Below are 53,725 nucleotides of genomic sequence, written 5' to 3'. Positions count from 1 at the left end.
CCCCCCCCCCTTTTTTTTTCTCCCTTGGCTTCACACAAGCATCTGTGTTCACACTTTTAAGTGACTATTTGCATGTCACTTCACCATCTGACACCCTGGCTCTGTGCAGGGATGTACTTCTACAATTCCAGTCTTTCCTATTTCCTTTTCAGTTGTCATTTTTATCCTACTCTTTACTACCAAATACAAAGTTACCTTTGTGCTTTTGACATCTCTAGCAGATGTCTTTATCTGATCTGAGCGCTCCCCAGCACCTGTTAGTTTTTCCCCAGTTCCTGTTTTAAATAACCCCTTCCCCTCCCAATTGTCATCTTTGAGTAACTTGGCTCCACAGCACTACCGTGAAAGATCCTTCCCTTCCTTATTCCTAGCTTATCCCTTGTTTAGGAAAAGTAACCCTCCTTTCACCCATCTGCTTAACCCTCCATTACCATCTGCTGCAAGGTGGAGCAATGAATAGCGGTTCAGGATTTATGTGGATTTTCATACATTGGAGAAGAAGCCCTAAGGACTGGGTAGTCATACTGGAATAGAGATGTGTGCTGCATGGTGCACCGCTCGCAGGAATAAACCGCACTACTGCTACATCAGCCACGTTACCCAAGTTCAAGCATAGCCTAAGACTGTAAGGTCAAACTGGTAAGCAGAACTTAAAGGGTTCAAGAGAGGATTTAATTACCTAGAAGTTTCAGGATTTAAACCGAGTCCTTAATAATTGAAGCATTACTCCCATGATTGCTTAACTCCTCCCCAGACATGCAGGGTATGTGGATACACTGTGAGGTACTGTTTGGTCTTGTGGTGACATCTGAGGTCTGATGGTGAACAGTGCTGTGTCAAAACAGCTGCACATGGGTGCAGCAACTCCTTCCATAGATGACATAGAAAGTAGGAATATGACCAACTGAAGATTTTCCCAAACTTTCTGAAACTGTGAAGAGAGTGATCCAATCTGATGTGCTTCCTGGCTTCTCCTAACCCAAATTCGGGCTCCACAGCTTCAAATCAAAATCAAAAAGATTTGCCTTTTCTTAAAACTGCTCTCCCCCTTCCCATTGCCCTAGCTGGACAGCTTTTTCCCCATTCCCACACCTTCATGTGAACGTCTGAGCTAAGCTATCCTTCTTCACATTTTGGAAGCATGGTGCAGAATGTCCAAGCCGGCCCAGATTCAGCTTATTTGCTTTGCTGAACTGCCACCCCTGTGGGCTTGTGTCACACAAGTGAGGCATGGGTGTACTGGCAGCAGCCTGGCATGCAGAGCAAACCATTTGTTCTATTTTAAAGTGAATAAAACTTTGCTCTTTGAACTGTGTGGTATGAACATCTCTTCTAAGAAATGTTTGTTCTAAGTGAAGGGAGAATACGTCATCTGTAAACCCATCGACAGATTCTCTGCATGTGGAAAATATGATCTCTGCTGAAATCCAGCAGGTGTATATAAATGCAACAGAAAGTGTTGAGATTCTCTTGTCAAAATATGTTTCTCATTAGTCGGTACTGACAAAATACTGCAAGGTGTGAGCTTTAGCATGTTGGTATTCAAGAGTTTTCCCATCTCTTTCCCTTTTGCTTCTCCTATCCTAAAATTGCAGGATGTCTTGCCCTGTTCCCGAGCTGTCCCATTGAGCAATGACTGTATTTGGCTGTTGATCTCTGGTCATACATCTTATGAATGATTTGTTTGCTTTATGGAGGGGCTAAGAGCATTTAGTAGCCTAGGGAAATATAGGGGTGACATGTAGGAAAACAACCACTATCACACACATTGCCACTGAAATGTGGCCACTTTAGCTGCTGTCAGCCTGCACGGCCACCTCTCAGCCTTCTGAGCAGCCAACAGCACATCTGTTCCGGACCTGCAGCTGCATTAACCTTGGGATTATGACATCAAGAATGGCATTTGTACAATTAAAAATGTTATCTCACAGGGCAGCCCCCTGCCCCTGGCCACCTTCGGGCAAATTGCGTTGTAGGAAAGGTTAAAAAAAGCTGCTGGAACTAATCCTTTTGATGAAACATTTAGCAAGTATGTCAGGCCGCTCTGATCCCAGCCCTAGCGGAGTACAGCTCTAGTTAACATTCCCGGCGCTAACTCCCTGTCTCAGATCCTCTTTCCTGCAGCGTGTTTTCTTCATCAGTTTGTATTTCTGCCAGTCAGTGTCACAAAGCACTTCCTGTTTCATCCCCGCTTGACAGGGTTAAGCCACGCTGATGGTCTGCAGTTGTGTGCAGCTTCATTTTTCATAGATTCTTTCTGATAACCATAACATGAACTCTGGAGTATGTGTTAGGAACTGAAAACAGGCCAACTGTTTTGTATTAGAGCCTGTATTCCCACATTCACTAATTCTCCAAGGGTTGGAAATGTATCAGTGACATGTATGAGAAAAAAAAAGGCTGAGACCAAAATCAATTTTCCCCCCTCTTGCCTATATGAAACAAAATTAAAAGCACAATGAGCTGTATTCCTTTTTCATTTAAGGCTTAAATTCTACTGCAGCCTGTGAAACAACTCCTATTACATCACCATAACCGGATGGAAAATTGAAGCTGGTGTCTCCTGCATATGGCTGTTCCTTAGAAAAAGGGAATGTTGCAGAGATTTTATATTAACTTTCTCTGTTTTTCCTTATTTTTTTTCTGAAAAAGCCAGTAAATATTTTATTAGCATGGTTGGAACCAGGCTTTGGAAAACTGTATTTATCAAGCTGTGTAACCCACTCTAAACGAACAATTTGATACTATAATACACATGAGTGGCTTTCAGTATCACAGCACAAGTCACCTTGAGCTGTCAGTTTAACACCTATGTTAGCACAGATCAAAGAGAACAGAAACAAAATATAAAAATTAGCAATAAATAACCCAGCATGCTTTCTTATCTCCAGTGAGAATTTTATATTAGACTGGTATATTTGCTTGGTACTACACAGTCTTCTCTACTTCCGTTGAAGAAACTGAGGTGAGAAGCCACAATAATCCTTCCGACAAAATGGAAAGAGTTATTTATGCCTGCACTATTAATAGATACCTCTCTCTTCTTAGAAAACAGCCATTTGTGGTGTTTTACACCCCTTTTATTATTATTATTATTATTATTATTTTTACTGTAATGCACACCCGTGTTAACAATTCTGCCTTCCTGGCTGTCAAAGAGATTTCCTGTGGTTGGTTTTTGGCTGTGCACTCAGCCAGTTGCAGTGTATATTAGGCATTTGTTTAAAGAGTAAACAGCCACCGTCATCACTGGCATAAAAATTAACCCATGCTGTGCAGGATTTTCCTCTTTTCTAGCACGAATCCAAGAGCCACCCAAAGACTGGAGGAGAGATGGACACAGCCGAGGAGCTGCATGCAATCGGGGTGGTAGTTGCCATGTAGAAGGCAAGTGATGCTATCCAGATGTCAAAAAGGGGTAGTCATGGATGTACTCTTGTGATTTGGTTCCTCTGCACTGCTTGGGCATGGAATGGAGTTGAGGAAACACTACTGGCGCTTTGTCATCTGGGGACAGGGTGGAGATCCCTGTGGCTCTAGCCCAGTGTGCCAGCACAGCACCAGTCTGGGTGCAGCCTTCAAATCTCCCTACAGAATGCCAAGTTCATTCTCTAAGAAATAGATCAGATACAGACAGATTTCTTGACATTATTTGAAGAACGATTTGTGTTTTCCCAAGTTACTTCTCATGGTAAAACGTGAAGAAAAAGCTACATTACTCTACGTTGGTCAGGATGTAGGGGCATGTATATTCACCAAGTGTAGAACCTAAAGACTTAGAAACCCAGTAACTTTCAATTTTATTTTCAATTTTTTAATTTTTTGGTTTTTTTACACTTCAATTTTGAAATGAGGTGTCTAGTCCTGTTTAAAACATCAGATCACTGTCTGGCTCTATCTCAGATTTCCTAAGTATTAAAAATGTTTTTTTTCGAGGCTTGCCAAGAATGCTATGTAAGTGAGTAATGCAAACTGACCTACTGAAAGGGTTCTAATGTAACATTGATTGAATGTAACAAACATCTTGCTGAGCAGTAATGCAGTTTCCTTTAAAAGCTGGTGAGATACCATATTATAAAGATTTGCAGTGCATTACTTTCAGACCTGGCTACTAAAAATTGTGCAGCACACAGATTAAAATGCATAATTAGTAACTTCAGCTTTGAGAATGAATCAGTTTACATTTCTTACATTAAACTGTTCTTTTAAAATAGGTGTCATTAGAAACAAATTCCTTTGTAGTTGTGATGTATAATAACACATATTCCAGAATTCTCCTATTATTTCTGATATAGAAAAAAATGTTGATAAACGGAAGAACACAGATTTTTCTCATTTTTAGGAAAATGAAACTCAGGTTACGCAATAAATTTCATATACACGAACTGCTGTACAAAGTCATCATACAGGATAATTTGGGTAGGTCTCACTTCATCCAACTTATCCATCCAAGTTAGGTGCCAGGAAGTCTCCAGATGCAGACACTTCTAGTCAGCTATACATCACACAGAATCACAGAATGACCAGGGTTGGAAGGGACCTCAAGAAGCATGAATCTCCAACCCCCCCGCCACATGCAGGGCCACCAACCTCCACACTTAGTACTAGACCATGCTTCCTAGGGCCGCATCCTCCCTTCTTTCAGGGACTCTTGAATATTTGTTAGCCCTCCTTTTATTTTATCATCCCAGTGGTGTGCTCTAAGATTTTATGTTCACTCAAAAGAACAAGGGGCCCATCCTTTCCCAGATAGTTCCAAACTATCAAGTACAAAGCCCACACCCCAGGGAAACTGAGTGATTTGTACCATGTCTTCAGGAAGTGTCCCTGTGTAATGTTACAGAGCAGGGCCAGGAATGGGGTAATGTCTCCAGCTTCTTCCAAGAGAAGCTGTGGATGTCCCATCCCTAGAGGCACTCAAGGCCAGGCTGGATGAGCATCCTGATCCAGAGGGTGTCAGCCCTGCCTACATCAGGTAGTTGGAACTGGATGATCTTTGAGATCCTTTCCAGCCTAAGCCATTCCATGATTCTATGATTCTTTGATTCAGCTGAATCCTGCCTGTGGTACAGCAGTGCTGCACGAAACTGGAGAAGCTCAGGAGAGAAGAGACATGGTGTTGTGTGTCAAGAAAGAGACTAGGATGGGGATTAGAGGAAGATTTGGGTTTGTGTTGGAATGGCGGTTCTCCTTTTCTATGTCATGTCTAAAGTACAAAGCATGTGCAGCCCAACTTGCTGTTGCAATTCAAGGACTGCTCAAAAAAGATGATTCCAGGATTTATCAAAACAAAGAAAAAGAAGAAATGGGAAGTGAAAATTTGGAGTTAATGCTGTTCTCAGAGCAGCAGGAGTGCCTGGCTTAGAGAGTGGCTTGGGAAAGCACTTCACATTTGGGGGCCCTTTATGGGATGTGACATGAAATCACTTCCTAAGCTGAAACCCTGTACTTCAAGTGCTGATGAAGATGCCATTGCAAGTCACTCATTTCACGTATTAAGTGGATCAATTATTTTGGCTCTCTGACCTTCCACTTCCAGGAATGCCCTAGGCTTTTTTGTTCTTCCCAAGCTGCATTTCTTTTTTCACAGACCACGAACCCAATTCATTTCTCTAAGGAACATGAATAAAGTTTGTTTTTTCTAAATTCCTGGCAAACAAGTTGATGAAATCCATATGGATCACAAAGACTGAACGCTTGAGTACAATGTTCCTCATGTGAGCAAACACTTGTCTTTTAAAATAGATGACTTTAGCTGTGTGGATTATATATATACATATTTGAGATCCGTTCTGTGAGCCATCAGCTAGATTTCAAAAGCATAAGACAGGAAGCTGACTGCCTCTGAAGGTGTTTTCCTTCTTTCTATGTTAACCATACGTGCATTTCAGATAAGAGTTGTTAATTTTAATTTGTCAGCATATCCAACAAGGAAAGAAGGAAAAACAGTCAAAAAGGGGTTTGAAGCTGTCAGACTCATGTCTTCACCCTCACCACTTTCTGGCTTTAAAACTCAAATGTTCTCAGCCCAAATGGCTGAGTTTTAACCTTGTCCTCACAATTGCCAAAACCCCATTAGCACATGCATGCATTCTGCCTCTCCCACCTTGGTCAAGCTGCAGACAATTCATCCCACTGAGACTCTGAAGCAGTGTATATTCAGTATGCCCTGTGCGTGTCTCCATGCCCCAGCACATCCTCCAGCCCACACCTTCCTAGCACCATACTACCTGAAACCACATGTGAATGCAGGCTGGAGAGGGAAGGGACCTTTGTAGGGAGCAATCTGAGAGGCAGCTTCCACAGTGAGGGAAAACCGTGCCTTTCTCTCCTTTTGGAAAAGAAAGGGTTGGCTATCCCTGGAAATAAATAAATAAATAAATGCTGGGAATTTCTTTTTTGTTGTGGGATAGTTTGTTTTTTTAGGTTTTTTTTGGTTTTTTTTTAGTTGTGAAATGAGTGGCAGCAACATGAATTTTCAGTTAGCAGAGTTCATCTGCATATACTTAAAATCTGCATGGTGCTTTCTTATCCATGTCTGTAGATGGAATGTAGCTAAGGTGCTGGGCTGTCCTGGCTGTTTCACAAGTTGGGGACTGTGGCCCTTCATTGCTGCACCGTTTCTGGCTTCACCATGCACGGCCTTCCACCATCCAGGGTAGGAGTGAAAAGGTGTGTTTACCTATATTCCCTGCTGTCCTATCCCCAGATCCCTTTGAAGAACACAGAAGTAGAAATAGTAGGAAAACTTCCTTGAAAACTGCATAAAATAAAGCTGAGAGCCAACAGCATTGGTAGTAGGAGAATGAGTAGCAAAATGGGAAGACAACTAAACAGGATGGTTAGACCTCAATGGCTATAAATGGCTGTGAGTAATCAGCCGCCATCCTTTGGTTTAAGGGACTGGATGGGACTGTGCAGCTGCCCATACACATGGAGGTGGCTCCCAGCCATCCATGGAGGCTTTGCTCAGTGGTGCACAATCATCAGTTTATCTGCAAAACCAAGTGTAAGCTTTTTAATGCACAGCCTCGTAAACCTTGAAGATGGCACGAGAGAAGCATAAAAAAATTAGCAAAATATGTGGTTAGAACTGATGCAGTTTCCGCTGTTTCTTATTTTTTTCTTTTTCCAAACTGTTTATTCTGTGAGAGTGAACAGTGTGTAGTGAAAAAAAAAGAAAAAAAAAAAAAATTAAATAATTGAGAAAAGTTTTTCTTGGCAAAAAGAAAGCATTTTAAAAGCAGCAGAAGATGAAATGTCATGGCAGCTGTTGGACTGTTGTTGCTATGGTAATCATAACACAACACTTCAGAGAGGCACATGATGGAGATTCTGGGTAAGAGTCGGGGGTGGGAGGTGGAAGGGCAGGTTGTTGTTTCTTGAGAAAGTTTTAAAGCCCCAGTGCAGAGAAGGATCTGGCCTCTTTAAAGGATACTGTATGCTGAGTTTTCCATTAAAGTGTGTTCAGATGCACATTTTGCAGCTTTGAAAAATGCTTCCCTTAAAATTAGTAATGGGCACTTCTTGCTGAAAGAGTCCTTGTAGGACCAAAGGATGACTCCCTTAATATGGAATCTGAGCCTTCCAAGTCTTTTATGTACTGACGTACACAACACCCAATGGAACAAGGAAGTTTTTTATTTCCATTTTTTCATGGGGACCAAGAGGTGTGAATGTATTAAAAACGTGGGTATTTTTAACTCTGTATCACCTACTGCAGGTACTTCCAATGAGGTGAGACAATCAATGCAGCCTTGGAGGCTGGCAATGCTACCCGGATATGGGTCCAGCCCTGGTTTCTTTGTGAGACATCCCTAAGTGCCAAGCACATCAGCCTCTGCCTCCCAGAAAGTTCTAACTACTCACCTAGTGAGTTAAGTTCACCCAAGTTTCTATTTTTGCAGATAATGACATGAAAGAAGCACACTGAATGCGAGGCAGAGATTTCCTTCCTGCTCTCCTCCACTTCCCACTAACCAGAAGCGAGTCCTAAATACGGCCATATTTTGAAAAGAAAGAAACTAGTCTGTTCCTTCCTGCTTCTGAATAAAACACCATGGAGTGAGACTGTGGAACAATTCCTGGTGGAGTTGACTGAGGATATGTCCAGGTAGAAGAGTGCGGACAGGTGTGACATCAGCTTTTCCCCTGCTCTGAGCTGCTGGCTCACTGCAAACAAGGACATTCCAGCATGGTGTTTGTAGCATTCCTTTGCACCTTTTGTCTGCTATGATTATTTTGACTAGAAACTCCTTCACTCCTTCATGTGGTGCTGAGGGGTGAGGGGACTGTCTTCTATTACATGTGTGCACAGCATTGTGTGCTTCTGAGGTGTTTTGCATGTCATGGGTACACGTCACCAACATCGCCATTGCAAACAATACAAATAATGTGAAATATTATCTCAGTGTTGAAAGATACAAATCACCTAGGATTACACACTGACTGTTTATCCTTTGTCTTTCTAAAAAAGACAAAGCAAGATCAACTTATTTCACATGAGTAACTTTGAACAGGAATGACAGATTGGAATCTTGTAAGCAGGCTTCACAAGGACAGATTTTCTTATTTCTTTCAGAGCTGCTACCAATTTCATCAGGTGCCGTACCACACTCAGAAGTCACGGTGACAAAATCTCCATTTTGTCTGTCAGACTGGTTTGCAGGGCTGAGACCTCAGCACCTGGTCTCAGCACTTCAGCCTCAAAATTCTGGAGTAATACATACATAAAGTAAATTCCAAAGCAAACCCACAAAACCTAGAAGGGAGAGATTTAAATCCTGTAATTGCCCAAAGCTTTGCTAATTGTGAGACCTCCAGCTGTGATAAAGGAAATTGATTTCATCAGTTGTCAGTCATCCTTTTTTTATTAATGATCAGAAATTCATGTCTCCTCCAGGCAGTGTAAAGTTCTTCTCTGCTCTGCTCCTGCCTGTCATGCTGAAAGGTTTGTCCGCAGCAAACCATTGCATGTTACATGGTGATTTCTCTCATGGTTTCTCCTGCTGGGATCACGCTGAGATGAACCCTTGTCCTAGTGACATCATTCGGAAGTTTCTTGTCAGGCTTGTTTCTTCACCCCTTCAATTATTAACTAACATATCTGACTTCTGGGGCAGAATTTTCCTGTGCTGTGTCTAAACTGGCTTCTGTTAAACACAGCTCGACAGCTACATTGCCCTGAAAGTGTGTGGTAAGTGTAAAGAGTAGTACAGAGAAGAGGTACTACACCAACAGCTTCTAAGAAGGAAAGAGTTTGCTTCTTTCACATTTATGTGACAATGATTTAACAATTTGCCAGCAAAGGTGTTGGTGGTTTTTGACTGTCAGTGTAGCAGGAACTGTTCCTCTCCATCTCTACCTTACTGCGGGGAAAAATTAACTCTTATGAAAGTTGACAAAAGGTGAAATATTTCTGGCTGTGTATCCATCATTACTTGGTCATTAGGTCTTCAGTTTCAGATAGATGTCTATTGACAAACCTTGGCACTGCTCTTGGAAAAGTGAGAGGTCTTAAAAATAATAATAATAATAATAAAAAAGTAAACTAGACTAGGTGTGTTCTTCCTCTTCAATCTGAGCAAATGGTACTGGTACTGCTGGATCTAAATGGAGGCAAAGCTGTACCGGACTTCGCAATTGTCACACTGGACTTTGTTCTCAGTGAAAGCAAATCATTTTAAAATTTACTTAGGAAAAAATTCTGAAAAAACTGTTGGGAGTCAGATGAGATTTTTGCCTAGACATTGACTTTTCATCGAATCTTAGAATGGCCTGGGTTGAAAAGGATCATCATGATCATCTAGTTTCAACCCTCCTGTTATGTGCAGGTTTGCCAACCACCAGAACAGACTGCCCAGAATCACATGCAGCCTGGCCTTGAATGCCTTCAGGGATGGGGCATCCACAATCTCTCTGGACTCTCTTGTCTCTTGTCTACTGAATTCAGACTTGTCCATCTAAGTTTTAGACATCTGCAGTAAGGACGATGAATCCCCATCGCTGAAGTCTGATAGAAAAATTGGTATTGCACTGCACAAGTTCTGCATTTAATCAATGTTCCTATGAATAATTGTGGGGTCACATCTTCAGTGTTTCATGCAAAAATACTACTGACTCTGGCACTGGAGAATGATTGCATAGGAATGAATGGATGAAGTGGGTCTTCGGATCTGCACTGTCTATGTGAAACAGTGCTATTTATTAATTTTGAAGATTAATTAAAGTCTTGTGAATGATGACCTGTGAATTTCACTGCCTTATTAAGAATTTATTTGTGGAAAACATATCTTTATCTAATCTCAAGCTCTTAACATCTTGGAGAAACTCAATGTATTTTAATGTAACATTTGAATCATAGCTGCTCAAGTGAAAATATTACTTTTATGAAAAGAATATATGAAGGAAATGCATGATGTGGAGTCTCACACAGCTGCAGCAGTGAGCCTCTGGGGTTGCTACACACATACATACATCCAAAAAAAAAGGAAAAAGAAAAAGGGATTTGAGTGCTGCCTTTTATGATGTGCAGAAAGCTTCTCTGGAAAGCTCATGTAATGAATGCTGTGCAGTTCCAGGAAGAGTGTTGTGGCAAGAAGAACGTTTCTTGTAGTTTCTCATCACTGTGTGACCTTGATATGTTTTATTATTTTAAACACTTAATTGTGTTATTCAAAACCTCTTATAATTACTCAGTTCTCTAGAGGCATACTTAGGGCTTTTGCACAACAGTCCTAGGTGGATCCTGAAGAAATTATTGAGGAAATCCTGTGAAATATTATATTGTAGAAGCACTCTACGGGTTAGTTATAATAACTACAGGAATGCACATAACATGCTAGCTTACTGCTTCTTGATGCCTGCAGTAGGAAATCACAGCTCCGCAGAGGCAGTACGAGGAGTGCAGTACTGCAGCCCCTGCCAGAAGTGTTTTGCTCCACAGTTCTACCCGAGCGTTGCTCTTCACCTGACGCCATGTCTGGCAGTACCAGAGTCCAACTACAGTGCAGACAGACAGAGGTCAGCAAACAGAAATGCTAGTCCTTACAGCTGTTGGATGGCTCTTTGGGTTGAATTAACTTTTTTTTTTTTCTTTTCTTAGATGCTGCTGTAGTTTCATACATGTACTAAAAATTAATAAAATTAAATATTAAAAAAAAATTTTTTTTTTTTTTTTTTTTTTTTTTCTTTCCTCACCTGCTTGTTTGGATTTATGGAGTAATTTCTGTATAACCTTCTCGTAGAACTTCACACTGTTCTGTGTATTTGAAAAGTTTTTCTTTGTTCTGCTTAAAAACTGGGAGTGGTACAAAACAAGCATAGCATTTTGGCGTCCACAGCTCCTTCTCCTGGAAGTGCCACTTTGTGCAGGCAGGAAGCCCGGTGCCCCTTTGAAGAACGTCTGCAGGGGAGAACAGATATTTTTAGAGGCACCCTCCAGCAATGAGCAGTTCATTGCCAGCTTATCTCTGTGTTTAAACAATAATCAACCTCTTCCGCTCTCAGTTGGTGATTCACAGTAATTTTGTGTTATACGGGCTCTAGACAAGATGAAGGCAGCTGCATACATTTGATCAGACTCACACATTAGCTGGATTCTGACAGGCTGGCACTGTCCTCTTTTAGCAGTGTCCTTTGTGCATACAAATGTGCTGGCAAAGGATTTCCTGAACCGCGTGGCTGAGTATGACCAGCATGGGAACGCTCCTACTACAGGGAGTGAATCGGTGCCTTGCCTACAAGGTCCAGACAATTTTGTTTCCTGTTTCGGGCACTGCACTGGAAACATGATACATCCAGTTAATCTTCAACGGGCGATTTCAGACGTTATAGGTCCACTTATACCTTGTGATGAATTACTGCTGTGTTTGGCAAATATTAAATAACATTTTTTTGTTGACATGGAAGTGTGACCTGCAGGCTGCAGCTGGTCCCAGTGTTCGGCACAGTTTGTGTCCTGCCGTCTGGTTCTTCCTCCCTCTGTTCACTTGCTATTGAAACACAGCTGGTTTACGTCCATCACAATCAATGGAAGGACATTTCCGAGCTGGTAATTGCTTAAAGGATCCGGTGCTGATGGCTTCTGGAGCTGCCAATCCAGGGAGCAGCTTTTGGCTCCTGCTGTGTACAGTATGTCTGCAGTTTGACCATTTATCTCACTTTACATACTTGAATTGAAAGAAAGGTTTGTGCAATGACTTGCTCTCATTCCCTGGCTTGTCTACTACCCCTCCTCTTCTCCTTCCCTCCCTCTCTTGCGTATTATCAACTATTGCAACAGTACTAAAATGTGTTATATAAGGTGAATGATAGTGCCTAGATCCAAAATAATGCTAATGGAGAACTGAATCATTGTATAATATGTGACTTTGAAATAGTCATTTGTTTATGATTATAGGAAAAGGTATGTAGTTATACTGGCTGTATTTTAATTGATTGCTATTGATCCAGGCTTTGATTGTCAACTGCAGGTACAGAAAATACATTTGGCTTTTTCACTGTCATTTTTGTAAGCTCAGAGTTTTCTCTGCTAAGGAGGTACAGGAGGTGAAGGGACCATGAAGCCAGTCTTCTTCTGTATGTGCTTTAATAGCATCAATTACAATATCACAGGATAAAAATATTTGGTGGGATCCGATCTGCAGATCCTGTTTATTTTAGGACTTCCATTTCTAGAAGCCACTCTTGTTAATCCTGTAGGCATCTAAATTCACTCAGCCACTAAACCTCACTACCTAGCTGAAAGCTCCTTGGGTTTGTGGTTTTATTCACTTGTAAAAGCTCATATTGCTGCTGTGAGGAAATTGGTGTCTATCTGTCATCCAAAGCAGTTTGTGATTCAAGCTGAGGAAGACAGTACTCAAACGCTGCTCCCTTACCCACAAAACAAAACCAAACCAAAACAAAACCCAATAACAACAACAAAAAACCTTAAAAAAAAGACCAACAAACAAATAAAAGGAAAAAAAAAAACAAAAAACCAACAACAACAAACAAATAAACAAAAATCAAAGTGAACCAAACCTGAAAAATGAAGTTTTATCAAACCAGTAATTAGTTTCCTTTGACATAATGGCACTGCCCATGTGCTGCTGAATAGCTGGGTGTCTAACATGCTAACATAAGAAGGGCAATGCTGAGTGGTTAGCACACTGACAGAAAACTGACAATGGAAGGGAAATGCTATTTATCAACTTTCTTTCATCTCAAAGGCATGTGGATTCTTTAGAGCTCTTACTGGAGACTCAGTAAATTGCAACATGCATCTCCATTAGATTGGATTATCAGTAGATAAAAAAAGAAAAAATGCACTGAGAGCATTTGTCTACTTTTTCCCCTTCCACTCCCCAGTGTTTTTTAAGCTATACAGGAAGGAAGTTCCCAAAAGAAAAATTTTACTCTTTTTCCTTCCTTTGCTTTTTCCCTTCCCCTTCCCATTCCCATTCTCCTTCCCTCCATCACAACTTTAATGATTTTGCTCACTTCAATGCATATCAATTCATAGATATTTGTACAGGGAGGAATGCTATCTTTCTGCTTTGATATCTGTGTTTTATCTCACCTGTTTCTCATGACTACTGCCACCCTTTTGCTTCCCAAGCTCCTTGGAGACTGCATATAAATCCAAATGGACAAAAAGCATCATAAAGCATCTGATTTCTTCAAGTCAGATACTGAGAAAGCTCTGATATGTAGCTATCAGATAACTGGAAGTAAAAGAACTCCCACCTCTACAGAATATAGAAAGTTCCTAATAATTTTTCTTATTTTTTGATTTTATACATTCAATGAGGTGTCACCAGATAGCAGGAAATGTATTTAGCTTCCCCCACCCTACTTTTCTCCTCAAAATTTTCATCATTAGTCCATTATGCCAGTTCTGTTCTGGGTGCAGGATAGATCATGCTTGACAGAGAAGAATGCTTCTTTTCTTTACAATAGACTGGATTTAAACAACTGCTATTCAGATCTGTAGAAACCTCAATCCATGTATACTAAACCCCTCTGTTTGGTTGTGTTGTGGTGTGCACATACATAATGTGGCAGAATACTTGAAGGTAAGAAAAAGAGTGTGACAGTCTGTTTCCTTTACAAGGAAGAGCCCTGGAAGAAAGAAACTCAGCTCAGAGATGCAGCAGAATGGAATCCATTCCTAGTTTAGTTGCATGAACATGGCCAAAAAAATAATAAATACATTTTGGAATGACTTTCTGGCTCAAAACTGTTTAGTTATTGAAATGTGGCCAAGCAATATGAAAGGGGATTAGCAATTAATTTGACAACTGGCAGAAATACCTCTGTGATACAATCTATTTCTAGTTATTATTAAATTATATATATATATACATGCCATGCCTACTAAAGTGTATTCTTAAAGGAAAAGTCTTCAAAAGAACAGGACTAAACATGAGCAAAGAACTTTCTTGCTGACTTATTAGCAATGCCCATCAGTTTCGTATTGGCTGCAGATGACTACAGATAGAGTGCAGTAGAGCAAATCAGACCATAGGAGAATATCTACAATAATTAAACCTGTAGGCAACAAGGCAAAAGATAACTGTCACTAATACTTAGCTTTTAAATAGGAATTGAAACGTGCTAACTCATGTTTTTAACAGGACAGAGAAGACTGAAATTCAAGAACTTTTAGTATTATCTGGGGCAGTCATGTTCCTGCAGTTTTATAGTCTTTTTAAGAAAATTTCTGTTTTCCTGAATTTTATAGGAGTAGATGTTTGAGTAGAGAAAATATAGAGAGAACACTTATAGGGTGCATGTTCAATTATAGTGAACAAATTTCTACATTCAAATGTAATACAATTTGCTGTCAAAAGATTTTGTAGGAAAATGTGTGTGCACTTAACAGACAACCTTCATTTATTTCTGTTAAAATACTAATTGTAGAAGTGACATGGGCACGGCAACATGCAGGCTTTAATAGTCCAAGATATCATGGGAATGCTTTTCTCTGTGCAAAGGTAGAATTACCATTTTCCCCATAGTTTGAATCTTAAATTAAGATTTGTGAAGTGTAGATTTCCTACTGTCTGGGATACTTACCTGATGGAATAGAAATGTTTGCCTGCTTTTGCAAGATATAAAAAACATTAATTGAATATGAAATTTGCCAAACTTTCCTACAATTTATAAGAAAAGTGAGTGAACAGATTAGAAGAGAGACAAACGTCATTCATAGTTTAAGTACTCCTGAGCTGCAACACAATTCTGCAGAATTTATTTTAGCCAATAGTGTTTCTAAGACAGTCATTGTAGATTTGGTCTTATCCTACACCAAACAAACAAGTTCACAAATACGATGCATTTATCTGAAGATTAAAAAAAGAAACCCTGAAAATGGCAGTGCCTTAATAAAACCACAATAATGAAAAAGGAACAGTAGGAACTGATCTTCCTGTTTGCAGCAAACAGCAGGTGGACTAATGCATCTAAGCTCCTTACATGAAATAAAAAAAGATAAAAGCTCGTTCTGAATTGTGCTCATTTCTCTTCTATTTCCCAGAATAAACAGTGTAAATCTGTGTCACACACCAGATGTCCATCACATTACAGCATGGAGGTCTAATTCCAAATATCTGAATGTTGCATGGATGCGTGATGTGAGTATGATTGAAGTTTCTTATTCCTTAATAAATGAATAAATAAGACAAATCAGCAACTGGATTGTGCCACTTCTTAAGCAGTGCTGATTCACATGAAAATACTCAAAATGATAAATGACGCCTTCACTCTGACCACTAATTCTGTGGCAAATAAAGAAGACAAAAGGGAAACAGTCACAGATGAATGCATGATTCAGATTCGTCAAATTCAAGTGACAATCTCAACGTGCCTTGGTGATGAATAAAACAGAGACTTTATGTCTTAAGGAAATAATTCAGTCACTGGCATCTTAAAGGCCCATACTCTTGTAATCCTTGTCCTGAAAGATGATTGCAAGATAATTAAAATAGTATGTTAATTCATAACTGCAAACCTTTGAATCAGAGAGGAAATAACTAACATTTATATAATCTGTGATTGTACATACTCATAGAGTATGGCTGTATTTATATCACAAATTCTTTGGTATCTTTCAGACTTTTGGGTGGTACATGGAAGGGTAAAGACACAAAAGTGAAAATAACATCAAAGAGAGAATAAAGGGAACAATGGAATATAAAAAAATCAACTGTGTGGGACACTACCAGAGGTTCTTTTATCCCAGTTTCTTCTGTCTTGCATGCATTCATATTTGTTTATTTTGTTTGATGCAGATAAATGCATCTTATTATGTTTTTTTTAGTATAAAGAAGCATAAAAGACCCTCCAGAATTCCCTGCTCAATATTATCTACTCTTCACACAAGGATATATTGCGATTTTATTGTTCATACCAAGCAGTATGAAATCTCTAACTGTTCCCTTTTCTTTCGGTTTAGTTAGCAGATGTAAGACATAGTTTTCTGATCAAAGGTTTGATGTTTGATATCTTTACAATAAAAATATACCATACATGCTTACAATTTTTTTATAGCTCACGTTTAATTTCATTTTCTCTTTGCCCCTTAAAATTGGCCTCACATAAGTGATTTTGAAACCCATAGTTTACTGTTTCATACAGTCAGAAAATTTTGCTGAAAAGAAAAAATGAGTGGCGAACTTAATTTTCATTCGTTATGCCCTTATATATAGTATCTCATCTGCTTGACTAAGTCATTAACACTATGAGTTCATAAATAACATGAACAACTTGCTTTTTGAGAGCATTTTCGATGTAGTCCAGTCAGGCTGAATTCAAAACATTCCTAGAGCTCTAAAAATATACATACTCATGGTTTCTCCTGTTACAGATTGGTTATTACACTTGATACTAAGATCTACACACTAGCAGCTCCAACATGGAATTTTCTTACTCATTTGTTTATCTTTGGCTCAGATTTAGACACAATAACACGGGCTAATAACTGCCTAGTTGTGCTTGCTGTCATAGAGCATTTTCTGTTCTGTGCTGTGATAGTCCAAAAAATAAATAATAGCAACATTGATTAACTCTGATGGCAACAAGGTCAGACTGTGCAATTCAATGGACTCTTCATAAATATGCTTCTCAGCATTTTAGAGGCTTAAATTCATTTTCTCCTTCGTTATTGTTTCATCCGGATTTATTGTACGTCTATTTCTGGAAAGCTTCCTTTGGCATCCTAACAGTAATTTCCATTGTTTAATTTTACTATTACTGCATTTTGGAAAGAAAAATCAAACAAGAATATACGTAAGTTTTATCTTCATCTTCCTTTTTACAAACTCTTTGAAATATCAGAACTTATTTTCTTTTTGCTTGAAAACAGCAGGATGAACACAGGTAGAGCCTACTTCTCATCGTAAGTTTTCAGTTTGTCAGTGTAACATCTTCAGCATCAGTACTTGACTAGCAAGATAACAGATATTACCTACTACTTTAATTAAGACATCTGTTTTTCTTCCAAGAGCACTGAAAACTTTCGAATCTTTGGGGGGGGGGGGGGGGGGGGGGAAAGAAGAATTAAAAAAAGCTTATGGGTCTCTTGTTACTTTGACCATTGAAAGAAGCTTGGGACTTTTCAAACTCACTGCTCATTCAGGTATCTAGTGCGTATGAAAACTTTAACTGGGCATTTAGTCAAAGGGATAGGCCATGTTTAAATGTTACAGTGTACAAGTATGTCACTAAAATCAGAGTCACTAACCTGAGAACATGGACCATGAAAGTAAATTGATCGATTGCACCTGAATGAGGATGGTTTGCAAGTTTTTCCATTAGTAATGGAAATAATGAAATCTGTCTTATACATTTGTTCCCTACTTCCTTGCACCCTCGCAGTTAGAACACTTAGTGGAACACAGTTTGCAATTCTGACTGTAAGTTCAAAAAGCTTATAAACAAGCCTGGTTCCTTTTCTGCATCTACTCTGGGACAAGATGTAGCCTATGGTGTCTGATTTTGGTCTCCACACATTCGTTGGCTGGATGAGAAGTACAAGCCAAACACTCAGGTAAACAGTGAAACCCCATAATCTTTAGCAGGAAACCCATCTGGAAGACAAGTGGAAGAATGGAGAAAAATGGAAAGCTTATATATAGACTGAGTTGCATATGTGTCTTGATATCTGAATGTGCTGTGATCATCATATGTGATACACATACCCTGGTGGCACACGTATCTTTGTCTAGCATGGCACAATCCTCAAATCACCCTTGTGGTAGAAAGAAAGGTGATGGTAGCAGACACCAAGAAATTCTGGGTCCAACTGGTCTGGGCCAGCAAGAGCAACATTGTAGATGACACCACTCACGTCCAGCAGATATGATATGTACAATCTTGAGGAATCCAACAGATATATGTTTGCAGCAGTCTCTAATTTCTCACTGATCATTCTAGGGTAAAGTGATCCTCAGTATCACAAAACAACTTGTTGCCAACTCACTGTTCTAGTAATCTCAGAAATAATGTGTCAAAAGGGCAGCTTCTCAGTTTCAAGGTTCAGACAGCCTCTATTTTTTGTCTGAGCATCCTGATTCTGCAAGGGAAACCTGCTCAAATGCTGAAGAAACCTCTGAGCATTTCAGCAAATTTACTAGCCTGTATGGCCAATCGACCATGACACAATCACCTGCCATTTAGATGTTTTGTGTGCTGTAGCATGGTTTTCCCCTTAGTCGTGATCTTTTCTAAACAGCAGTCTTTGCATAAATTCAAGTTATGTCACGTCTGTGGGCACAGTTGTCTGAACTCGTTGGAACTGCTGCCTTTATGTGCCTTACTAGGCAATTATCTCACTGACATTCATGTCGCTCCTTTCTGGAATGTGGAATAAGACTGTAAAATGACTTCACTCACGTTGCTAAGAAATAGAAGCACTGAACCCCTGATTGTCCTCGCAGATTAACTGCTGGTTCACTTTCTGAGCCCTCTCTTGTCTGGGCTGAATAGCTTCAAGCTCTCTCAGCCTTTCCTCATAGGAGAGGTGCTCCAGTCCTTTGGTCATCTTCGTAGCCCTATGCTGGACTCTACAGTACGACCATATCCATCTTGTACTGGGTAGCCCAGAACTGGATGCAGTTCTGCAGATACAGGCTCATTAGTGCTGCCTAGGGATGCAAGATCACCTCCCTTGACCTGACAGCAGTAGTCTTTCCAAAAGTCCAGGAGGCTGTCTTTGCTTTAAGAGCACACTGCTAGCTGTCAACTCTGTTTCCATCAGTAACTTAAGATTTCAAGTCAGGTGGTCCTCAGGGTATTAATGCCTACAGTTATTCCTCTCTAGATGCAGGACTTTGCATTTCCCTTTATTGGACTCCATGAGATACACTTTTACCCCGTTCTCCAGTTTGACAAGGTTCCCTGGAGTGGTGGCACACTCCTTGTATTGGCCACTCATCTCCTTTTTTATGATGTTGGTGGTGATTCTTTATTTTTTTTCATCTGCCTACTCTCGCTAGGTCATTAATGAAAAGATTGAACAGTGTTGTTCCTAGTATTGACCCCTGGGGTACATCAATGGTGACATTTCTCCACCTGGACTTAGTGCCACTGATCACAATCCTCTGATCCTGAATATTCAGCCAGATTTCAATCCACCTCACCACCTACTTATTTCACCTGCACTTTATCAGCCTGTCTATGAGAATGTTATATGACATGATGTCTAAGCCTTACTGAAGTTGAAGAAAAAACACCTACTGCTAGCTCTATCGAAGTCAGTCCTTCTACATGGTTCGAGTGATTGATCATTCAAGAACTTTTGTGTGTGTTTGTCCATCAGCAAGATGCAGCCAATTACCTTCTTCAAGATTGCCTCTAACAGATTCTTATTGAAGGCTACAAAAATATCTTCTTTTTTTCTGTTTTTGTTTTTATATGAATGATAGGTGTATCTCCTAACCACAAAATCTAGTCCAGTGCAGTTTTGTCCACTGATATGTACCATACCATTAACATTTTTAAGATAGTCGAGTTCCAAATCATGCACACATAATTGAAAAAATCCACTTGGTATTCCTAGGGATATTTTCTGGATACCCTCCACAGCATTTTTACCTATCTGTGGCCTACCCAGACAAAGTATTGAACATTTAAATAAGATGATGAACAAATTTTTCATTTTTCGGAGCACAAAATTTTTTAGGCCATGCACACACCCCTAACTTTTAATTTTTTGCCTTTTCTGTTGTCTGAGAATGACAGTGTGGAGACACTTATGGACAAATGAGAAGTGAGTATTCTGCAATGAATTTTACTCTTTTCAATAACATGCCTTATGCTTTTATCTTATTCCTATTTTTGTACTGTAATGGTCTCACTCATGTCTTTCCCTCTACTATTCAGCCAAGCAGGCCATGATGGTCCTGACCCTTCTGTGGTTCTAATTCTTTCCTCAGAATGTTATTCTTCTTTGATAGAGTTTCTATCCAGTTTATTACAAAATGTCATTTCTATTTAGAGAATATCTTTGGTTACTTCTGTCACTGCTCAGATTCTCTGATTATGGTCTTCAATTTGTTTTTCCTTGGACAAAGACACTATTTACATGCCTTATCATCAAAATATTTACTAATTTTCATTGAAAAACAAAAACAAACAAACAAACAAAAACGCTACCCAATGCAAGCTAGGTGGAGGTTTATTTTTCAGAAAAGACTGATCAATAAAGACAAATATTTTGCTGTGTCTCCAATAGCAGAAAAATATTTGATATCAATAGCACCTCAAAAAATTTACTTTGCGGAGATAATATTCTCTTTTTTTTTCTACATTTATTGATTATTCTGTGCCTATACACGACTGTGTCTGCCATTTCTCCCTGTAGTGGTTTCTTTATGTTTTCTCTACTGTCTGGTATGTAGAGGAGCTAGTCTTCCTCTGATTTTGCACAAAGGGAACTTTCACAGTAGCTAGTCTACCTGTAATGGGTAGATTACATACCTGAGTTTAATCTGCTTTCTTTCTTCAGCCTGGACTCTTCTTATGGTGCTATTGCCATTGTTTCTGACTTCATATTCATCTGTATACCCACCCACCTTAATCATGATATCTCAACTGCTTTCATAATCTTCTGATGTTCTGCTATGATATAAGCAAATGCTCCATTAGGAAATACCATTTGAGGTTGTACTGCTGTTGCCATATTTGCTGCCCAAGCAATGAAACTGCTACCAGCATTTGGACAGGTTTGCAAAATAATGTTCTCCATTGCAATCCTAACTTTTCTACAAGGTGCCAAAGATTTTCTTGGCTTACTGTATTTAGCAGTATGTATTTAGCAAATTGAAGTTTTGGCACTTAAAGAAATTCAAGGAGTACAGATATAACTTAGGGATGTGTGACAAGCGAACATGGTTTTCTCCAGGAGGGCTAAAGCTGAATGATGTGGATATAAACTACTTGCAACACTTTTACCAACTGAGGATCTAACTGAGGATCACTTCCTCGGAACAATGCATTTAACAGTGTAGCATATTTATGTACCATATGAGCTGATGAAGGGTTGGCAGCTTTCAGACCTAGTTCCCTAGCAATCCAGTTCGTAGCCTATCAGCAGGGCAAGTGAAATGACAGGAAACGAAACAGTCAGCTTTTGGATGGAAACTTTCAGTATCAGCAGATTCTGAAACCAAACTATGCTTCAAAACTTTGTCTGCCTCATATCATTTCTGAGAAATATCTCACTTTTGAATAATCACCTGTCTTCATGCAAAAAAGCTCAATTGAAAGCCCAGAACCTTTATCGTATGCATGGCTATAATTTGAAATAGACTTATACATAATCAGGATTTTTTAAGACAAGTTTTTCTAGTAACATAGAGTAAAAGTCTGCTCTGTCTCACAGGGAGCAAGGAACTGTTGACACAAGATTAAAACGAACCAAGAAGAAGATAAGCAATCACACTGTATTAGCTATCATGTCAAAGTGAGATCCCAGTTTATCAGCATACCTGGGGACAGCCTATCAGGTTTTGGACATTAAATTTCTTGACTTTTTATTTTGAAGTGATGTTTTCAGTTAAAGTAGCAGTGACAACAAAGCAAGAAAAAGATTAAAAAGTTAAAAAGGGGTGGTGAGTTAAACTACAAATTAAACAATATCTTTGATAGAGGGTTGAAGTATTTTGTACTGACCCAAAAATATTCCTTTACAATCTTGCTTGGTTGTTTCACAAAAAATGTCTCAATTTGATTATTTTCACTTTCTTATTCTCTGCTCTGGGGTGGGGGTGGTACTTTACAGAACAAAATTATGAATATTCATCCCATTTTTCTTTCTGAGATGACTGTGATTTCTCTGCATATGTTCCAGTCCTAACCAGAAATATATGAGATCATGGCTTTCACTAAGAAAGTACTAGAACTTCAAAGGAATAGTAAGAAATCTTTTTTTTATTATTAGTACTATACGAAACTATTAAGACACAATTGAAAGCCATTGAGACAAAATAAAATTTTCCAGCAACTATGACCACTCCTGTTACATACCAGATTGTAGATTTTCTTAAGGATTCTTTCCCTTTTAGCTCAATTCATTTTGATAACTCCCTCCTTTGCATATCAAAAAGTTGGATTAATAGGTCCTGGAAATTGTTAACAAAGGATATACTTTCCAGTTCCAATTTGAGGAATCTTTTTCTGCTTCTCTTTCCAACCTGGAGAAAGTTTTCTTTATTTGCAGTTTGTCCAATTCTTCCACCTGTGTTAGCTGACTGAGCAGAAGATGTTACCTTCATCTGCAAATATTGTCCTGCCATTATATTTTTATTATCTTCACAGCAAAATATAATATTTGAAAGACAAGGTTACTGGATAGTATCTTGAACATCCTTCCTTTCTCTCACTGAGAAGCACGCCAGTCTCCTAATTTAGGCACTTTGTTAATTATTTTGAAAGTATTCTGTGCAAAATCCCTACTCACACTTTGATGCTTTCTTGCTGCCTTATTAGGTAGCCAACTTTATTCAAGAATGGTAAAGATTTCTATGTAGCATTGTCTGAACATGAATACAGACAAATCTATGCAATGCAGTAAGAACAGTGTTGATTTATTTTCACTTTTTAAACGTCTAGCATTTAGACTGCAGAATAGACTAGACTGAATATTATCTACTGGCTCCTTGTCACCAGTGATCCTAGTGGGATGATGCCTTATCTTCCAGAGACATGCAGTCCCATATCACTGTGTTACAGCTTGCAGATGCACACTCCATTCAAAAGAAGGTGAAGGCAAGGAATACCATCTAACATATGTACCTTGTGTGATTTGTCATAGTCAGAAAGAAATCTTTTTCTTGTGATAACTCAGACACTCTTGAAATTGTACTTCTGACAATACTTGAAAACTGTGTAATCTTTAGGGACTCTGTGGGGTCTTTAGTAATGACGACTGGCTGAATGCATTGCAAAGTCAAAGGGAACTGTAAAAGGAATGGCTGCAGAACTTAACGGGAAAGGTGAAACAATGGCCTTAGAGAAGAGCTGCAGGTTCCCAACTTCAAAGAGGTTCAGATAACAATGGCTAGGCCATTAAGTGATGGGAAGCATTTGCATGTCTGGCTCCATCTCACTTGGGATCAAAAGACAGAAAAACCTCAAAGACCCTTGAAAAGGGAGGGGACGTGGTTGAATCAGGAGAGTGCCCAGATTATGTCAGTGAAAAAATGCTGGTGGGTTCCCTCTTCCCACATTAAAGGAGGGAACAGGCCACGTCTTTTGACACAGAAATTGGGAATGAAACAGCCCTTCCTTCAGACAGAATAGAGAAAACTTTTTAAATAAATGTGGGTAACATAATTTGAAAAATAATTTTTCTAGTGCTGCATTCCTTCTGGCAAAAACAAATAAACAAACAAAAAAAACAAGAACAAAACAAATGCTTTTCTTTCCCTTAGAAATATTTTCCTTATTACTGTAGAAGATATTCAGGCTCCAGGAAGAGGGCTCTTATGATGGTCAAGACCAGTTATATCTGTCTGTAAATCATAACTTAAAAGATAAAAAATGCAGACGGTCATATTTGGGGCATGCCTCGAACACTGGATTCAATGGAATCTGTCACTTTTGAAGGTGGTAATGTCCAAAAGTATTTCAACCCATGCACAGTAGTAAGAAGACCACGTAGAAAGTGTTCAGACTACATATTTGCTTTTCCCTCAGGATACTCCTCTGAACACAAAATGTTGTGCTCATCAGACCCTCTAGCTCAGCATGCAGAACATTTACTGCTGTCCCATAAATGTTTGTACATCATGTGCTCACTGACAACACCAAAGTTAATAATCATGAAAGCCTATGAGCAAGAACAAAATTATTCACATTGTCAGAAAGCTTTTCCACTCTATTTGGACCTGTAATATGTATTACAGGAATACATCACAGGTGTTGTAGTTTTAAAGCATTCATGACTTGCTGATAGACTTCTTAGCAGTTGTTCATGGATAATTGTGAGAGACCATTCTTCTTTCTCCAGCTCTTGTTTTAGCACTTGTCTGTAAGACATTTCAGTAGGAGTTAGCAATCTTGGACCAGTATTTTCAATCTTAATAAAAAACTGAAATCGTGTATTGTCACTCCAAATAATTAAATGATAGCTGCAAAGAGGAAATAAAGATTTTTCATTATTCTACTAGGTTAGGAAAATTAATACCGGTGAAACTTTGCATTTGTTTAGGTAAGATTTGAAGAAAACCAACTATGGTTATCAATTAAAATAGCTGCAAATGGATCTCTGCCTTTGAATATTTTTGAGAACTGGAGAGACAAACATCCATCAGGATCACTGAGTGTTTGCTATGCATTATCAACCCCACTACAAGGAGTATATTATCTTATCAGATTCCTTGTGTCCCTGTTTTCTGAGCTGTATCTCTACAGATAAGTCTGTCTAGGATCATTTTCTCACATGATGTCAGCTAGTACAAAGCACAGCATTAAATCCCTTTCCACCCAAAACAACATGGCCAACTCCACACTACTCATAAGGAACACTGCCAAATAATGCTCAGAAGTGGTTTTAGTTTGCTAACTGAAGTCAGCCACAGTTTTGTAGGCATCCTTCTAGCACTTGAACTCATCAGAATTGTTCAGGAACATTCCCTGGTCCAGTTTAGTTTAGTATAACCTACAGTACTGTGGCCATATCTGTCCACACAATTAACAGAACTGTTCCAAAATTGAAAAATGAAATACTGAAATGTTCTCTACTCCTGAAAACCATTTTTTGCAACTTGTTCTAACTAAGGAAGCCTCCCTGTAGCTGATATTTAAACTTCTATCCTTTTCTTCTCAGTAGAGGGCATCCTTAGTACAGTCACTTCAGTAGTCTGTATCCATACAGCAAAGAGTGGTAGTAAACTTCATATTGCCTTCAAAACAGACTAAACTGAGTAAGCACTTGGTACGTGTGCATATTAATGAAAGAAAGAAAAAAAAGGCAACCTAGGACTTGTGGATCAATTTGGGTGAATATTCACTAGAATAGACTGTCTCCTCTTCACCATAATAGACAAAGGTGAAATAGGGACTGGCAGATGAGAAAACACTTGCAAAAATGTCATGCTTAACCTTATTATTATTAGTAGTACTAGTAAAGAAAAAGAGCCGGTGTGAGTATGGAGTTAAAATTACATATTTAAGTTCTTTTCAGAAGGAGGAGGGGAGTCTCTGCTAGCTTTAATTAAAGTTCTCCACAAGCTCTTTTTTTCCCCTTAGGTTTTGGAGCTTGGCAGCCTTTATGTTTTTTAAAAAAATCCAGCTTGCTCACTAGGCAAATTTTCCCATGCTTTCAAAGCTGTACTGTTTAGGCAATCAAATGTTAATCCAACCACAGTCTAGCTTTTGCTTTCTTCCCAACAGCTTGATATCTATTGCCACTAATGTTATAACCTCACATGTAGGGTAGACAGTGATGTCGCTGTCCAGCACGTAACTGGTAATGAACTGTAGCACAAATAATGAATTGATAACATGCATGTGTTCCTCACTCCCAGAGCATGTGCACGGATAAGCCAGCTGCAAATAATTTATTCTACGTACCAAAGCTATACTAAATCATATTCTATGTAGCAAAGCTATACTAAATCAAGCCAAACAATATTGCATTTTTTTATGAGTGAAGTATTTCCCACAAAGCTGGTAACTTCTATCTATTAGCTTATGATCTATATAATCCAAATGTTTTGTTTTATAATACTGTGCCAGTGGTAAGCATAAAAGAACCCTGAAGTTAGTCTTTAAAGGACTGTGTTAACTCAGTAACCGGAAGAGTAAGTGTACAACCAAAATGAAACAACATAGAAGAAAAGAAAAAGTGAAGAAGTGAAAGTCAAAACAGTTGAGAGACCTCAGCCTTTGAAAATAGGTTTTTCACTGAGTCTAATCTGCAGAGAGTTACCATGTTGAATATATTGAAGAGCAGACTGAAATATAACTTGAATCAGAACACTTAAATCTACCTGACCTGTATTGTTCATCATCTGTAGCATTTATTGAAGCATTTAAAGTTCATATAGGATTCTGCTTTATCTGGCAATAGGAAGAAAATGTGGAGGAAGTTTTAAAAAATGCATTGTTACATGTCTTTCCAGCATTTTCATTATTAAGGAGGTTTGCAATGAAATGTATGATAAGAAATGTAACGTTTCTTTGTTAGAAGCTAAATTTAAATGACAATAATTTAGCTATGATTGTTTTTGATGATAAACTGGAAACAGCATACAGTGATCACTACCACATGTATTTAGACTTGGGTTGGCTAGACTTGTATTCTCCCAGGGAAACTGGGTACTTCAACTGGATTTCATTTTTTAAAATTTATATCTCACTGAGAAATTTCCAACTTAGTTTCCAATCTATTTATTCGCAAGAATTCTTAGGGTTTCCACTAACTGTTGCAGATGTTCTTTGCTAGCCTGGGTTCCACAGTCTTGGAACAAACTCTTGGGAGTGAAAAGTCCTATTTTATTGGATCAGGCTGTTTATTCACACTGATGTCAAAAGGACTAACTGTCATGTTGCAAACAAACAGCAAGCTATCTGAACAGATAGACTCCTTTTTGTTACATGCATAAATGTACTCATACACATATATATGCACAGATAGACACACAGGCACATGAACACATACGCATGAACTGTTTGGGAGTAAATCTGAGAAAGAAAATGAGGGAGGGATGAGGTTAGAAAAAGTTAATGGGAGAAAAATAACCCCCTCAGGCTTAACTATGCTCCTGTCAAAGAGTAATAAAGGGGTTTTGTTTGTTTTGTTTTGTCTTGTTTTTTCTCCCCAGTGAAAACAGATGACTGAGGCCTGATCCTGTTCTCAGAAAAGCTATTGTAAAACCTGGAGGTGGAAGTTGAGCAAAAAGGGGCACTTACTGATGCTTTCCCAGAGAGAGGAGCTTGAAGGTTGAGGTACTAACACAGTAGTGTGATATTAATGTCAGAAAGTTCAGACTTTTCTTCTTTATTTACAAAAAAAAAAAAAAAAGTATCCATGTCTTTTTAGGTGCAGAAGTTAGATGTAGGCAGTGGTAACAAAGGACCCAGTTTCTCAGAGATTCTTAAGAGCTGCCAGATAAAATTAGGATTTCATGAAAGGCTGAGGGAGTGCAGACGCTCATAAATAACGATGCTGTCCTCCTTCCTTCAACAGCACGGCAGTCAGGCTCTTCTGGCAGCAGGCACTATGTTAACGCTTTTAATATGCTTTAAAATGGGTTTTATTTTCTTAATGAAACAGTTTTCTGTATTTCAAAAGATTTTTTTTTTTTAAACTGAAAAACCAAAGTTATTTTTGTTAAAACAATATGCCATCTCTTCGTTCTCTTCCATAATGTGGAATTTCTCCCTTGGAAATTAGTGGTAAACTGAATAAACAACACAACCACCAACATCCTTGGGGTCAATCTGCCTCCCAGAGGTGCGTCTCTGCACGTCTGCCAATTCTATTCCATGTTCTACCTTATTTGGAAGTGGGGGGCAGAGGAGCTGGGGAGATTGCTTTCTGTGTTTACAGTAGATGCTCTGCTGTGATGTGCTGGCTCTGTCATAATGGTTAACAGCAAGGTGGAAGAGGGAAAGGTGATGTTTTGTCTTCTCTAATCCTTCCTCCCAGCCCATAAATAATCCAATTTTATTTTCCTTGAAGTAAATGTGCAAGTTGCACTTAATTGAAAATAATTACAAAATGTGTATCAGTGATAGGCTGCAAGACTATCTAATATTTGGTGTTCTTTTGTGCTCCAGAAAACAGGTGTTTGCAGTGGCCCAGGCATTATCACATCAATCAGATGACTAAAAACAACTTAGTGTAAATGAGTCAGGAGAAAATGCCTTTTTGGGTTTGTTACTTCTCATCTGTAAGAAAAAAAGATTATATTCCACTGAATATTTAAAAAAATAAATACAAAAAAATGCAAATGTGAATCACAAGCCCAAAAGCAAGAAAGCATTTGTCTGAAATCACTCTTCTGTTTGAAACCAAGAAAACCAAACAACTGAAGAAACTGTAGAACAGCTTTCCTTTACTATGGAATGTTGGCATCCTCTATGCACTTTGGTTTTGTTTCAGAAGGAAGTCCACCTTCTAGCCATTCAGCCCCAGAAGTTCCTTGGAACAGGTGTTCTCTAAGCTCCAGGGGGAACCAGCAGGCTGAAAGGGAAAAGCTCCCAACTGCCTCCTACCACAGCCCAAGAAAATACTTCATTATTTTTGTTTCTTTATGGGAATACAGTCCCTTTTATAACTGAGGCAATACAGACAGCTGTTCAGCTGTTCCATTTATTTCAAATGCTCCCTGCTTCTGGGGTAGTCATTTAGAACCGATAGCTAAACCTCTGAGCAACACAAATTCTTAAATAGAAATGAAAGCTTAGAGTTTGGGGACTGACAGGAAGATTTCTGGTAGTTCTGTTTGATTACTTTAAATTTTGTTATTCTTCTTTGCTTTATCTTCGAGCCAGACTGTCTTCCTGCAGAAACTGAGGAAAAATAATAAAACAATTTGTAAAAAATTCAAAACTAAATCTTAATGAATGTAATCTCTCCATGGGAAAGGAGTTTTTTCTTCCCTCTTGACTAGGCTCCAGTGCTGCCATTTCTGTGACTCCAGAATTTGTGAGTCATATCTTGATCTGAAAAGGAACTGGGGCACGTGTATCATCTTATATTGCACTTGCCTTTCCCACTGCTACTGTCAGCGAGTGCTGCCAATTTTATTAGCAAGGCTAATGGTTCTAATTTAGTTCTGGCTTATACTGGCGTCAGTGAAAGCAAATATAGTAAACCTTTACTTCAGGTGGCATCAGTAGAACTAGTTTTGTCATGCCGTGGGACAGCCAAAAGAAATACAGTTATTTCTGGGAAACAGACTTATTTACATGTTATGCTCTTGTTAGTGCTATATTATCATAGCTGTGTACACTTAAGAGGCTTAGATGAGAGCTCTGGAGATGGATTATAAAAGAGGTAGGGGGAAGTTATGAGAAGGAATTAAAAATAAAGTGAAGTACTGGAAATAAGAGAGAAAACCAACAATTGATTCCTAGTGAAACGTAAGACTGAGACAAAAGAATAATGAAACATGAAAGAAGAAACAGAATGTGATCAAATTCAGGCTTAAATAAAAGGTCAGAAAACGATATGCATTATAAATAAATGTATTCTGGTCTGCCCAGATGCACGTGAGCACTGTTCTTGGCATACAACCAAAGCTGACTATTGACATTTGTGAAAAACTGTAGTTGAGCCTATCAATTCCTTTTTCACTCAAATTTATGGGACTTTTGTTCCTAATGTTCTATGTATCAATTATTTACAAAAGCTACGTACAATGCATACATATTCGCTTACAATGTAGATTATTTTGTCAGGATCAGGAATGGAAAATATCAGCAGAACATTTTACAAAAAGATTTTTGAAAGAAAAGGACAAGTGCTCTCAGATAACATCGGTGTGACACTCATTGATAATCAGTCCCTAAAAGGAGGAAAGCAGGGGCCTGAGCCATCCTCTGAAGACATTGGAGAAATACTGAAAAATGTTGGGCCTTGCCAGTCAGAGGACACCGGAAAAAAAAGTAATCATGGTTTGTGAGATAGGGGTTATGGGGAGAGCTAAAAGATTTAAAGATTGATAAATAACCCTATCTATCTGTTTTAAAAATTTGTCTGAAATAAGCCCAAATTGCAGTCTGTGCTGAATTCATAAATCTGCTGTGCAAACTGAGGTGATAAGGGGAAATTACGCTTTTCATTCACTGGCAAACTGCCAGAAGAAAAGATTAATCACTGTCATTTTCTTCAGTAATTTCAAGGGGAGTGGAGATAGCTCAGAACAACTCAAATATCTGAATCACAGACACCAAATGAAAAGAGACAATTGCAGCTGATTTCAGTGATACTTTGCCCAATAGCAAAATATATTCTCCTTCTGAGGAACACGTATTCCAGATATCTGTTGCTGCATTTTGTCATCTACTTAATTAGATGTTGTCCTTCCTGTTCTGGATCATATACTGAGCACATGTGGTAACTAACTCTTATCAAATCTGACATCAGATCACTGATATACTAATTCCTGAAAAATACGGGGAACTTCTTGGATTTAAACTCAAGGAAGTTTAAACCCAGATAGTCATCCTCCAGTGGGTTTTATGCAAAGCCACTCTAGTTGAAGAATATAAATAGTATTCTCTAAGAAATACCTCTAAATCAACTTTGAGACATTACAAGTCCGTAACTTGTCTTGCTATAGGGAAATTGTCTGGAAACTTTAATTTTTCAAAGGCAAGCAAAGATGACTTTTCCAGATATCGTGCAGAGGAAGCCTAATTGTGACATCTCCAGAAATGTTCAGGCCATGACTGCCAATTTTAAAGCCAAGAAACACTCTGTAAAAAAAGAGTGACAAAAAATCTCTCTGGAAACTTTGGGTTCAGTGGCTGGCTGAGCAAATACGAATCCTGAAAAGACAAGACTCAATTTCTACATAATTACCAAGCATCGGAAAAAAGCCCAGTGGGATTTAAAGAGAACCTTTAAATCAATTCATCAATTTCTAAAGCAGAGATGTAATCTTGGGTTGAATATTTTGCATGGCTTGCAGACTTTCAGAAATGATCTAATTCTCAATTAATTTCTACACGACATTTCTCTATGTCTTCATTGGCTTCATCTCTATGATCTTTCCAAAGTACTTTTGCCACTTGAAACAAGTGAAAGCTGGCCTTTTAAAAGCCATGGGCTGAGGATATGTCTGTACGGCACAGTTTTCAGTGTCATGCAGAGATATCGGAAGCAGCACTGGATGATCTTGAACACAGAACTCCACCCAGGCTTCTATCATTCACTTCTCAGCTGAACTATTAGCCTATGAAAGACTGCACTGATCCAAAAAGCTGTTTAAAACTGTTCTAAATAGAAGCCTGTTTAGATTTTCCTTGGCCTTTTTGGGCCATCATATCCTGTTAGGCAGACTCACCAAAAGTGGCTGGAAGGAAGAAAGAAAACCACTTACTTGTGTGAGAAATGACTTGTCCAATGTAAGCTAAATACACTGCATCCCCTATGGAAGGTGTAAGCAAAGGGGAATGCCAAATGCAATTATTTACTGTTGATCCTGATCTTTGAGATTCTCTTCCAAGAAACAAGCACACTAGTGTACAGCAAGGAGGAGGAAAGTGTTTCTAGTGTGGCTGAGTAGGTTAGCCACAGGCCTAGAGACCTGATCTAAAGCACTTGGGCTGAAGTTTTCAAATGCCTCTGCCTTCCCACTGGTGCACTTTAACACAGTGAGAACTAGTTCTTCCAAAGTACATATGAATCTGACTCCTGACTATGTATGAGATTTTAAAAGAAAGACATAAAGCTTCCTAAAATGCTGTGTACTATTATTCACACTATTTTGTGGTGATTTTGATTATTTTGAGGGAAGTCTCCACAAATCACGTGACATATGATTTCCATCAAGTAACAATTTCTTTTCTTTTTTTTTCTTTTTTTTTTTTTCAGTAGCCAGCTGGTTTATCTGCACTACATTAACTGCAATTTCTATTAAAAAATACACCCCCTTTGCAAAAGCCAGGAATTTCATTCACCATATGTGTCTGAATTCCTTTACGTTATCCTAACACACACAGTTGTAAAGCTAGACTTTAACAATGAAATTAGTGTCATGGATAAAAAAAATAACAGCTTTAACCTTTAGGTGCACCTGTTTACAGCAACTAGGCAGACTCAGGCAGGGCGTGTATGTGTGTCAGTCTGCCACTGCAGCTGTTCCGTTACCATAAAAAACACAGTATTTATAAAGTTTTAAGGCTTTCTGAACTCTGTAACTTCGGCTTACAAAAGGAGGTTGTAATGCTATGTCTGGACTGTGATAATAGTTTAGATAAAGATCCAGCATGTGACTCCTAATGACAGCATTAAGTCTATTCTAAGGATCTATATCAAAATATAAGCAGTAAAACAGACAGCAAATATGAACCGTGAAGAATTAATGATTAACTGCTCACTGCATGCTTCACAGGGAACAGCACTGCCATTGAAAGAGTCCACTGTGAAAGGAATTAATGCTCAATCTGAAGTTACATGGCAAGGTAAAAATCAGAAATGCGGTGTCTAAATTTGCGTGTGCCTTTCTGTGCAAGAAGGTTAACAATTGTAAATAAATATCAGGTTTATTCATGTCCTACAACTGATTCTATATGGGCAGTACATCCCTGTACCTTTGCAGACCTCCACACCATTTAATTTAATGGCAGTCCCAGGGATGTCCAACATGTATTCAGCTATGGTGTAAGAGCTGAAGTTATGACATCCAAGTAATCTCTCAGACAGTATATTACATTTTAATTACTCTTTAAAGATGGCTTGTTGTTTCTTTCAAGAGAAATTACGTGCGATTGCACTCATTAATCTTTGTGTGTTCCGTAATTTCAGCAACCCATAACATTTGAAAGCTAACTCTCAAAGTGTTGCCTTGTAAATTACTTCTGTGTTAACATATGGGACTTCAAACTAACATCACTGAGAGAACTAACTGGAAACCCTGGAGAGTCCAGTACCATAGTTTATGACAGCCTGTGAGAATGACTTAGACCTTCGTTAGCACTTGGAATTGCTGCCTCACAAGTGCTCTCTTCCTTCTCTGCAAGGCTAAACTCTTGGCCTCTGCTGCTTTGGGAATTCAGTGGCAGCCTGAGAAAGTGGACAAGAGCCTCAGCTTTTCTCAGAGACTAAATCCTTCCACCAGCTAGTGTGTTATGGGCCACTGCTGTCCACTTCAGCAGTTTATCGGCAAATCTTTTTTGCTGCTGTGCAGGGTGATGTTGGAGATCTACCTGCGAGGCCCCAGCTATGCAGTTCCCTGCAGGCATGCTGCAGCTGAAATCTTTACCTGCCTTCCCAGACTGAATGCCAGGAATGCTACCGTAAAGGGTGTTACTGCACAAAACTCCTTCTGTAATCAAGGGAGGAAAGTAGACAGCCTCAACAGTATGTTCGTCCTACCCCAGATTTAAATTGCCTTATTGTGGAAGACTACACCGACGGCTTGAAACGATGGTGCTCCAACATCAGCACTTGCTGGAAGTAAGTGTGTATCTGTTTACATAAGCCAAGGATTGAGTAGGGAAGTCATATTTATGCCAATACAGTTCTATTTATGGCACCTGTATTTATCTTGCAACCATGAATGTGCCTAATGAAAATGAGGATAAGATCCAGTATAGTGAGGAAAGTAGGTTATGATGTTCTCTTCCTACAACTGCAGAAAATTTTCAGCGTGAAACAAGTACCTAACAGTTTGGGTTACTCTTTTGGCCAAACTGGTGTAACTTCTGATTGCTCCACCTTCTGGCATAGTATCTCACCACTTTACAACCAGTGCAGCACAAGCTGATTCCATTTATACTTTTCCAATGTCTTCTAAGTTAACCTTCTGTGGTGGGCTGATGTTGGCTGGCTATCAGATGCCCACCCTAGTACTCTCTCTCTTCTCCTATATAGGCTTTCCTTGCATTATTGGCATCATGGATGCTGGGCCTTGGCCCTGACTCACAGAGGCCTCTGGGGACCCCCACAGCCAACTGTTCATACAGGGCACCTCCATGTCCTGGCTCTGGTGGGATGGAGTGAACTTCCCGTCATCCTGTGGTGCCTTAAATGACAGTAGGCATGCATTTAGAGATAACTGTGTCGTGCACTGTTGATCATAACATCAACCACAGGATCTGATTATCTGTTTTAAGGATTTTATTTCAAAATCTGTTTATTCTTTATATAGTGTTCGGGGCAGTTGTGATCCCCTTACCAAAAGACAGTAATATTTTGCATCATGAGGAGATATCATTCAGTACAAATTAACCCAGTGAAAACTCATCTGGTGAACGTGAGAATGAATAAACCAGCCTATGAAGGGATGCACAAAGGCTGTTCTGAAAGTAATGCCTTCTGTTTTATTATGTTGACCCACAGCGTCAGAGGCAGGTGATGGTGGAATGGCTGCAGAGGTTGAACCTATCCAGCAATATTCCATTACATTTTGTTGCCATGTGATGGCAACAGAGGGGCAGTCTGATAGAACAGCATCTGACATGGAAGTACATATGAAGCAAAGGTGTGTCAATGAAATCCTCCATGCGGAAAAAAATGATGCCCATCAATATTCATTGATACTTGGTGAATATTAATGGAGATCAACCAGTGGATGTGAGCACAGCGAGGTGGTGGGTGGTGTGTTTCAGCAGTGTTGACAGTGACAGTGGGTTACCTCCACTGGTGCAGATTTTTACAAGTGTGAAATACAGGCTCTTTTGTTCATTGCTAGTGAAAATGCACAGCTAATGGTGTTTGTGGCTGATAGTTTGCTCTATCAGATAGTGTTATCGTGCTCTTTGTATCTGTTGTTGTTTCCATGGAAATAAATAGGAGGCACTACTTCCAGAGCAACCTATCTACAAGAAAGGAGAGTGGCATCTAATATTCACAATTCATTTTCTTTTTGAATTCATTTTCTTTGGAAAAAAATTATTCCTTTTTCTTCTTCCTTTGAAAAGGCATTTAGAATTCGCTAAACTGTTTTCCAGTCTTCATTTTAAATTAATCATTGCATTGGAATATCCAGATTTATAAATTAAGAAAATCATCTTTGCGTTACAAAACCACATTGTCTTTTAACTTAGTGGCTTCTTTCCAAAGCAGGAAGTTAGGAAAATACAGCAACTTTATAGCCGGAGTAAGATAAATAATAATCTCCTAAGGGGGAATGCTATTTATACTCCCTTTGTATTTGTATTTCCTATTCTGTCCTCTTCCCCATTCCAGTGGCTGTAATTAAAATCATAGCATCTAATGTAATTTTATGATTCCTTCCCAGTGCTAATGCTGTTTTGCCCCCTTCAGAAATTATAATGATGCGATTGCTGGTGTAGTCAAGCCAAAATGAACAGCCTACACTTTAATGTGTAATTTCAATCTGCTCTTTATAGATGGGTTGACAAGGTTAAATAGGTTGTGATTTTGTAAATGTCTTATCATGAATGGTCTTGATGTTACACATGCTCTTAAAACCACACCACTGTACAAAAGTACTCATCTTTCCAAAGGCGGTATCTCAGAAGAGGAGGAGGTGAGATGGATTTCAGCTGGAGTGGACTCACACAGCTCTTTGTTAATAGTTCTTGTAGATCTCTCTATAAGTAAATCTGACTTTTTCATTGAGAATAGAGAAAGATGTTGTATAATTTGTCAGGATTGTGTTGCTTATCTAGGAAGATAGCTGTGAAGTATAGGCATATATGTCCTAGAACTGCGTGTTCTAGATTAGTCATCATAGACCTGGATATAGACTGTTATATAAATGTGCTGTTGTCATCATCATTATCATTATCAAAAAAAGAGATTGGAAACAATTTTCGCTCATGAACTGCAAGGAGCTGGGAGCACATAAGCATAGAAGACACGAAGCACTTCAGGAAAACAGTTGCTCTCAGTGGCTGTGTTTATGCGGCAAAATGCATTTCTTCCTACTGAAGCAAAATAATCATGTCACTGTAGCCAAGGCAGTGGCACCAGTGGAGCGGCTGTAGGCATTGATGCAGGACTGGTGGAAGTGATCCCTAAGTAGCATCTCCCTGGGACAGCCCACAAGTCTGGTGTCACAGGGAACCAGTTAGCTCATTTCAAAAGCAGAAGAGCTAACTGGTGCTTATGAATCAGATGAGGGGTGTTAGATAGTCAGAAGTGAATGGGGTGAAGGGTGCCAAAATGTTTGAAAGCAGCAGAATAGCTATAATTTCCTAAGGTATTTTACTGCTGGCTCTGGTGGAGTCCTTCCTAAGACATCTGTCCCACACTGACTCAAGTGGAGATGGAACATTTAAGCCTGATAGGGAATGTGCATTTCGGTACACACTCTGAGGACTACAGTTCTTTAATTATTGCAATTATGAGGGCATTTATAATGTAGCATTATTTGCATGTTGTTCTCAGCAGGAACTTCAGAGGGCTGAAACCTAATACAAAATACAGCAGAATTATCCTATCAAAAACTAACATCTTTGGAGATGCATGAGTCACTAAGCAAATAAAAAAACTAACTGAAACAATGCAGTATTAATTGACAAGGCTTTTTCAGGATGAATGAATGTTCTCTCACACAAATCCAAACAGTGCCAGATACACTGGCCTGCTGCTTAGTATCTTCAAGCACTACTTCTTTGCAAATGCTAAATAATAATTGTGGTTGGATGTTGATAAATGTTTTCTTCTCTCTCTGTAACTGGCTGTTGCAGTAGCTTCATTTCCTTCAAGTATTGTTCACCTCTGACTTCCCAGTAAAGTCCTGCTCTATTTCCTACTCAATTTCTGTAAGAAAAAGGGAAGCATAAGGCCTAAATGTTTGGAGTAGTTTTGTTTTGGTGCTTTTTTGTTTGTTTGTTTGTTTTGTTTTTTTGCTTGATTGCTTGCTTGCTTGCTTTTGGTAGCCTGACACTAGAACTCAGATATATCTCAAATATGAAGGGGAAATTTTAAAACTCTGCTAATAAAGGCATTCAAAGAACCTACAATTTATCAGATCCCTGGCAACATCATAACCCTTTTCTTTTATAGTTTTGCCCAGTGGTGAAGATGAACTGGATGACAGTTTTCAGAAGATTTGCACAGAAACTGTACGAAGGAAAGGAAAGCTGCCCAGCCTATGGCTGCTTCATCACACTGCTATGAACATGGAATAGAGGTGGCAGAATTAAATCCATCAGAATACCTGAGCTGCAGTAAGAACAAGCACTGCCCAGTGTCTAATGACATAAAGAAATGCTGACATAAAACAGTGAAACATACCTTTATCCATCCCTCCTCTCAAGCCAACGACGGATCTGAGCAAAGCTCAGTCATACCTAGAGCTTTTCCAAATCGGTAATGTGCGTAAGAGCTGTCTGGCAGATGTGGAATAAATCCAAAACAAATGCAGGCCGTGCAAGCTGACTGCATATGCAATGCAAGGGGCAGAGCATGGGGCTGCTGTCTGCTGCTGCTCTTTGAGGTGGTCAGAGACCATCTCAGCAGATGGGACCAAACTGTCTTGTAGCTGGTGATCTCAGATAAAAGGTTTTGACCTGGGCCAAAGCTACCAGACATCACAAAGTCACAAACAAGTCTATAAACATATCAAAATAAACCCAGAGGGAGCCTCTCAGCAGAAAGGAGGGAGAGGAGGAGTCATGGACAGAAAAATCTAGGAAAAACCCTCTATGTGCTAGAGTGCTTGCAGGCAATGACATGAAACAGATCTCAGTTCTTCTAGGTGTTCTCAGGCTAAAGCAGTTCTTTTTTAACAAGGTTATTTTTTGTGAGACTATAAATGTTAAAATATGATCAAAGCAACAGTTTGTTCATTAATAATATGGCCTAGAACTGGGCAGTGATTCCTAATTGTGAAATGGGTAGTACTCAACCTTGTTTTCTGATTGGCTTTAGGGAGCTTGAATGCATGGCCTTATTTCACTGCAAAGCCCTGGCAGACTTTGCACATTAAAATTCTAAACTGTCTAAGTAGGTGTGAAACTAATTTTGTGTTTATTTTTTAAAAACCACCTATGATCATTTAGGACCATCCACTTCACTTTGGGAGGCCCTTACCTAGCTGCAGGTGGGCCCTAGGAGACAATAAAGCCCACCTCAGAGAGGATAATTTCTCAAATATCATAACCTGAATATTTATAGCTTCTGGAATCGTTGTAGCTACTTATCCATGTTTCCAGCCACAACTTTTCTTAATAAGAAGGGCTTTGAAAAACTTGCTAAATCTGGACATAAAAGGAAACAGAAGTTTTCCTAGTGCAGTGGAATTTTTTAAAAGTCACATAGTAACTTTATTGATGAAACAAGGAAGAAAGCACTTTTCCACCAGACTTTGCAGAGCATATTTACAAAACACAAGATTTTTTCATTAACGTGTAGGCAAGGCAAAGTCATGACGAGGTTTCCTGCAAAGTGAGGACACTTATGTGGCTAGTCATTTCATCAGTGGGTTATCTTACTCTCTTGCTTGTGGTGTTTTAATATGTTTATGAGAGACAAATCTTGGGGAAAAAAAAATCAAAGAGAAATGAAAGAACTCAGAGGAATTTTGGCTTTTTAAAGTTTTATTTAACATGGGAAAATGTGTGCTACATCCTATTTACACAAATACAAAAATGTTTGCAAATCACCTTGTACATCTATAACATCAACTGATATTTCTTTACCTTGCAGTTCACTTAGTTACTTATAGAGGGAACTTACGCGTCAAAAAAATTTGTCAGTGAAGTCCAAAGAGCACTGAAATCACAATGGCTGTGGTTTGCCCTCAGATTCATAAACCTGAATTTGGGTATCTAAACAGGTATCTGCTAAGCTTCCTTTTCTGTCAGTGAAAAGCAAAGATTCAATTACCTAAGAATGAATAGTACCTGGGATCACCTGAGATGCCCAAATGTCTCCCACCATGTTCTTTCTGATGCTCCAGAGATGATCAAGCCACCTGTGTATGGGTCCTGTGTATTTCCGCTAGCCTTGTATAGGTGATCTGGATAGCAGCGGCTGTCTCAAATGCAACAAATGTATTAAGCAACAGAATCATGCTTTGTGTGAAACCAGGGCTGAACCCTTGCCTCCGTCACTTTGCATCAGTACACTGCAATATGCTTGTTCTACCTCGTAGTATTTCTGTACTCTGTAGTATTTCTCAGTTCTACTGTTCAGTGATTTGTGAGAGGTAGGATGCTTGGCTTTGCCAGGCTTCTCAACCCTTATTTATGGTTGCACATAGCTCTGGGAAGACAGAAATTATGGCTTTAATAACATTGTCTCAAATAGACAGATTTGGAGAACATGTTAACAGTTAGCATGTAGTTTGATTAATGCAGAAACATAAACGTGTATGTATAAATCAGACATTTACTATATTGAGAAAGCCATGGCTGATAACTCATTTTTTTCTTAGTATGTATTTATTTCTCAAACTAAAAAGATCTGATAAATGTCACAATAATTCTAGTTTGTGAATTCAGCTACATCCAGGACAGAAGCACTAAGCAGCTCTGTGCAATCAGAACAATGTCCACAGCTAGCATGAACAATAATATCCCTACAGGAAAGAGCTCTGATAAAGATGGGTGAATACTAGATAAATTACTAGCTAAACTTCCAGAAATTGGGCTAAATTTTCAAAGATTCTGCTGCCAATAACTTCACCATACATCTGGAAGGATGGAAAGGGCTTTTGAAAACGTGGCCATCCTTTCTCAGAGATTCAAGAAGATCCCAAAAGCACAAACAAGTGAGGTGGATTTACCTGCTGAATGAGGTTGCAGACCTAATACTAGTAGATTTTATATCACCTGGGGAAGTTATAATGCTTTTCATGAATGAAGAGTTACGAAGTGTTGCAGTTCTGTGGAAGTCGAGGCCTGTGTCTGTGTTACTACTACATCCGTAAATGTAGGGACTTAAAGCTAAAGTGTTGTTTTCCTCTAAATCAGAATAATGAATGTAAATGCGTGCAAAGAATGAGTCAGCAATACCATTCTCTATCCTGTGAGTAAACAATTGCTCTGGAAACTATCTACCATCAGTTCCAAAGCTTTTACCATAAGGCACTAAAAACCAAGAAACTGTTCTTTCCAACCAGGAGGACTTTCCTCCCCTAAGACAAATCTTGCAAACAGTAAACTTGAGCCAGCTCCGGCTCTGTTTGTACCCAGAAGGAGGAGGCTTTGGTTCTTTAATTAAGAGGTCTGAGTCTATTTTTTTTCTTTTTTCCTGTGCGGTGTTGGAAAAATAAAATAAGAAGACTGATTGATTATAACAACAAGCTGAACACCAGATGTTTTATGAATATACGGCTTCCCCGGCCCACACCCATGTACATGTAAGAGAAAAAGAAAAACAAAGGACTGTTTATAATTGTCAGAATATTAAAACCTTTGCTTATTCAATGTTCTTTCTTCGCTGGCCTGTTCATGCAGCCAAAAAATTGATTTATGACACAGACCATTCATTGCTTGAGTTTTACTTTCCAAACTTGGTAGAAATATTTCATGGCCATAGTCAGATGTCTTTCTTTATGTAAATTTTGATAATTTTGAGGCTATCTTTAAACCAGTTCCTGAAACCACAGGCCATAATAACTCATTTGGTTTCAAATGCTCTGCTCAGTCCCATCAAGATGAATAGCTGGATTCAGTGTCCACTGCCAAAAGAAAGGAACATTCCCTTCTCCTGTTACATAACATTAAGACACTTGAGTGGGAGAAATGGAAACCGAGGCTTATGAACTAACAGGTATGCTGCAGCATTGGGGCTTTCTTCCATGCTTTAGGCTGTCTTTTCCAAACTGGTATCAGAAATTCAAAAACTGCTCCCCTGATTCGCTAATGCAGTTATTACCATTACAGCAGCATTGCCATGAAAGAAAGGCTATAGGCCAAAGTTTTCCTGCTTTATCCATACAAACACTTCAGTTTGCTTTTAAAAGACTTATTGCTTCAGTGATGCAAGGTTTGGTCCAAGAACATAGTAAAAAAACCTCTTCATAACACTATTTTAGTGTTTCTATAAAAATCTGAGTTTCCTTTTCCAGAGCTGTCAAAGAGTAAAATCCTTTTTGGGATTCATTACTAACTTTAATCCCTTGGATAACAAAGCATTTGAATATGGTTTTTTATGGCATTATCAGTTTCATGGATTTATCGTTTCACATCATTTGATAATATTCCAAAGCACGCTTCACACTTCACAAATTGGTTTGAATCTCATGCAGCCACACTTTAAAGACAGACAGTAAAACTGGGCAGCATGCTTTAACAGGAAACAACAACTTCCTTGCGTAAGGCTACTATTAGCTTTAATTAGGATACTGAACTGCTTGAATCTGTGCTTAACATGTGCTTCGCTTTGATCTTACTGAAATGACCAATGACAATACTGCCTTGTTTAAATTTCAAGATGTCTAATGCCACATAAATTAGATGTCCAAAAAAGTGCCCCGTTTTTCTGTCAGAACAGCTTTCCAGATGTTTTTATAACCTGTGCATTTAAATGTAGTTATCTCCCTTAGCATTTTCTCTGAATCAGATACATACACATGTATGTTTGAGTTTAGCTTAATTTCTGCAATAACTAAGGCTTAGGCCATCACATGGTGAGGTCCATGTATCTGTGTCTTGCTCAGTCCTCCTCTGCAATAACTTTTGAACAAGTCACTATGTGAAACCCAAACTACCAAGCAGGAAGTCCCAGAAACCCTAACAACACTGAAGGCTGCAGAAACAAGAGAGAACCTGATAAGGGCTGCTACCAAGGGAAAAGCCATTATAATTTAGCTCTGTGGCATTGCAGATGACCAGTATGCACACACTGATCAGTGCAGGACAGCACAGTGCAGTACATATTTCTGCTTTCCTCACTGAAAATAAGGGGGAATGTGTGGGATAGGAACTCACAAGGGAACAAAACTGACTTGACCCACTGTTCACTTTTTTTTTTTTTTTTTTTCTCCCAGGGTGTATCTGTGGGTATGTAGCATAATTAACATGCTACTGGACTATGACAATTTTATGAAGTTGTCAATTGCCAGCTGAGGACCTTGGCATTTTCTTAGAATTCTTCCTTTTAACCAGAGAAGGGGGAAAAGGGAAAAAATGGAATTGAGATTGCAGTCCATTTCTGAGACTTAAATATTTTGTGTACCAGACATCCCACTCCAAGTCTTGATCCTAATGGACAGGTCAGCAGTGCTTTTCTGGTGCACAATGGAGGTGAGATTTTGTCAGGATACTTATTCTCAGAAATATCATCAAATATACTGCAAAGTTCCTCTTCAGTCTACAAGCAGAAAAATCTGATAATACACAAATGTTTATGACTTACACACCTGAAATCGAAGCACCAGATTTCTCTTCTACAAACAAGATTTCAGTATCCTCGATATTAAAATAGTGAAAAAGTATCATAGCCTAGAGAAAATGCAGTATATTTTTAGCCCTTTTCCTAACCATTTTGATTTCTTGTTGAAATTGTGTTGTTTTTTTTTTTTCCCATTGACAACACCAGGGAATGTTTTTCAAAGTCTTAATGCTGGACAAAATATACTTGAATAATGGGACCTAAAAAGCATTCCAGTAAATGAATTCTTTCTTACAGTATATAGCAAAACTAGATATTGCATGAATAATATAACTAGAATACTAATTAATGCATTTAATTTTAGAATAGGGTCATTAAGAATCCTGATTATGCCAAGTAATAAGTGGAAATTAATCTCCGCAGGCTTTTTGTGTGTGTGAGTATGTGTGTCTGCATTTTCCCTCCTAACATGGAGACATGGAATGAAAGAAAGTTCTGAACTGAGATGTGGATTAGCTTTGAGCACATGGTGGCAGTGAATGCAGTCTTTCTGTGTTACAGAACTCCTAGTTATTTACAGTGCTCTGTAATATTGTCAAAGAAAAAGATTTCAGCAGCTGACATACAGTAGGTGGTTAGCAATCAGAGAAGTGGAGGCTCAGGAGAGACTATTTTGCTGTCTACAGCTCCCTGAAAGGAGGTTATAGCAAGGTAGGGGTCAGCTTCTTCTCCAAGGTATCCATAAATAAGACAAGAGCTAGTGGCCTCAAGCTGAAGCTGGGGAGGTTCAGGAAAGATAGATACCTAGATGTCAGGAAAAATTTATTCACTGAAAGAGTGGTAAGGCATTGGAACAGGCTGCCCAGGGAGGTGATGGAGTCACCATCTCTGGAGGTGTTCAAGAAAAGTAGAGATCATGGCAGTGAGAGATTTGATTTAGTGAGCATGGTGGAGATGGGCTAACAGTCTTTTCAAGACTTAATGATTCATGGACTCTATGATATTCCTGTTTTTTTTTTTTAACACCTCTGCCAAAAGATATCAATCCTCTTTTCTCTGTTAAACATTCATTTAGAATTATCCTGCTTTAAAAAAGATACATATAATTGTTCTTGGTGGAAATAACAATAATAAAATATCTTAAATTGGGAGCACAGTTCCTCCAGGCTCTCTACATAATCTAGAGACACCTGCAAAATGCAACTCAAAGTTTTGATGAGTTAAGTCACTCACTCTCTGCTAAGTGCTCTTGAGCAGCTCTGGCCCTACCAGTGGAACCTCTGTACTGCTGGTTCTGCCCAGTCCCTGAGCTGTGAGTGCCCTCAGCATGTTCTGACATCAGCTCCACATACAAGGTACATGGAGGAGTTTGTATTGAGTCTCTACTTATCAGTAACTTATTGCTGAGGAAGAGGTATGTGTTAGGGGAGAAGATCAGGTCTTTGGAGATGTGGAAGAATGAGCTGATTCCTTTTACGCATTTAGATTCTTCCAGTTTCAGTGTGAGCTACTCGTGAAGCTATTTCTAAAATCTATATAAAAGCTTTACCTGAATCTTCCCCTGGCTTAAAATCCTCAAAGCTACTCAGGTGTGAAGAGCTCAGTACTACTTAGAGTCTGGGCCTCATTTTCCACCCGTGTAAAGAAATGGCTGCCATGTGTCATAGGAATTGAGGTATTGCAAAGGAACTCTCATAGTACAGGCAATAAAAGCTGAATGTACATTGTAGCCTGTGTTTTCTGCTTGCATGCTTCAATCACAGATCAGAAAATCCTTTAGTTTCCAGATTTTACACATAATTTCATCTGAATTTACACTGAAATGCACTAAAATCCCTAAAGATTTCAATTCATCTAAGTAAATGCTGCTCTCTGTAGCTAAATGTGGATTTCAAGAGCCTACATTTATAATGACATTTCAAAAATTGGAGCTGCTGAATTGACAGTGGTCTAAGAATATTCCATGCAGTGCTTCAGAGAGCTGTATCAAGACTGGGGAGTGGACAATGTAACTTTGAACAGCTGAGAATCTTTTTTTTTTTTTTTTTTTTTTTTAAGTTAAGAATGGAAAATACATGAAATATCAGACAGTTTGGCAGTTAAAGCAGACAGAAGACAGCAAGAGAAATCATGATATAATAAATAAATGAGAGGAAGAAATATTTCTTTCTCTACATTTTCCACACAGGAACACTTAGGTGCAACTTTTCATTTTTCTTTTTTTTCTTTTTTAATGGACCTATGTCAAATACATAAGGAACCTGATAATGACATTAATACTAACAAAAGATGGAATTTGATGCCTTTAAATATGCGCGTTGTGATCTCTGATTTATTTTACACAAACCAGACAGTATCAGCCAGAGATAATCCCTGTCACAGAACAGAGACAGTGTTCCTCATTCAAAAATAGACTTCTGCTATATATAGCCTACTTTATTATAAACTTTATTCTTCAGTGATTAAATTATTTAGCTCCTTATGAGGTATAATAGTGTAGTCCAACACCAAAAGAATCTCTCAAAGCTGATCACTTCAGTTAGGATGCATTTCACTGTTCTCAGTTTTTAACTTGGTGGAATAATGGGGCAACAATTTTGATTCCATTCATAAAAGGAAAAGAAAAAATATAGCAAAACAACTGGAAAACAAGCTTTTTGGGAGATGGTCCTGCCACATTTTGATTTTATGTGCCACATAGTGCAGAATGGCTGCATCCTTTTCCATTCAGAAGGACAGCCCATGCAGGTACCCACCATTTGAGCAAGAACCCAAAGCTCAGTGTAACTGGGAAATCTGAGAGCAATTACATGAGCAATGACTGAAACCTCCATGCCTCCTGTAGAAGTTGTGCTACCATTTAGTCAAAGCTTACTTAGAAAGCTCATAGATCAGAGATAAACAGTTTATTTCCTTCTAGATCCAAATTCTAGGGATAAATGGGCTGCTGGTGAGAAACACATGGATTCAAATCACTTTCCATTTATCCCATTAGATCTTGGATTTGGGTTAAAAATTTCCACTGGGGAACTGAATGTTAATAACTGGGTTCTTCAGAGTGGCCCTCTTTTTCTGTCTTACTGAAACAGCTTCATTTTAAATAAATATGAATTGAGTGAAGGAGATGACAATGAGTTAGTTAGAAGGGAAAGGTCAGTTTTTATATCAATCCTGGACTTACGGGTTTTGGATGATGAAAAACTCAACATGAGCCAACAGTGCGCACTTGCAGCCTGGAAAGCCAATGGTATCCTGGGTTCCTTCAGAAGTGGGGTAGCCAGAAGGGCAAGAGAGATGATTATCCCCCTCTATTTGTTCCTTGTGAGGCCTCCAATGCAGGAAAGAAAGCTGTTGGACAGGGTCCAGAACAGGGCCATGAAGATGATTCAAAGGCTGAACACCTCTTCAATGAAGACAGGCTGAAGGAACTGGGCTTGTTCAGCCTGGAAAGAAGAAAGAATCACACAGAATCACAGAATCACCCGGGTTGGAAGGGACCTCAAGGATCATGTAGTTCCAACCCCCCTGCCTAGCAGGGCCACCAAACATACACATTCAGATCAGGTTGCCCAGGACCCCGTCCAACCTGGCCTTGAACACGTCCAAGGACGGGGCATCCACAACCTCCCTGGGCAGCCCGTTCAGGGCCTAACCACTCTCCTTGTAAAGAACATCCCCCTAACATCCAACCTAAATCTTCCCTCCTTCAACTTGGATCCATTTCCCCTAGTCCTGCTGTTGTCAGCCCTTTTGAAGAGTTTACTCCCCTCCTGGGTGTAAAGAAAGCTGTGAAAAGACCTCACTGTGGCCTTCCAGTATTTATAGCGAGTTTATAAATATGAGGGAAATCACCTTTTTACATGAGTAAATAGTGATAAGACAAAGAGGAATGGTTTAAAACTAAAGGAGGGAAGATTTAGACTAGATGTCATAGGAAATTTTTTTACTGAGAGAGTGGTAAGGTGCTGGAACGGTTGCCCAGAGAGGTGGATGCCCCATCCCTGGAGGTGTTTAAGGCCAGGTTGGATGGGGCCCTGGGCAATCTGATCTAGTACTTGATCTAGCAGCTGGCAGCCTTGTATGTGTCAGTGAGATTGGAACCTGATAATCCTTGAGGTTCCTTCCAACCCAAGTCTTTCTATGATTCTATCGTGGCTCTCTTGTGACATGCAAAGCAGAATGGTTTCCACAGAACAGGTTGTGCGTTTGCTAGCCTGATCATGTGCTTTGAAACACTGAAGGAAACATTTTAATTTCACATATGTATGAGGCATAGAGAAGATTTGAATGCTGTCTTCCTACACTGGGTAAGATTATTCTAGCCAGTAAGACATATGTCTCCTCTGATCTGTGAATTGCTTCGAAACTCCTCAATAAATGTAGCCACTCTTCATCAGCTTGTTTCAGAAAGACTTTGATGATCCAGCCTGTCACTTCTGAATGTTTTCCTCACTTTTTTTGTGCCAGTCAAAATTCAGCAAATCCAATTCACATTGAAGAACCAGTTGAAACTTAGTCACCTTTTGGTTCAGCATTTCTAGGTATGTTATAGGAGAGAACTGCACTCATGAAATGGAACACTGGAGCAAACATCCCCAAAGTTTACAATGCTTCTGAGAACTTCAATTGCTCTTGAGCTCCTTGTTCAGCGTGTCTTCTAAGGTAGGTATAATAATTCCATATTAGCCACAAAGAGTTATCAGAAGGCCAAACACTGTGCAATATTAGTTTTCCATCTGCATAAACTCCTTCAGAGACAGGTGTGACCAAACTGGAATTTTCTAACCCTTCAGGGCAGAAGTACGAAGGGAGAGATTCAATCAAGGCAGCAGCATAAGCTGCCAAGTCTTTGGACAGGAATAAGAGAAATCTTCAGCTGCTAGTGCTAATCCCCCCAGAGTTACAATTTGCTCAGAGCACTGCCAATCATTTTTACTTTTTTAGCTCACTGCATTCCCGTATGATTTTTTTTTTTCTTTTTTTTTCCTGTGGGATTTGAATAATTGGAAATTACTCTCTGAAGCTGTGGAGAAATTTCCCTGTTGAAGCATTGCAGTGTCAAGCCCTACACAACTGGCATGGCCTGATATTACTGCATTGCTTGAGTTAAGGTTTGCCTAATACTAAATGAGAACTTTTTTTTTTTTGAGGGAAATTATTCAAAGATGGTAAATTTTAAATAACAAGGTGTGAATGACTGATAAAAATGGTGTAACAAATGTTTTGTAGAATCCTCCTACATTTTAGAGCAGTGCAGAATATCTGGATCTAGAGAAGTTCCCAGAATTTTGCTTAAAACAACAACAAAAGGCTCCAGTTTCTTCTCAGCTTGAAACCACCTGATCCTCATCTAAACCTAGAAGACTGACATTCTCTTTGTTCTCCGCTTCAATCAATTAAGAATACGTACACAGCTTTTTTGAATCTACTTACTGCTTACTTATGACATTAGAAGGATGTTCCAAACTGGTGGTCACTGAATTCTTTTACTTAAATCAAAACATTCTGTAGAAATCTAAATTTAACCATCTTTTCTTTCCCCGAGACTGATAATAAGCAGGCTTACAAACTAAAGAGATACTGTATCTTTTTTCAGTACAGTGCAAAGAAAGACAAAACTGCATCGTATACTTAGGCTAGCAGATAGAGGCCAAATTCAGTCTTCTGGTGCATTCTTTGGGATCATATTGAACTCAATGAGAACCACCTGCACACAGAATTTTACCCCAAAATGAAAGCCTAGCCAGAGATTTGATTGGAATTACTTGACTTAGAAGTGAAATAGTCTTTTTTTTTTTTTTTTTTTAATAGTATTTTTTGAAGTAGATGTAGTAGTAATAATAAGTACTAGTAATGAGGAAGAATAAGTAATGATTTCTCTACAGAATTTGTAAGAAAAAAAATTAGAATTACTTTTGGAAAGTAGTGATGGCCTGCTGTGTTGTACTGTCTTTTTAAAAGTGTCATTTTCCAGTGGAATATCTGAGACATTATGTTTGAGATATCAGGGCCTTCTGATGCCTCATAAATTCACCTGAGGAACAGTCTGAAAATCAGCTGAGTCTCATTTGGTACTAGGACACTAGCTGGTCTCTAGCTGTTCTACAATCAACAAATAACTTCACCTACCCTACACTGTAGGTAACTTGTTTGTAATGTCTTGTTAAATTACAAAATGTATGTTAAAAATTTGTCTCCTACAACTGAAAAACTTGGCCAAAAATTTCTTAAATTTCATCAATTCATCAATTGGTTATGGTAATAACAAAGCGCAAACATTCTTTTACTTAATATGTACCTACCCATGTGCCCATCAACAAAATAACACAGCATCTGAGGTCAGAAAATCCTCATTTCACTTGCCTTCTAAATAGTAGTCCAGTGGTAGCAGCAACATCTAGTTGTTAGAAGTTGAAAGAAGAACCCTTGAAATATTTCATATACTCATGTACTTGAAAGTGAAACTTTCATTTAATAAAAGTGTGATCTTGAACAGTTGGAAAGTGTGAGTGATTAAAACGTACACTAAACTTTTGAAATATAATTTCTCTCTCCTTCTCTTTCTTTGTCTGCTTTGTAATGAGAAAAACATGAGTGAATAGTACAGGCAGCTCAAAGGTGGGTACTTAAAATCAAGTGACTGGATACCAGTGGTATTTTTAGGGACGTGGGAGACATTGACTTAAATCAAGGACTGAAACCACTAGAACATGTTCTTAGGCATATTCTCATTCGCCTTCTACCCTTCTCCTTCCATTCCTCCTCTTTGCTAAAAAAGTGTTTGATTAAATAGAAGAGCTCTCTTGATTTTTGAATAGTTACTTATTTGGGGCCAAATCAGATACCTTTTCTCAGAGTGAGTAGTACCCTCCTCCACAAGAGTCCTTAAGATTGCAGTAGTACTAATGGCAGTGTAAGGTGTTCCTTCAGATATACATTCAAAGAGAGCAGTGCACAATTTTCAAAAGCAGATTGAAAGCTTAGTTCATAGCAGGAACCACCCTGATTTTGGAAATTTCTCAGAGTGTAATAGATCACATATATTTGAACTACAGGCAGCTTCTTTAGTTTGACCACTACTACCTATCAAGCAATGTTTGACTTTAAGCACTCACTGGAGATTGTATGTTTCCGTTCCAAACAGTCTTCTCTTTGTTTTTATTCTTCAGGAATGTGAACATGAATCCTAAAAGCCCCAACAGGCTACAAATAAGTCCAAAATATAGCTACTGTAGGCCTGCAATTTATTTCTTTGATTATTAGTCATATTTAGTGAGTGGGTAGAATTTTGTTTTCTGAAAGTGCTTCATACAGTTTATTGAGTTAGTTGAAATTAGCAGAAAAAATAACTGGCAGAATTGCCTGCCTCTTGGCCTAAGGGCTAGGAGCACATGAATGCACTCAAGTCAGTATCTCCCACATGGCATCCCATTGCTGTGCCCACTTGAGTCAAGGGACAAGAAGTAAGTACTCCTTTGAAGTACTACATTAAACAAGAGATAAGGAACAGTAAACTTAACTGAAGCCTAACTGATGTCAAACAATTCTGTCTTCCCATGCACAATTAGCAGCTGCCGAAACTGTCTTTCAACCTGTATAATGTAATCATGACAACAATCAACCAAGCCCTGGCTCTTTTTTTCCTCTTCCCATGTTATTCTTTTGCTTCATCTGATCTTCCCTATAAAGCTGAGTGATAAGACTTTGCAATTCCATCTATGTGTCAGAAGAAACAGTGCACAAGGTAATGACAGGTTTTGTCACCATAGTAGTGGCTGTAAACAGTTCCCAAGCTTCCTGTTCCTGAATGATGTTGCAGTGGCTTCCTGCAATTACACAACACATTGTCATGCAGATTAGCTACGGGTCACTGCATGAGGATAGGAAACTTCAGAGGTTTCTGTTCAACCTGTCAGGTTGGTAAATCTAACATAAGGTCGGGATCACCTCCAGCATTTCCATCCATAGAGTTTATTGCAGATGCTCTCTGAGAAGGGGCTGTGAAAGGAATTGTACTGTTTCACTAAGGAAATGCTCCAAATGCCTGTTTTAAGAATGAACATTCAGAGTCTAAATCCTTGTAGGCTTGTAGGAGTGTAGAAGTGTTCCTTCTGGAAAAGCAGGAGAGTTGAAGACCCTCATGTCTTCAACTACAGACCCTCTGGTCTGTATTTCTCTGAAAAGGGGATGTAACTACAGTTCTTGAGAATGAACAGACAGTGAATGTGTGGCTTCTTCATTAATATGTCAGGGACAAACCTGTGGAAGAGATGTGCTCCCTTGGGCTCAGAAGATGGCATTTAACAGTGGTCTTTTTATGTGTCTAGAGTTAGGGGAAATATCACAGAACCTCTAAGAGCTGAGGAAGAGACATCAGAGATAACCTGTAAAGCTAAATTTAGAAAGGGGAAGCTGAGAAAAGGGTTGAGGCTAACATAAGCAAGGAAGGAATCTGTCACAGGCTGACTGTCTGTGATTTAGCAAATCTCACACATACAAAGTAAATTACAATTAATTTGGACTAAACCACATGCTGATATGATAATATAAGCCATGTATACTCAAAAGAACAAATGCTGATTGTATTTAAAATTAAAAAACAAAACAAAACAAAAAAAACAAAACAAAACAAAAAAACCCAACTCTAATGATTTGGGTATTTTACGACAAAACTAGGCTTAGAAATTAATCAAATATATTGCAATGAGAGGAACAGCTATGTCATGAACCTGATCAGAAAGCACAATGATGTTCCAATGGTAAGATTAGACAGCAGTTCTAGGGTTCTATGTCCTCGTTTTGTTGTTTATGTAATCCAGTGTATAGCAAATGTGAATGACTCCAAAGGACATTAGCCATTAGCCATTAGCCATGAAATGTTTTCTTCTTTTTAGTGGAGCTATCTCTGAGATGAATTGGCACTTCCCCCTCATTTGCAATGAACAAACTAGTTCTCTATGGCAATATTAGTGATTATCAGTATTAATCTTTCCTCTGCTTTTCAGGGGAAGTATGAGTTAAAATTTTGATAGTATTCTGAACTTCTAAAAAACTGCTAGAATGGCCATAGAAAACTTGTAATTACTTTGGTTTCTCTTCTAGCTCTTTTCACTTTAATCTCATGCTGAAGGCGTGAGTTTGGTATCAAGCATCCTAAAAGCTTACTGCTTCTCAGTCTGTGGTGCTATTATTAGAGAAGAAGAAAGCATATATTGTATGTTCCTGCCTTGTTCTAAGCACACAGAAAAGTCACTGATATGAACCTTTCCCCCCACCCCCACATTTATTTCCCTCTTTTAGGTTATGTGAGTAAACTACTGAAATTGTTAAAAAAAAAAAAATTATCTGTACTTTCATTCAACAGATGGCTGTCCCTCCTTTCTGTGTCGCTGCTCTTGCAATTATCTTCCTGAAGACATATGGAGAGGAGCACAGGCCAGACATTCACTGAATTGACTCACTTATTAATCATTATCTTTTGTAAGAATGAGCAAATTTTCTGGCCTCTGTCTGAACAAGAGTTTTCTGAGCAGATTCTACAAGTCAGCATTTTCTGAGGCTGAAAAGAGCCCAAAGATGAGAAAAGCGCTGTCTCCCTCCATTAATTCTCTCGCAATCTGGTGCTTACTCTGAGTAGCTGGAGTAGCCAAGATGTGGCTTGTGTCTTGGCACGCGCTTTGTGAATGCAGAACATTTTAACTTCTGTCATGGTAGAGGACTGTGTTCTAACAAGCTGGTTGAAGCTTATGCTTCAGCTTGTCATGGTATGTTTATTTAAAGGCTTAACAGCTTGCCATGGTTTCGCTTGATGTTATTGTTAATAGGAAGTGTTTTGTTTTGACTCTTTTTCCTTCCTGACTTGGGGTCCTTCTTACATCACAGCCATCCCCAGACATCTCAATGCACTTTTCCTCATTCTCTTTCCACATGCTCTGCAGTGACATCCATACAGTCAGAGAGCCAGCACGGTGTTCAGAATAGCTAAACTCAAGCTCTAACTGTATATCTCAAAACCAAAATAATTGCTGCCTGGCTAATAGTAGAAATAGCATGATTTGAAATCTTTCGTTTGATAGAATTTTTCACCTATCAAAATATCCTTTAAGCCTCAGTACTATATAGACTTAAAGGATATATATATATATATAAATTCCTTCTGACACAAACTAATAAAAAATGTTTGAGAAGTATTGCAGAGAAATTTAATCTGTCATTTCAACTGAAATAATGTGAATTATGATTATCACAAAATGAAAAATTTTACAGAAAATAGAAAAAAATGTATACATAAATGGGGGAAAAAAAGCAAAAAAAAAAAAAAAAACTTCAAGTTTTACTAGAATTAAATTTGAAGATGAAAGAACATGCCTGCATCAAAATCTGTTAAGCTGAGTGCCACAACTCCTCTTGACTCTACTGGTTCTGGGTCAGGGCCTGCATGACTTAGTTTCCACCAAAGAAGGCCATTTTGTAGGTAGTTGATCGGTATAACTAAATTCTGAAAACAAGTACAGTAGCTGCAGTGAGCTGATGAATATAGCTAAACTGCTGTTCTCTAAACAGTCAAATAGCTAAATATCACTTAAGTGGCTAGGCTTAAATTACCTTGGAACAAGTTACTGTGAAAGGGAAATGAAAGCATATAAATGAGTCTGAGACACTTGTATTCATTTGCAGAGAAGTGAGGGAAACAATTAAGATAAACCAGAAAATGGCTGGCGTGTTGAGCCATATGGCCCTTTCCTGTTTCTAACACTTCTTTTGTTTAACTTTTCCAAAGCAATTTTGTCACTATTATTACTGTGGTTGTTTCAGTTTTAAACATGTTTTCCTAGCATTCAATCTTTCCCACAGCTGCTCCTCTGACGGAGAAAAAAAAAAAAAGAAAAAAAGAAAAAAAAAAAAAAAGAAAAAAAAAGAAAAAAAAAACAGAGAAGAAAAAAAAAGACAAGAAAGAGAAAGAGAAAAAAACGCAAACTAAGAACCCCCAAACCCTCCCAACCCAGTTAAAATTAAATGCTAGAAAAGTCTTGAAGATCTTAAAGATGCTCTTTGGCTCATGGTACCTTTAAAACTTTGCACTGTATGTTAGTTTTTATTGCTGTGTTGTTTTTTTTTTCCCTTCTGCCTGTTGTGCCCAGCTGTTGGGTGCTCCTCTGTTCCGCCATAGTAGAACAGATGCAGAGTGAGGATTGCATGGACTGCTCCGTTGAATAAAAGCAGCCTTGGTCATTAATCCTGTCTTTAAGTTCTTTGACTTTTTTTTTTTTTTTTTCAAACAAGTCTTTTTAAAAAACTAAAATT

At 38.7% G+C, this 53,725-nt stretch overlaps 1 long non-coding RNA gene across 5 annotated transcripts; it reads left to right on the top strand.

Annotated features, from left to right (window-relative positions):
* Positions 1 to 11,254: 11,254 nt before the first annotated feature.
* On the top strand, positions 11,255 to 40,607 carry LOC122171331. 5 transcript variants are annotated; one of them, XR_006171971.1, is made up of 6 exons: positions 11,255 to 12,187; positions 15,524 to 15,620; positions 27,315 to 27,438; positions 32,559 to 32,628; positions 33,547 to 33,622; positions 37,145 to 40,607. It is a non-coding gene; the product is annotated as an uncharacterized LOC122171331 (long non-coding RNA). The 5 variants fall into 5 exon arrangements; XR_006171972.1 differs by lacking the exon at positions 33,547 to 33,622; XR_006171975.1 differs by lacking the exons at positions 32,559 to 32,628; positions 33,547 to 33,622.
* Positions 40,608 to 53,725: the final 13,118 nt, after the last annotated feature.

This window comes from Centrocercus urophasianus, unplaced genomic scaffold (genome assembly GCF_019232065.1).
Source record: "Centrocercus urophasianus isolate 14NV4802_14NV808 unplaced genomic scaffold, USGS_Curo_1.0 seq_9, whole genome shotgun sequence".
NCBI classification, from domain to species: Eukaryota; Metazoa; Chordata; class Aves; order Galliformes; family Phasianidae; genus Centrocercus; species Centrocercus urophasianus.
The sequence above is the reverse complement of the archived record's forward strand: the minus strand, read 5'-3'. Positions and strand labels throughout refer to the sequence as shown.